We start from the raw sequence: 72089 nt of genomic DNA, 5'->3' as shown, positions 1-72089 counted from the left end.
AAACTGAAGAGAGTAGGAAAAACCACCGGGCTAGTCAGGTATAATCTAAATCACATCCCTTATGAATACACAGTGGAAATGAAGAACAGATTTAAGGAACTAGATTTGGTGGACAGAGTGCCTGAAGAACTTTGGATAGAAGCTCATAACATTGTACAGGAGGCAGCAACAAAAACCATCCCAAAGAAGAGTAAATGCAAGAAAGCAAAGTGGCTGTCCAATGAGGCCTTAGAAATATCAGAGAGGAGAAGGGAAACAAAATGCAAGGGAGATAGGGAAAGTTACAGAAACTTGAATTCAGACTTCCAAAGAATAGCAAGGAGAGACAAGAGGGCCTTCTTAAATGAACAATGCAAAGAAATAGAGGAAAATAATAGAAAAGGAAAAACCAGAGATCTGTTCAGGAAAATTTGAGATATTAAAGGAACATTTTATGCAAAGATGTACATAATAAAGGACAAAAATGGTAGGACCTAACAGAAGCAGAAGACATCAATAAGAGGTGGCAAGAATACACAGAGGAATTATAGCGGAAAGATTTGGATATCCCGAACAACCCAGATTACATGGTTGCTGATCTTGAGCCAGACATGCTGGAGAGTAAAGTCAAGTGGGCCTTAGAAAGCTTGTCTAACAACAAGGCCAGTGGAGGTGATGGCATTCCAGTTGAATTATTTAAAATCTTAAAATATGACGCTGTTAAGGTGCTACATTCCATATGGCAGCAAGTTTGGAAAACTCAATAGTGGCCAGAGCAGTGCCAAAGAATGCTCCAACTACCGTACAATTGCACTCATTTCACACGCTAGCAAGGTTATGCTCAAAGTTGTACAAGGTAGGCTTCAGCAGTATGTGGACCGAGAACTCCCAGAAGTACCAGGTGGATTCCGAAGGGGCAGAGGAACTAGAGACCGAATTGCTGACATGCGCTGGATTATAGAGAAAGCCAGAGAGTTCCAGAAAAACATCTACTTCTGCTTCATTGACTATGCAAAAGCCTTTGACTTTTGGACCACAGCAAACTATGGCAAGTCCTTAAATATATGGGAGTGCCTCACCACCTTATCTACCTCCTGAGAAACCTATATGTGGGACAGGAAGCAACAGTTAGAACTGGATATGGAACAACTGATTGGTTCAAAATTGGGAAAGGAGTACGATAAGGCTGTATATTGTCTCCCTGCTTATTTATATGCAGAATACATCATGTGAAAGGCTGGACTGGAGGAATCCTAAGCCAGAATTAATATTGCCGGAAGAAATATCAACAACCTCCAATATGCAGATGATACCACTTTGTTGGCAGAAAGTGAGGAGGAATTAAAGAACCTCGTAATGAGAGTGAAAGAGGAGAGTGCAAAAAACGGTCTGAAACTCAACATCAAAAAACCTAAGATCATGGCCACTCGTCCCATCACCTCCTGGCAAATAGATGGGGAATATATGGAGGCAGTGACAGATTTTACTTTCTTGGGCTCCATGATCACTGCAGATGGAGACAGCAACCATGAAATTAAAAGATGCCTGCTTCTTGGGAGGGAAGCAATGACAAACCTAGACAGCATCTTTAAAAGCAGAGACATCACCTTCTCGACAAAGGTCTGCAAAGTCAAAGCTATGGTTTTTCCTGTAGTGATGTAGGAAGTGAGAGCTGGACCATAAAGAAAGCAGACCGCTGAAGAATTGATGCTTTTGAACTGTGGTGCGGAAGGAGGCTCTTGAGAGTCCCCTGGACTGCAAGGAGAACAAACCTATCAATTCTAAAGGAAATCAACCCTGAGTTCTCACTGGAAGGACAGATCTTGACGCTGAGGCTCCAATACTTTGGCCATCTCATGAGAAGAGAAGAATCCTTGGAAAAGACCTTGATGTTAGGAAAGTGTTAAGGCAAGAGGAGAAGGCGACGACAGAGGATGAGATGGTTGGACAGTGTCATCAAAGCAACCAATATGAATTTGGCCAAACTCTGGGAAGCAGTGGAAGACAGGAGGGCCTGGCATGCTCTGGTCCATGGGGTCATGAAGAGTTGGACACTACTGAATGACTAAACAAACAAACGAATACTCAGAAGTAGTTTACCATTCTCTTCTTGTAGGAGTGCTCTGGGACTGTGCAGTTTGCCCAAGGTCACACAGGCTGGCTCTTCTCCCAGGAGGTTCAGTGGGGAATTGAACTCCCAACCTCTGGCTCTGTAGCCAGATACTAAACCAGTCAGCAGGAACTGGGAAAACCTAGACACAATTACTTACCACAGTTCTTAGAACAAAACAGTGTAGAGCCAATTGCTAAACAAATAATATGTGATTTATAAAGTGGCCCACTAATTACCAATAGGAACTGCCCAAGATATTCTACTACAGAATACTAAAAACAAGATGGCATGTCCCCCCATTTCCCTGATCCGAGATAGACTTCCCCGGCCTAAAGCCGGCCTGCTCCTAGGCCTATAGGTTCTCTGCTTGTAGCCAATTGGTTAGTTTACTCAGAAAATGGCTAGCATACAGCTTGCTGACAGTATAGTGGTGCCTCGCTAGATGGTGACAATCCGTTTCACTGAAATCGCTTTTTAGTGAAACCATTGTCTAGCGAAAAGCATTTCCCCATTGGAATGCATTGAGATCTGTTTAATGCGTTCCAATGAGGAAGAATTGTCGTTGCTAGTGAACATCAGCCATAGGAAAGCCGCTTTGCGAACCGCTGATCAGCTGTTTAAATCGCTATCTTGCGAAGCTTAGGTCCCGAAAACACCTGTTTTGTGAGCGGAGAGGAACCTGTCAAAATTGTCGTCTAGTGAAAATCGGTTTGTGAAGCAGGGACGAAACATTGTCCAGCAAAATTCCCCCATAGGAATCACTGTTTTGTGAATCACTATAGTGATCGCAAAACGTCAATGTCTAGCGAAAAAACTGTCATGCGGGGTAGCTGTCTAGCGAGGCACCACTGCACTGAGTAAGCTTATAAACCAATAGTTGGCTGAATCCTCTCTGTTTCCCTTTTTGAATATTGGGACAATAATGGTAAGGCCCAAGGCCTCTGGAATATGTGCTGTTCGGTTTGTCCAGGTGAATAGAGATGGCAGTACTGGAGCCCACCAGTCAGAACTGGACTTCAAAATATATGTTGAAATATAATCCATTCCGGGGGCTTCGCCTACTTTCAATTTGCAAATCAGGGTGGTAATTTCTGCAGGTGAGACTGGGGGACCAATCTGGGAGATTTTCCTTTTTCAAGGACTTAGAACATTTATTGGTTTCTTTAAAATACTGTATGTGCTATTCAGTATAAGACAGCCTTCTGCAGTCGGTGTATCATAGTATTATTTATGCCTAGAGTACAAAAATACTTTTCTAGGTCTTTTGATGTTGCACCTAAAGCATCCATTATAATCAGAACAACCTTAGGTTTCTTTTGCCATAATCATTCAATCTCAGTTTGTAAGTCTTTGGATTTAGCAATCTTTTCAAATTTCTTCTCCTTCTGAAGCAATTAAATGAATTCACAGCTAATGAATCTGTAACCCAGATTCTATAAAACAAGTGGGAACAGAGTGAGTCAGGTTCAAAAATGAGTCTACAAAGTAGCTCAAGCTCTTACTTCTGCGCTCCTGGTTTTAAGTTCTTTTAAGGGCTTTCTGCAGAAAGATAAGAAAGAAATTTCTTAAACAATGTTAATAACAGTAATTAGAGAATCTCTAGCACAATGGGCAAACAAGTGGATACATGGATTATGGGAACCAACCATGCAAAAGCTTATTCATCCCTTGAGAAAAGCCATAAGAATGAAGTGTATAGCTGAAAACACCCTTAAGAAATTAAACCTTACAATCTGCGTGCAGATATTTTAATGACAGAATCTGGGAAACTATGAGAGGAAAAATGTTGGGGCTGACACATAATTTTGCAGAGCTTGTTTAAATCAATCCTGCATTTTAAATCCGCTTACTTCAGTGAAAATGTGGCACCGCTTTGGCAATCGCTTACTGAATATCAAGTTTCTTTGTGTGCTTTTGACTTTCCAGAACAGGTTCCCATTTCCAGAGATTGTGAGCACAGAAAATGAGACTGCTATACACTGAGAAAGGATTAGCTGTGGTATGCACACAGTGGTGCATTTCTGCCTATGTGCCTCTCAAATGGAATTTACACAGAGTTACCACAGGTGTGACACATTCACTTCCTCGGCTAGGAATGACTTGGAGCAGAGCACTGATTTTATCTTACCTGAAAGGGTTACCTGTAACATCCCCTCAGATACTTTATTTGTAGGTTAACATAATTTCTTGGAGCATTAAAGTAATGCAAGAATGATAGCTTGCCAATGATTTTCAGCTAAACACTGATAAGCAGTTTATAAACAACACTTTTGCTAACAATTTTAAAAAAAATCATACAATATGGACATTGGAAGGGGCCTATAAGGTCATTGAGTCCAACCTCCTGCTCAGTGCAGGAACAGAAATCAAAGGATATCTGCCAGGTGGTTGTCTAAACATATCTTGAATACCTCCAGTGCTGGAGCACTCACCACCTCTTGAGGTAGTTGATTCCATTGCTGTACTGCTCTAACATAGGAGGTTTTTCCTGATAGTCAACCAAAATCTTGCTTCCTGTAACTTGAACCCATTGTTGTGTGTCCTGCACTCTGGGATAATCAAGAACAGATCCTGCCCCTCTGAATGACAATCTTTCAAGTATTTGAAAAGTGCCATTATATCTCTCCTCTTCTTTTCTCTAGGCTAAACATGCCCATTTCTTTCAGTTTTTCCTCATAGGACTTGGTTTCCAGCCTCTTGATCATCCTTGCTGTCCTCCTCTAAACCTGTTCCAATTTGTCAGCAAGTCCTCTTCTGCAGACAAGTCATTTTTATTGTGGACAAAGTGATGTGGGGGGGAGACTAGGAACTCCTTTATTCTCATGGTGGAGAACAATAGGATAAACAATATACGGTTATTTGGCAAAACACCTGTTGCATGCCCAATTGTGCCATTGCTACCATCTGTGGACATCTCAGCAGAATACTAGTCTACCCAGATGGTCTTCCTAAGCAGAACCAACATTGTAAACATTCTGTGCCACAAGATTTGCCTTTCCCAGTTCCTTATGGTTTTTAAGTTGGGCATTTTTACTCTCTTCAATTTAACCTGTATACTCTCCAATTTTACTGAGTCTTTGTGTTATCAAAAAGGCAAAGAATAAAAAAGCAAGAGAGCATGCAAATAGAACCCATGTATATCTCACAACAAAAGTTGTTTGTTGCTAAAGTGCCTGATGAGTTTATTCTTGCTACTGTTTTAAGGCCATCTTCAGGGAACTACAGAGATATATCCAGGGCAACGTATGAGCCTTGAAAAATAGTACCTACATCCAAACATTAAATAATTCTAATACTTCTACGCACTACATCAATATTAATACATAAGTGCTGCCAAATCAGCAATCCCTCAGATTTCATGGTCATGGCCTGAGACTGAGGTGCAAGTCTTTGCGATGTCACAGGCTGGGGAAGATGTATCCAGAACCATTCCAAATAAGGTGAGTGTATGTGTGCGACAGGAGACAGTGTAGTGTGGTGGACAGAGTGACAGACTAGGACTCAGGAGACCTGGGTTCAGATCCATGCTTGGAAATATTTTTCAGATATAAACTGCTGAGTTATTTAAGTCCAGAAATCAGTACTGTCTTTGCAAATCAGTATTATTCATTTCTATAGTTCTAATTGTTTTGGTCTATAACTCCCAGAATCTCCCAGCTAGCATGGCCAGCCTATGCATAATATATTGGCTGCAATTCTGTTTGTCTTTGTGTAACATAACATTTCTTGTTGGTTAGTCATTCAGTCGTGTCCGACTCTTCGTGACCCCATGGATCAGAGCACGCCAGGCCCTCCTGACTTCCACTGCCTCCCGGAGTTGTGTCAAATTCATGTTGGTAGCTTCAATGACACTGTCCATCCATCTAGTCCTCTGTCATCCCCTTCTCCTCTTGCCTTCACACTTTCCCTACATCAGGGTCTTTTCCAGAGAGTCTTCTCTTCTCATGAGATGGCCAAAGTATTGGAACCTCAGCTTCACGATCTGTCCTTCCAGTGAGCGCTGTCTCCATCTGCAGTGATCATGGAGCCCAAGAAAGTAAAATCTGTCACTGCCTCCATATCCCCCCCTTCTATTTGGCAGGAGGTGATGGGACTAGTGGCCATGATCTTAGTTTTTTTTATGTTGAAACATAACATTACACCAGTGTTAAGAGTGCCAGGTGCTATGCCCAGGCAGTTTGGATCATGGAATCAACTACATGACTCCTCTTTCACATTTGTATAACAAAAATGCTTTGCAAATAACATCCTGCCATGATTTCCCCTAGTCTAGCTGCAGCTTCACATTGCACCTGCAATGCTATGCAATAGGATTTCAGACACTGAGTTAGTTCACTTGGGAAATCAACAGCACATATGAAACATCTGGTGTTTTTGGTGAGTACTAACATTCCCAGAATCAGTCAAGATATAACAAACCCAGTTACTTAACTTGGGACTTCAGGAGTATTCTTGCAAAATGCCAAGTTTCTCATTCTTTGGAGTTCTTCAGGTAAGCACACATTCACGTACATACAAACATTCTGCTGTATCCATACAATAGTCTTGTCGGCATGTGCTTTTGTTATCTAACCCAGTGCCTAAAAGCACATGTATGCCAAATAAGACTTAGTTTTCAGCATGCCACGAGACCCTTTGTTGCACCTGGAAAACCAGGTACTTGTGTGATCTTTCACATATATTAGTCAATTCAGTAGCCAGCTCCTCTTCTCTATCATTGTACTTCTTCACAGAGAAAAGGTCATTGTTCTAATGAGTATGAACCAATGTCTGCTTCAAAGTGAGCTTTTAATTAATGGCATGAGCACTCTTTTAGCAATTCAAATGGACACATGAAAGGTCCAGAGCAGACACCTGTGCTATTAAGAACATCAGAACACCTTGCTGTGCCAGACACAGGCTATGCATGTCAAGAAAATGCAGCAAATGTTGAGTTATTGATTTATGGCAACTGCATTTATCTCTCACTAAGCTGGAGAGGCAACAGTGGAATTTCCTGTCTTGCCTGTCAAAAAAGCATCCTTGCCCTTAAATACCATGTGCTCTGATTTGAGGAAAAGGGGTATCATTTGCTGCTTTGCCTAGTGCAGCAAAATGTTAATCATCCCTCTGGTACTGCTCTGTCCCTGCTTTCCCTTCTAACGTAATAGATTACATTGTCCCTTTCTCTGCCTTTCAGACATCACCCTAAGCTGCCATCCTTCCAAACTGGTCAAATGCTGAAATGAAATGAAATAAACCTGCCCACGTTCAATACAAGTTCAAAGCACTGCATTGTAGGGAGAGCTACATGTAGATCTTTAACATCTAATGGACAGAATTCAACTGCTGAATTATGTAAGTTATAGTGGCAAATTGCAGCTAACTAATGAGGTACTATTTGTGTTCTTGAGCATGTCCTCGATTGCATGGTTGGTAGTGTGCCAAGGAATGCAGCTGTCACTGTGTAAAATAAAGGCAATTTGCTGCCACTACATACACCATTTCACTTAACAAGAATTGGATTCTGGTCAATTTGGGAAGAACTGGGGATGATGGATTTAGATCAGCAGCCATTTCCCCCTCATATATTGGAATGATTGACATGGACACATGTAATAGTACAATTTTGCTTTCTCACAACCAGTTTTTCTCTTCTGTGGTGGAAAAAAAAAACTAGGAGAACTGATTACAGATCCTTGCACATTTGACTTCACATTTGTTTTATCTTGGAGAAAGGGATACATCTTCATGTATGAAACATTACAATTCCATGTTGCTGTATACAAGAAATATTTTCCCAAGATACATTATTTCAAAAACCATTTTTAAAGATGCTTTATGAATTAGTTCCCATCATGTTGTCAAATTTCAGACTCAAGAGATCTTTTGAGAGGTTTAAAAGTTATTTATGATAATATCCAAACTCCTATATATCATGCAAATAATGCACACATTTTCAATGTCAGAGAGTTCAGTGTTTGTTTTCTGCTCCTCATTCTTGTACCTTGTGCACTAAAATAAAAAAAATGAAACAATGCTCAGTCATTCACTTTTTAGGAATATTTTTATATATGTCTTATATGACAGAAAGCTATTCTTTAAACCATCCATAATATCTGAGTCGTGCTTGCATTCAGGAAAGTACTTAAAGAGTTGAAACTTTATGACCACTGGTTCCTGATTTACCTGCATTTTTTTTAATCCACACTCTGCAACATCTGGATTTGCTTTGAAATGTTACAAATGGGGATTGTATGCTCACCCAGTATATAATGCCATGGCAAATGACAAGGTCTGAAATCCAAGAAAGTGCTTTTGCTAAATGTATGAGTCTAAGTAGAAGGCTTCAGTGCAGTCTCTCCAATGCTAACCTTACTCATACCCACCAAAAAAAGATTCGAGAACACATTTTATGCCAGAATCTATTTGCAATGAAAACTATATATCTGTATTTATCTATGAATTATTTGCTAGATCAAATTCATGAAACACAGTGAGGTTGGTCAAATGAAGGAAGTGATAGAGACCATCTTAAGTACTTGTGTAAATTGTAAAAGAACTTCGATATGATACATTTCGCTTTCATGCAATGCTTAACGTTACTAGGGAAACTCAATCTTGTATGCCATGTTAAGCTCCTCTGACTCACGTACTCAGTCCTCCTTAGAATAATATGACATTATAGTCAGTTGGAAGCAGGAGTAAACCCACAGAGGGTAAATAGCACAGGATATGCAGAACCACTTCCAAGCAGAAAAAGCAAAATATCTAAGACTCAGAAAGGGATTCATTTATAGCTACTTCCATCTTGTTAGTAGTCCTGGAACCTGTGCATGTTTGGCTACATTTATGAATGGCATCTTAAAACGCTCATGGCTTCTTGGGGAACATGCCAAATAGACGTTCACAGCAAGTTAGCCATGCATGAAGTATAACTGAATGTCAAGCAGCCCATCAGAGGGAATAAAGCCACTACAGTGTGACTTCAGAGTATGTTTTAAAGAGTATGATTGTGAACATTTATTTTATTTAGTAACCTTTTGCAAGCCAATACGTGTACATAAATATGGACATGGATATAAATATAGATTTAGATATACATAGAGAAAGATGGATATAATATCCAAATACAATTTTATATATATAAAGAATCCATGTAAAACTTTAACCCTTAGCAAATACATTATCTTACAGGTTTGTATTTGGATATGTGTGTGTGTGTGTGTGTGTGTGTGTGTGTGTGTGTGTGTATACATATATACAAATATATACATATATATATCCAAATACAAACCTGTAAGACTAAAAGTATATATATCTCCAAATACAATATATATCCAAACATATATTACAATCAACCTATACAAACCTGTAAGATACTGTAGTGTATTTGCTAAAGGTTAAAGTTTTACATGGATTCTTTAGTGGAGTTCCAGTTTTATATATTATTCTGACAAACTGTTTACCCAATTCCCAACATGCTTAGATGTATGCTTGGCAAGTCTTTGGGGAAAGGGTCATCATTTTCTTCATCTGCCTGTATACAATTTTCTATATCTTTTCATTTCTAAAATATCTATATCTATCTGGAATGATCAAAACATCATTCTTGGTTAACTTGACATATTACTGAGCATTGTAGATGGTACAAATGATGATGTCATGTGATGCAGTGGTTGATGTCTTAGACTTGTAAAAAGAAAAGGCAGGATATAAATGTAACAGACAAATAAAGTTATATTTACAATACTCTGGGCTCTGTTATCCTTTGGTTGGTTGTTTATTTACAGCACATTCTTATACATGTCATCTTGTAAATGTATCATTTAATTCTATGGCACTTACTGAGTGGATACAGGATTATAGCCCTAAGGAATTTCTGTGCCAGTCTTTAAGAGGGCCACTGAATTGTAATGGTTTCTGTTTCAGAGTAGGACTCCAAAGACCTGAATTCAATTCCCAACTTGGCCATGGAAATTCACAAGGACTGACAATGATAAAATGACCTCTTAAATATCTTACATATCTTGGAAACCCACCTAGATTGCTGTAAATCTTAATCAACTTCACAGCACAGAACAACAAATTGGCACAGCACCCTTTATTTATAATAGCATATAACAACAACAGCAGCAGCAGCAAAACAATTCATACACAAAGATCGTACACAAATATAAGACAAATCACAGGAAAGCATCAATGGTAAAATTTCTGGAAAACAAAGGGACCCGTTGTTGTAACCAACTCGTACAAGATGACAGAACAGCCAAGCAAATCAAAACATCTTTACAATGAAATGGCATTATATCTGGCCAGCACTTCACTAGTACATGATGAACAGTAGTCACTGTTCTTGTTGTCATCATCACAGGAAACTCATAAGGCATGTATACTTTATATATCATAAGGCTATTCAAACTCCTCTTTGCTATGAGGTAAAAGCACTGATGTAATTCAGGAGTGTTCACTCATGTCAGGATGATGGGAGAACAGAATCCATACTTGTTCCGCTTCTTCTATCAGCAGTTCTGATCAACCACCAGCATACAAAGGCTGCTCAGTCTGTCAAGAGAACAGCAAATCCTTGCTTTCCAAACCAGCCTTAGCATGTCTTGGGGTAGGAAATAATCAGTATCTTTCTAAGTGACAATATTTGATCTGCTCCTCAAGGTCAATATGAAAATGCTGCTCTGTTTTGATCCGGTGAGTTTTAAAGACTTCCTGACATGCCATGGATGTGACAGAGATGTCATTCATGAAGATGATACAGTTACCTGCTCAGAGGTGCAGTGGCAAAGCTGACAGCCTGGTCTTTGTTGCAGCTGATGTTTAAAGAAAAGGTCATACCAAGCGGCTGCAGAGAGATGCATCAACTTGCAGCCAGGGATGGTGCCAAAGATGCTTCTTTTAGTTCAGGCTAGAGTCCAGTGGCTTGTAAATGTTCCGATAATTTTGTTTCCTGCTACAGGCACTTTGCTGTGACTGGTATTTAACCGTTTGTTCCTGGCAAAAGAGTGGCCTTAATTTGAATAGGAACGAAGGCTAAAGAAACCTAACAGGGGTTGTTTAGAAGCATGTGAAGGAGACGTAGAAGTTGGTTGACATTTTGCTTGTAGATTCAATCTGAGATTTATATTTTTTATATAAGAAACTGTGCATAAATCAGGGTAAAAGTTTTATACAATATAAAGAGGAGTACACTGTATTAAACTGGATGATCAAACAGCATGAAGACATTTGGGCAGGCATCTTATGTGATACCTGACTGTCATACATGGGGGCAGATTTTTGGATAAAAGTGGTGCAACACAAATATTCAAATATATCACCTTGCAAATTGGAAAATGTGCTATACACAATTTCATGCAAAGCCAGCAGAAATAGCAGCACCTACTAGGAAAAAAAAACTGCTGGGTACATTTTTCCAACTTTCCAGGCACCAAAGAGTATTTTTCTCCTGGCTCTGGATTGCCTTATTACTTGTTGGTCTTGGTTTTACTTGGATACTGGGCCCATTTACCAAGATTTAATGCCCCTTTCCACAATTAGCTGACTCAAGAGAAGTTCAGTCTCCCTCCTGATCATTGTCTGTCCTGCTTCTGTGTCCTCAGAAGACCCTGTCCTTAGGACATGGCAAATATCTGCTCCCTGGTTTCAGTTTTGGCCCTGAAATCTCAGGAAATAAGATAATACTGACCTGGAAGCCTTAGCAGGAAGAGAAAACAGGCATAGCTCTCAGATGGAGGTGAGGGGGAAATGGTGCATGCAACAAGTGAAGGAACAGGGACATGCCCACCACAGGGGAGATTCAAAAGAGAAATGTGTTGCAGAATTTTGAATTTTGGCTAAATTCTTATAGCTGTACAGCAGATGTGTAGGGACTTACAGAGCAGAATTAGCTTCAAGCTTCCCCAGAGGAGAACACCCCTTATTGTCTTATCAACTGGCACTTACAGTTTCAATAACTTACTCTGAGACATTGGTAAGAGAACTTTTTTAAAAAATTCATTTGTTCACAGTAAAACAGATCAAAAACAGCATACTGTACAACACATTGCTGCTTACATACTTTCAGCAACAGGCCTCAGCAGACTCAGCCTGCTTCCAGCAGACTCCTGCAGACTACACAGACATAAGTGCATTCTAACTGTATTGACTGCAAATGGCATACTAACCTCCAGCAGACTAAAAGAGAGCGGGGGAAACACTTAAGCAGAGAATCCTGGCTCTTTTTGAAATTAGAGGCAGGGAAGGAACAACTGGTTACTGCTGGATTAACTGATAGTTATCCCAACCAAGAACGTTCCCACCCAGCCAAAGTGATTAAATGCAGCATACAGGACTGAAATAACTCAAGTAGAATGTCTCCTTGGTAAGCTAGAACCATGTATGTCTATTGACTACTGTGGAATACTTAATGTTTTGTGCCAGACATGACACCTGTGTTTTCCACTTGCACATTTTAATCTGTAATTTCTGATTATTCATTTTCCTGGGTTCTTGCAAATTGGTCATAAAGTTTGGAACTTCTGATTATTCATTTTCGCAGGATCTTGTAATCTGGTCATATAATTTACGAGTACTACCTTCATAAACAATATCCATCTTTATATGAACTAAAGTGATCTTCTGGCCTACAAGTTGTCTTCTGTGAGCCTACTGCTGTACCGAAACACACATACAGTAATATACTAGTATTGTGTAATACCAAACTGCATGTTACACTCGTCAAACACAACTACTGCAGAAAGCAGTCTGTTGTTTGATGGGCAGTCTAGAGACCCTGCAGTACCGAATTCTATTCATAGTGCTGGTTTTGATCTATAAAACTCTGTAGGGCTGGCTGTCAACAGGGGCCCTGTTGTGTGCCCCAGCACCTTGAAAGGCTTCCTCTGTAAGCACCGCCTCCACCATGGAAATTCCTCCTGCAAAATATTACAGTATAATGACTCCATCTTTCTTGAACTTCTGAGGGGCAGTTGAAAATGTGTTGTCCCTGTGGGGACTCCCCCTCCCCCCAAATCCCACCTTTGGACTGGTTTTTAAAAATGCTTTATCATTGTTTTTAAAGGTGTTTTAAATCTTTTTTTTACAAAGAAATGTTAATCTATTGTAAATTGTTTGGGGAGCTTGGCTAAAATCCTATCTCATGCATATACATATAACAACCATACCCACTGAACTAAAACTGTGAAGCATATATTCATATTGGCTCTTGAATTCTTTGTTCATATTATTCCCATACTTGGACATAGAGATGAAGAGTCAAAGATGTACTTTAGTATTAAACCCTCCTGGAGTAAGGAATTCCTTCCCCCTCCCACTGCTGTAGCCCTGCACGGTCCAAAAAGTGCTCCAGAAGTTTCTCAGGTCTCTGGAGCAGATTTTTGGAGTGCATGGACAACCAGCAGGAAGGAAAAGGGCTTTTAAATTCTGGTGGAAACAGTGGGATCCTGTGATACTACTCTGGCCAGTGGTATCCTCTCTTGTTTTGTATTTTGACCAGGCCTATAGGTCAGAATTCCATATTCAATTTTTCATCAGTTTAGCATTTTTACCTATGCCAAAATTCACCTTATGGATCGTATGTTGAGTTAAAGAGAAATACGGTCCATGAATCAGATCATTTCACACACACAAGAAAGTGTGCCATCAAGTCGGAACCAACTTATCGAGACCTAATAGGGCTTTCAAGGTAAGTGAGCTATTTAAGGAGCAGTTTTGCCAATTCCACTTGCTCAGTGAGTTTCCATGGCCAAGCAGCGATTTGAGCCCTTTTCTCCAGAGTCCTAATCTGTCACTCTATCTACTACTCCACAGTGGGAATCCCACAAAATAATAATAATTTTTTAAAAATTTAGATAATAACTTTTCAACAGAGTATGTCAATTCAGAAAATTTAATCAAGTGCAAGATTAAGCTGGTTTGCTATGTTGACAGCAATAATTGACGGGAGAGTTTGGTAGTTCATATGACACTATTGCTGGTTTGACCCAGCATTCATCATATTTATTCAAAACATTCTTTACAGTAACTGACACAAAAGTGGTCATGCTGCCTGGAGCATTCTGGGAATTGCTATCTGAAAAAAAAAATCCCAACATTCTGCATCGGCTTTCAGTCAGTGCCCATCTAGCCCTTCTCACATTGGATTTAAGAGAATGAAGAATTGTAGGTTGAGTTCTGGTTCACTGTTACACTGACTTTCTTCAGGACAATAGTGAGATTGTGAACGCTCACTTCAGATGTGAGTGGTGTTCAGTATGTATTAATCCACAGACACAAATACTTTCTAGCATCCTCAAAATCAGAGCATTTCACTGAAGACAGTTCTCTCACTGTGCAATGAAAAGGGATATGCATGTGACTGTATGCCCTTATATTATTTCTAGTCAGTACTACAGTGTATTTTCCAGAGTTTGGGAAACATTACTTTGTTGGCCTGTAACCCCCAGGATCCACCCCCCAATGAGCTTTGGTATTTCCTCTTCAAAGGTAATCCAGAAAAGAGGCCACAGGATAAGCTGGTATTTTCTCTCACTCCATTCATGTTGCCTTTCTGTTTTCTTCTTTTGTTTTCTTTTTTGGTTTTACTCCACCTAGTGGACTCTGGAACAACACAACCTCTTGGCCCAAGGATTTTCTGTTTTCTCGAATGAGAGCCACCAGAATTCTGCTCCCTCCAACTTTCTTATATTTATTCATTTTGTTTGTTTTTTCCTTCATTCAAAACATGCTTGACTTCTTTATTTGCATTTATCTCCTTTTTCAATCTGTAAACAAACCCCCAAATCGTATAACACCAAAATGAAACAACAAACACAAACAGAGGGGGAGGGAACAGGGAAGGGGGGGAGGGAAAGAGACACAGAGAGAGACTAGAACTGCAGATGAAAACAGCTAGAGAAAATTAAAAGCTAAGTGTGCTGCTTATATACCATCTCATTGTGTTTAAAGCACTCTCTGGGTGGTTTACAATTGTTTTAAAATTATGCAGGCTACACACTGTGTCCCCGGCAAACTGAGTACTGTACTCATTTTATTGACCTCGAAAGGTTGGAAGGCACGGTGAACCTTGAGCTGGCTGCCAGATATGTTGGTATTGAACGCTGACTGTGAGCAGAGTTTTGGCTGCAAGACTATAGTTTAACCACTGCGCCATGAGGCTCTTGCAAAATGCAAAATTGGATAAAGAATCATATATAAAATACAGTACTATTAAAAAAGTGAAAAACATACTGGGTGTTGTACTGCCATTAAACTAGATAAATGCCTGAGTGAACAGAAGATTCTTGAATTAGCTTCTGAATTCTAAGAGTGTCAGGCCAAGTTATCTAGGAATGATATTCCATAATGTGGTTGCCACTACTAACACCAAAAAAGAGACCTGGTTACAAACACTGTCCCACATTGGGAGACAAGAGAGGGCATTGGATGGCAATTTTTGTTCATTCGTTTAGTCGTTCAGTTGTGTCCGACTCTTCGTGACTCCATGGACCAGAGCACGCCAGGCCCTCCTATCTTCCACTGCCTCCCGGAGTTTGGTCAAATTTATGTTGGTCACTTCGATGACACTGTCCAACTATCCTCTGTCGTCCCCTTCTCCTCTTGCCTTCACACTTTCCTAACATCAAGGTCTTTTCCAAGGATTCTTCTCTTCTCATGAGATGGCCAAAGTATTGGAACCTCTGCTTCAGGATCTGTCCTTCCAGTGAGTACTCAGGGTTGATTTCCTTCAGAATTGATAGGTTTGTTCTCCTTGCAGTCCAGGGGACTCTCAAGATCCTCCTCCAGCACCACAGTTCAAAAGCATCAATTCTTCGGCGGTCAGCTTTCTTTATGGTCCAGGATGGCAATTTTAGCTGGCAGGAAAGGTCATGTGGATTCACAGGGAGCCAGCACGACACAGCGGTTAGATTAGTGGGAAATGCTCAGAGTTTTGGCTTCACAGCTTCTGCTAGGCCAAGATGCTTACCGGCATTGGCCATTTTCAGCCTGACCTGTTTCATGGGGCTCTTGTGAGGATACAGTGAGGAGGAAGGGAGCCACATATTCTGCCTGCTGTTCATGATAGGAAACAAAGGCTATACAGTAAATATAATAAAGAAATAAATATGGAGCAAAGAATCTACACAGGGTTTTAAAAATCAAAATCAGCACCTGAAGCTAGTGGAGCTGTTAGTCAGGTACTGCTTGAATCTGTGTCTAGCTATACTTTGAGTAAAGTACTAAATTATAGTGGCAGCTATTCACCGAAGCAACTTCCAGCCTTCACTGGACACTACCCACCCAGACCATTAGATCTTCCTGGACAGGAAGGGTTTTCTATTCTAGGTAAGGCTTGGAGAAACCACAATGTCTCACTGTTCCTGTAAATCAGGGCCTCTACAAGATATTTTGCTGCCTGAGTCTGCTACCAACTCCACAGGTCAAGGTGGAAAGTACTCAAGGCCAATCAAGTGTACCTGAGGCAGAACATCTCACAAGTGCCCTTCCCACTTTCTAGTAGCAAAAATAACAAATTAACTTACTGTAAATTAAAATTTCTGAAAATAAAATTTGTTAGTTTTTAAGGAGTCTGTGGTTTTACATTAAAAGAATGAAAAATTTGCTGCCCTCTTATGACACTTCAAATTGTTTGCCTGAAGCTCAAGTCTTAATCTTGACTGATGGTATGTTGCATGGCTCTGGGTCTCTTCCTTCAGAACTGCTGTCTGTGGGCCAGCCTAGTTTAGCCACTGGCAATTCTGCTGGTTAATCTGTTTCAGTGGGTGAAGCTGAAATGTTGTCTGTGCCAGGAATATTCCGTTGTGAATAGTCTTACTCAGGTGATAAGGAGGACTTGTTCCTTGAACACATGGGCCTAGAACAGGGCTGTTACATGCATTGCTACCCCCTCACCCATTTACACATACACCACCTTTAATATGTTGAGTACAGACATCTGAAAGGAGCTGTGTTCACACAAGCAGATGTGATCATGTGTCCCAGCTGTGCAAAGTGCTGACGTGTTCATGGTGTGGATGACATTCAGATATTCAGACTGTGGGGACTTACAGTTTTTAAGATGGAAGGCACCCTAATTTCCAGCTGTGAGTCTGTGGACAGACTGGGTGAAATCCAATACTTGATGAAATCCAACTCTTTCTCTTTAGCATAATTCCTGCATTACAGCATGACAGCTGTAGCTGCGGAATCAAGACCTGTGATTTCAATTATCCACTGATTGAAAATATTAAATAAAAACCCAGAAATATGTGTTTCCAATGCGTATTATCAGAACTGGCCATTAGAGGGAACCAGAGACCATGCTATATATAGGTTTTGTATGTCTGTGATTTTTGGCGTCCGTGCGGTGGGGGTTTGGAACCGATCCTTCACGGATACACTGATTTTACTTTACTTTCTGTAAACACTTGCAGAAAGTCCTAAGCCTTGCCTGTACTTTCCCCTTTCCTTTCTTCTACTCTGCTTCCTTTCCACATCTTGCCTAATGAAAAATGTGTTTTCTCCCAAGCTTGCGTGGACTTTTGTTCTTCTGCCTTTTAGGTTGGCCTAATGGAGGCATCACAGCTAGATTTGGGGATTTGCTTTGAACCAACAGGGCTAAAAAAGCATAAAGAATAATCCCTAAATTTTTAGGGGAAAAAAACCCTCAGTGCATCCACAATAAACAAGGAGTACCAATGATTCCCTTCATGGATTGCTGCCTTATCATGGCAAAGGGTCTTGAGTAATTCAGAGCAGCTATGGGCTATGCCGTGCAGGGACACCCAAGACGGACAGGTCATAGTGGAGAGTTCCGATGAAATGCGATCCACCTGGAGCAGGAACTGGCAAGCCATCCAGTATCTTTGCCAAGAAAATCTCATGGACAGAAGCAAAAGGCTAAAAGATATGACACTGGAAGTTGATCCCCTCAGGTTGGAAGGCGTCCAACATGCTACTGAGGAAGAGCGGAGGACAAGTACAAGTAGCTCCAGTGGTTGGGCCAAAGCTGAAAGGACGTTCAGCTATGGACGCGCCTGGAAGTGAGAGGGAAAGTCCGATGCTGCAAAGAAAAATACTACACAGGAACCTGGAATGTAAGATTTATGAACCTCGGTAAGCTGGATGTGGTCAAACAGGAGATGGCAAGAATAAACATTGACATCTTGGGCGTCAGTGAACTAAATGGATGGGAATGGGCGAATTCAATTCAGATGATGATCATATCTACTATTTTGGGCACGAGTCCTGTAGAAGAAATGGAGTAGCCAACAAAAGAGTGGGAAAAGCTGTACTGGTATACAATCTCAAAAATGATAGAATGATTTCAATACGAATCCAAGGCAGACCTTTCAATATCACAGTAATCCAGGTTTACGCACCAACCAGCCATGCTGAAGAGGCTGAAACTGACCAATTCTATGAAGACTTAGACCACCTTCTAGAACTGACACCAAAGAAAGATGTTCTTGTCATTATAGGGGATTGGAATACTAAAGTAGGAAGTCAAGAGAATAAAGGAACAACAGATAAGTTTGGCCTGAGAGTTCAAAATGAAGCAGGGCAAAGGCTAATAGAGTTTTGTCAAGAGAACATGCTGGTCATCACAAGCACTCTTTTCCAAAAACACAAGAGGTGACTCTACATGTGGACATCACCAGATGGGCAATACTGAAATCAGATTTGTTATGTTCTCTGCAGCCAAAGATAGAAGAGCTATACAGTCAGCAAAAACAAGACCTGGAGCTGATTGTGGCTCTGATCATCAGCTTCTTATAGCAAAACTCAAGTTTAAACTGAAGAAAGTAGGAAAACCACTGGGCTAGTCAGGTATAATCTAAACAAAATTCCTTATGAATAAACAGTGGAAATGAAGAAAAGATTTAAGGAACTAGATTTGGTGGACAGAGTGCCTGAAGAACTATGGATGGGGTCTCGTAACATTGTACAGGTGGCAGCAACTAAAACCATCCCAAAGAAAAGGAAATGCAAGGAAGCCAAGTGGCTGTCCAACAAGGCCTTACAAATAGCAGAGAAGAGAAGGGAAGCAAAATGCAAGGGAGATAGGGAGACTTACAGAAAATGGAATGCAGACTTCCAAAGAATAGCAAGGAGAGACAAGAGGGCCTTCTTAAACGAATAGTGGAAAGAAATAGAGGAAAATAATAGAAATGGAGAAAAACAGAGATCTGTTCAAGAACACTGGAGATGTTAAAGGAACATTTCATGCAAAAAATTTTATTTTATTTTTTTATTAAATTTATACTCTGCCCATCTAGACTGAAGTCTACTCTGGGCAGCTAGCAATAAAAAAATTGAATAAAAACGATATAGTAAAATAAAACAACAACAACAACAACAATAATATAGTTCAAGATGGGGGAAAAATAAAAATATTTGAGTGATGGACATGATAAAAGACAAAAATGGTAGGGACCTAACAGAAGCAGAAGACATCAAGAAGAGGTGGCAAGAATACACAGAGGAATTATATGAGAAAGATCTGGATGTCCCGGACAAGCCAGATAGTGTGGTTGCTGACCTTCAACCAGATATCCTGGAAAGTGAAGTCAAGTGGGTCTTAGAAAGCATGGCTAACAACAAGGCCAGTGGAACTAATGGCATTCCAGTGGAACTATTCAAAATCTTAAGAGATGACGCTGTTAAGGTGCTACACTCAATATGTCAGCAAGTTTGGAAAACTCAGCAGTGGCAAGAGGATTGGAAAAGATCAGTCTACACCCCAATCCCCAAGAAGGGCAGTGCCAAAGAATGCTCCAACTACCATACAATTGCACTAATTTCACACGCTAGCAAGGTTATGCTCAAAATCCTACAAGGCAGGTTTCAGCAGTATGTGGACCGAGAACTCCCAGAAGTAGAAGCTGGATTTCGAAGGGGCAGAGGAACTAGAGACCGAATTGTTAACATGCGCTGGATTATGGAGAAAGCCAGAGAGTTCTAGAAAAACATCTACTCCTGCTTCATTGACTACGCAAAAGCCTTTGACTGTGTGGACCACAGCAAACTATGGCAAGTCCTTAAAGAAATGGGAGTGCCTGATCACCTTATCTATCTCCTAAGAAATCTATATGTGGGACAGGAAGCAACAGTTAGAACTGGATATGGAACAAGTGATTGGTTCAAAATTGGGAAAGGAGTACGACAAGGCTGTATGTTGTCCCCTGGCTAATTTAACTTACCTGAAGAATACATCACGCAAAAAGCCAGACTGGAGGAATCCCAAACCGGAATTAAGATTGCCAGAAGAAATATCAACAACCTCCGATATGCAGATGATACCACTCTGATGGCAGAAAGTGAGGAGGAATTAAGGAACCTTGTAATGAGGGTGAAAGAGGAAAGTGCAAAAAACGGTCTGAAGCTCAACATAAAAAAACCCCAAAAACCTAAGATCATGGCCACTGGTCCCATCACTTCCTGGCAAATAGAAGGGGAAGATATGAAGGCAGTGACAAATTTTACTTTCTTGGGCTCCATGATCACTGCAGATGGTGACAGCAACCACGAAATTAAAAGACGCCTGCTTCTTGGGAGGAAAGCAATGACAAACCTAGACATCATCTTAAAAAGCAGAGACATCACCTTGCCAACAAAGGTCCTCATAGTCAAAGGTATGGTTTTTCCAGTAGCGATGTATGGAAGTGAGAGCTGGACCATAAAGAAGGCTGAGTGCCGAAGAATTGATGCTTTTGAATTGTGGTGCTGGAGAAGACTCTTGAGAGTCCCCTGGACTGCAAGGAGATCAAACCTATCCATTTTGAAGGAAATCAACCCTGAGTGCTCACTGGAAGGACAGATCCTGAAGCTGAGGCTCCAATATACTTTGGCCATCTGATTAGAAGAGAAGATTCCCTGGAAAAGACCCTGATGTTGAGAAAGTGTGAAGGCAAGAGGAGAAGGGGATGACAGAGGATAAGATGGTTGGCAGTGTCATCGAAGCTACCAACATGAATTTGACCCAACTCCGGGAGGCAGTGGGAGGGCCTGGTGTGCTCTGGTCCATGGGGCCATGAAGAGTCGGACATGACTTAACTAAACAACACTGATAGAAATTTTGTTAAATGAAGCTTTAAGGCATGTTGATATGAAGATTAAAATATATGCTTGAATTTTAGCCTGAGCAATCAAGATCAGGAAGTAACTTAGGTATCAATAGGCACTATTCTACTGCCAATTGATGCTTGCATTAGGAAAGTCATATAACTCTTCGCTTGCATAAGGGAAATCATGTAATTTGCCACTCTTTCACAAGGTGCTCATTGTGTTCCTGGCATGCCTGAGATTAGATCCTTACTCAGAAATGGAACCAGCTCCTCATGAACGAGTGGCATTTTGCTACTATAACTTATTTATTATTTAGTTCTTTACAAAATTTTTACCCCACGTTTCTCCTTAAAAAGGACTCAAGGCACCTTACATCATTAGAATACAATATTTTAAAGCTAAAAACACTAATAAAACAAATGTTAAAAGGAATAAAAAAATACCACACTAAAAATTGCAAACAAAATCAGCACCAAAACCAGACTCAAAGCAATAAGGCCAACACTCCATTAAAAACACTCTCTCAGACAGCTAATCTCGAAGGAAAAGCCTGTATGAAGAGAAAAGGTCTTAGCCAACAAAGATGGGGCCAGCCTGGCCTTTTATGGGAGAGAGATCCACAGAAAGCCCTCTCCTGTGTTCCCACCATGCATACCTATGAGGATGTTGGGGCTGAGATAAAGGCCCAGATGATCTTAACACCTAGGCAGGCTCATAAAGGGAAATGTAATCTTTGAGATAGCTTGGACCCAAGCTGTTAAGGATTTATAGATTAAAACCAGCACTTTGAATTGTGCCCAGAACTGGATAGGCACACAGTGGAGCTGTTGTAACAGGGGAGTTAAATGTTCCCTGTAACCAGTTGCAGTTAATAATCTGGATTTGACATGTTGGACCAGTTGGAGTTTCCAGATACTTTCTGGACACAGCCCCATGTACAGCATGTTACAGTAATCTGCTGACATGTAACTAAGACATGTATCATGAGTAAGAACTCAGAAATCCCCTCTCCCCTTTTTAAAGTACTCAGAGACTGTTGGCACTTTTATTTATTTATTTATTTATTTATTTATTTATTTATTTATTTATATGCCACCCATCTAGACATAGTCTACTCTGGGCGGCTCTACTGTGTACCCCAAATCCTCCTTGGCTCTGAGGTAAATAAAGGCCAGGGTGTTTCCACAACATAAGAAAACCCGTTCCCCTGATGATAGTCATGCTTTGACAATCCTTATTTTTACTGTTCTTTATTGCCAGAGAATGAATTTTGCTATGTAGCCTTTCTAATATGCATTATTGTCAGGTAGTGTGTTATCTTTAAATTAAAATAAAACTCGATTCTCCAAAAATCTGTTTCCTACTGAGTCAGGAAGCTGAGGGATGACTTTGGGCCAGTCACTGTTTTGGTCTATGCTTGATCCATCACACTAGATTCTTGTTTTGAGATTTAAAGGTGCTGGTGGGAGCCATGTACCTTTGAGCTCACTGGAGGAGAGGCTGGAGAGAAAAGTTATCAAGAATAAATACATAAATCACCACTTTGCCTAAGCAAGCACTGAAAAGATTATTAATTTTGCAATTTCCATTCTACCCTTTGTAAATCTCAACCTAAAATGAAAAATTACCATTGTCACAATTGGGTTAATACTAAAAGCTTTGAAACTGTTGACCCGATTTTCATGAAAGGGCTTAATAATTTACTCTGAAGCAAGACTATTCTCAGGTTAAAAAAGGATTTCCTCTCCACGTGCTGTCAGTCGAAAGTGGTGATGAAGATGTGTCTGTCCATTCTGTGTAGAGTGCCAGATGTCCAAAGGGATTAGGTGTAGGTAATATCAGCAATATAGTTTCCATTGACCACAATAAATTACATTCTGCTTTGGACTGTGCTGTGAAATACCTTGATGGGAAACACCTGCCAGCACCAGATTGTAGAAGACAAGTATTTCTTACACTTCAGCTTGTGCAAATGATGGTAATACATCATTTCACATTGTAGAGACAAATCTTTGAGAACAGGACTGAGGAATCCAGCTGTTGCTCCTAACATCCCTCATCACTGGCCTGGCTGGCTTGGGTTCCTCAGAAATAGAAATTCATAAACATATGCAGGATTCCACATTCTTCAGCCTTAGTCCCGGATGAGTTATTGGCTTTTCTAGAGAGAAATGCTTTCTCCTCCTTTGTATACCAAGCATAACAGAATTCCTAATATGGCATCATCATCATTGTAAACAACAACAACAACAAAATGCACACCTCTGCCTAATGTCCAAGGAGTATTTTTTTACAATGTAGCATACTTTCTTACATCATTTGGCATATGGAAATAGAACCAGCAATCATTTTATCTGATCAGTTATTTGTGTTTGAAAGCCAGAACTATGTAGTACCATCTCCACGCTGCCCCTATTGCTTCCAACGTTTAAAAGGTTAGCCTTTAGCTTTCTGATATATACTAAAGGGAGCTTGCAATCAAATGTATGCATTTGGGGCCACAAATCAGATATGTGCTTTTCACACCATGTTGGGGAAAGAGGGGGTGTGGTATAGGGAATGGAATGTGTTGGCTTTGGCCATACTCTTCTGGGTCCTGACAACTCAGCCTAATACCTGTTGACGGAAACTGTGCAACTAACTAGGCCGCAGCCTGAAATACCTCCCAGGATACAAGGATAACACAGAATAACTGGAAAACATTGACTAGTTGGTCACAAGTGTTGGTCGGGGAGAGGTTTCAGAAGTATTCTGAAGCAGGGTGTGGAGACAGCTATTTACAAGCAATGTCATTATTTATAATAATTTTCTTTTGGGAAATGAGAGATATGACTAGTAGTTACCAAGTTACTTTCAGGTGCAACCAGTAACACTTAACCTAGTTCGTTTTCAGAAGCCCCTTGTGAAAGGCATTTTGACAGAATTTGTAAGTTTTATGACATTCTTCTATCAATCTTACATGGTAAGTGAATATTCTTGGTTTAGTCTGTAATGCGTTTATAAATATTTCCAAGGTGGAATATAAAAATTTGCCACTAGAAGAACCAGAGATTATTTTCCAAATAATTTTTGCTCCTGTTCGTAATGATATTGAAATACTGCAATAACGCACAATGCAACAAATTACTTGCACATACGAGCAAATAATGGCAATAAAGTAGCAAATTCCTTTTCAAATGCACTGTTCCGAGCTGTTTTGACTATGGATGCTACCGTGTGCAACTCTGCCATTTTCCTTCTGTCATATAACTTTTCTTTTAGACTTGACTTGCTTTGTGAGGGTTAAACAGATGCTGTCAATAGTAGGATCATTGCTGTTGTTTTTGAACATCGGGTTTTTAAAAGAACCTCCTTGCAATCTGCAGTTGTCTCACTGAAAAAAGAAATTGGCTGTAAAAAAGCATCTGCTACATTGTCCTGTAAGGGCCATAAGCCTGCACCAATAAAGTGTATCAAGTTATCCCCCATTTGATAGACAATCAGTATACCTGAGAGCTGGCCTTTTCTGACAAGGTTATTTCATCTGATAGAGGATCAAATGGCTTGCTGATTATTCTGACTTCAAAGGCTACTGGCGCTGATATCTTCAAGGTGGTCTGTAATGTTACAAGTGATGAGGCCACCTGTCATTGTGGCTGCAAAATTAAAGAGAATCTGTTGGGAAATGAAGGGTAAACTTCCTCTCTTTCAGATTAGCTTGATTAACCTTGAACAATTTAAGTTCTACAGTTCAGTCTTGCTACTATGGGAAAGATAGTCTTCACATCCTTTTTTAAAAAAACCTTCATTATTAAAGGGTGCATAGGTCTGTATAATTTTAGTGGAGAGGAGAGACATTGTTCCCTTTTCATTCATAATTCTGGGTGGAAAGTATCTGCCATATATGACATAACAAATGCGTAACATTTGCACATATATTACACACACACACACACACACACACACACACACACACACACACACACACACACACACACACACACACACACACACACACAAAGAGTTCATGTCCAGAGCCCTGTATATTATCGCCCATTAGCAGTAAGGCGGAAAAGGATTTCAAATTGCTAATTCGTTGAGCCTGAAGGAAGTAAGGAAGTTCACAGGCCACTGTCTTCAGCCTACTGAATTGAATTGTACATGGGAAAGGAATTTTGGTCTATAATGACTATGCTACCTAAAGGATTCTGGGAAATGTAGTCCAAAATGCAATTTTTCTAAGCTCGGTTACTTTCACAAAATGCTTCCCATACAAGATCTAATAAATTATGGAAGCTGTCCTTGAAGTGTCCAATAGATCAGTGGTCCCCAACCTTGGGCCTCCAGATGTTCTTGTACTTCAACTCCCAGAAATCTTGGCCAGCAGAGGTGGTGGTGAAGGCTTCTGGGAATTGTAGTCCAAGAACACCTGGAGGCCCAAGGTTGTTGACCACTGCAATAGATGATGCTCTTTTGAGCTCTTAAATTCCAGTAGATCCGTTTCCAATGGATTACACTCCTTTGAAAAAGATGGAAGAGGGAAAATGAATCTCAGTTTTTGGAACACTAAACAAAACTTAAGGGAACAATGCTGCTCCTTTCATGAATGTAGCAATATGTATATCAAAATTTTTACACATGGGTGGGGCTGTTGATACAAAATTCAGTTTTTCAAATGCAAGAAACATCTATTCATTTTCTCCCCTTTCTACTTACGTCAATAAATGTGCTGTAAAAAAAAACCACACACACACAAAAACCCCACAGGACAAAAAAAAAGCCTATAGAGATTGAAGTCAAATCGCTGTCACTTTTATTTCTTCTTCTGCCTGTCAGAGAAATTTAGTTATTGGTCACACAATTAACGGAGCTGGCATAGAACAGTTTCATGGACTCCTTTATGACTTAATAAAACTACTGCACATATAAAGTAATATATATAAAGCAAAGCTGACCTCCAAAATCTGAAGTAGGTATCAAAATAGATAGATTAATTATGGCTAAACCTCCGACTTTCTTTATCTGGCTTTTGTCCTTCTAACATTTGGCTTCATAGCAAATGAAAAGACCCGTCTGAATTGAGAGGGGCAGAGAATGAGAAGCTGGGCCTCTGACCCCTAGACGGACCACCGAGATCAAAGGCAGTCTCCATATGTGTGAGATATTATCTTTTTGAAGCAAGCAGCCACAATGTTTTGTGATGCAGCCGTGTGGAAACACGCAAATAACCAAGTTACCAAGTGTTGAGAGAAGAATGATTGGCACAGTGGCTTGGAAGAAGCCAGAAACTGGACGGAAGAAAAGATTTGGTTTTAGTTTACATGACAGCCACCGACACTCTGGAGTGAGGAGGCAAATTAGTAGGATTAAGCAAATCACAATAACCCAAATTAGCAGGATTAAGTAAATATTGTGGTCACATTCTAGAGAAAGTTGGGCATGCCCTGTGCACAAAGCAATTTGTCATGGCAAGCCACCATATGTTTTAAAAGTCAGTGCTGCTAAAGGCAATGAGCAACCCACAGTTTCAAGTTTGGTGTGCAAAACTGCATTAAGCTCCCTATATAGCAGTGGAGCATATCAGAGGCTCTTTCGCTTTGCCTCATAGGCTATGATTACTCATCTGGGAAAGACCACACTGCATATGGTCAGAGGGGTTTATAAAATTAGTACTGTTATTGTGCAAATCTCATCCTTTCAATTAGGTTTTGGATCAAATTAAGACTTGCTCTGGGAAAAGAACATATAGAGGTTAGGGTGAAAGAAAGCAAAACCATATCTTTTATACTTGAGTCCTGGCAGAACTTGGAAGTAATGCATTACATTCTGTATGTATATGCATTACGTTTAACAATGTTACATTAATGTGTTAAGGAAGCAGGAATAACATGTGGATAACTATTTTATTTTGGTAAGTTAATGTAACAGCTGATAATATTAGTACTTTTTTTAGTGGAATGGTTAATGCGTATTTTGTAGTTATATTCCAGCAAGTCAGAATTTACTTACAGGGCCCTAATAGGGCTTTCAAGGTGATCTCTTTAATTTTTCATCTATATGTGAGGCATAGCTCAGAAGAGTTGCCTTTTGAGATTACAGCTTGCAGGCTGAGGGATTCTGGGAAATGTGACAGTTGGAAATGGACTTTTCCCATTTATAATATTGCCCAGAAGGAAGGTACAGTATTATGAAAAGTCTTCATTCTGTGGCTACATGGCAACCACGATACTTTCTTCTATTGGCCGCTTGCCAGAATCCAAGTCTTTTGGAACTATGGAGAGCTCTTCTGGCTAAGATATCTGCACCTAGAATTCAGTTGACAATAGAATATAACTGTAGCAATGATACTTTACATGCTTTAACCTAGCTTTAATTTGTTATTTTAGGTATGTTATGTCAAGAATGTTTTTGCCACGTAAGTGAACAGTTTATAATTTAAGTGGCTTTCATTTATCCATTTACATTGGACACTGCACAATCCAAGATACACAGTACTCTTGCAGACGTGTTATTGCACCAAATGTTAGCAGAGAATGATTGTTTCAGTGATATTTAGGTGCCCTGAAAGTGGCCATTTTCTCTTAGTTTCATGTTCTTGGAGAGTGCTTGCTCCATGATTAAACATAAGACAAGAGTTGGGTTTTCTTTTATGGATTTTTCAGGAGCAAGTGGAAATTCAGGCTGTGGGGCAACTAAACCTAGTGCATTGTTTTCCAAACTGAATGATGTGACACACCACTCCTGCAGAGGGCAGGAAGAAATGGTGTGTATATGCAAGTGAAATATTTTCATAATAAATTTTATTATCTGCTTAAATATTTTTTAATTTTACAATTCCTGTGCTTCTGACATTTTGCAAGTTAAATTAATCTTCGTTATGGCTAGAAAAACTGCCTGATTCTAATTTATAATAATTCTTAATCATCTTTTCATGTTTATTTTAAATCTTAAATTTCAGAATGGCCAGAATCCCCTTATATATTTATGTCAACATAAATGAAACTCAGCTATCATAAATTTCAGTGGTGAATTGGTGTTTTCCTTTTCAGAGCGGCCATTCTCCACAGTAAAGCAGGACATAGGTAGTAGGACTACTGCTGCATGTATACAGCTTCAGAGGCCTGAATAAGGCCTCACTGCTGGTTCATTCCCCATCTTGGGTCACTTCAGCAGGATTCAGAAGAGATGCCAGACAGAACTCAGATGGTACTTGAATTTAGGCAATGATTTCTCTCTCCTCTTAAAACAGAAGACCTGCATCCATATTTGGATTGTAAAGGAAACTAGAAGGGGCCCATCTCCTCTCACAGGTTGTGACCTATTATTTTCAGAGTACTAAGGAGAGTACATTTGGGACAAAAACTGGGCAATCTGAGACTTTTTGATTTCCTTAATTGCTCCACTACCTTTCCCCTTCATTTTGGGCTGAATAGTACTATAGACACCTGGCAAGTCCATTCATAGGGTTTTGGCTCAGACTCCATACTGAATTCCCATGAACTATGACACAGATGATTGTCCATCAGCTTGCATTAGCTGCCCCTCCCATCTGTAAAGTATTCCATAATTTTCTTATGTAGCAAAGAAAGGAAATATCAGCCTACAACTTTTTTTGTGCTTTTCTGCTTATGCAGCACATCTTGGCTTTCCTGTTTAATACTTAATGCTGATGTCCTGGAAGAAGTGAGAGTTAGCTGTTTCCCTTCTTTTTTGGCTACCAAACTGTTTTCTTTAGGATAATAGAGTTCATGAGCAGCTTCCTGTTTTAAAGACATTCCAGGGAGTTATTAGTGATAGGAGAGACAGCGGCATCACATGAGTTTACTTGCTAAAGGAGCCCTTGTGTTGCTGCATGATGATTATGAATACCACCAATATTATCCACTTATGAATACAGATACAGCCTGGTGCCCTAGCAATGGAAGCTTCTTTTTAATTTACCTCAGCAACTCCACAGCTGCTTCTTTTGTGCAAATGGAGACTAGGAGGACACAGTTTGCAGTGAAAGAAATAGCAAGCAGAGGAAAAGTCTTTAAATCTTCCTTGCCTGCCACTTTTGTACTGGAATTCTCCCCTAATTGCATCCCCCCCCCTCCCAATAACCAGCTCAAAGGATGTTGTACTTATGAAATGGAGTAAAACTTTACATTTGGAAGAGTCCATTCCCAGCTTCAAGAAATGGGGTGAGAGAAACAAAGGGAAGTGAAAATGAATGATGGTTAAATCAAGCATGTCTTGGCTTGGACAGATATGTTGCACAGTAAGAAATTTCACAGCAGGCCATGTAATTAAAAAAAACTTTATTATTAAATATTTTATATCAAAGATAGGAAACATTTATTTTGTTTTGACTTCTAAACACTAGGATCCTGCACTCTGCAGGCACCACTAGCTGTGGTGTTCTAGCAACTGTATTGTCATTGATGGCTTTGGGATTGCTCTTATTTATAATGTTTTGATATGATACTTGCTTAATTTTTTTAAAAAAACATTGTAATAATTTATTATTTTAGCTTTTAACTTTGTTTAATACTCTAAACCACTTTGGATCCTTTAGGAGACCAGTACCAGTGGCATATCAACCAACCAACCAATTGACTGACCGACTGACCGACCAACTGATTGATCGATTGATCGCTCAATCAATCAATCAATCAATGTAGTCCACAATAGTAACATTTTTCCATCTCTGCTTTATATTACATATTTACAAAGCACGACAGGAAAACATATGATAACACTGTCCTGGTGAAGTAAAGTGTGAATGCGAAAAGTGCTTGGATGAAGAATGCCAGGAAACCTTCCTTAAAATTTGGATAATACTGGAATCAATAAGGACATAATCACTGTGTCAATTAGAAGAAGACAATCCTTCTTGATGTTTCTTCTGATATTCTACCAAATATTGCTGGGGCCAAATTCCCAGCATTTCAAGATGGTGCTCATGTGCTGTCTAAAGGGAAGACTGTATGTGGCTGAAGGAGATGCCAAATCATTTCAAGGCATCTGAGGAAATGGTAGGCTGTAGATTAGGAGCAGAGGGAGACCAAGTGTGTCTTGTGGGTTGCATGCAGCCCTCCAAGGGGATCTTGCAATTCCAAAGGTCCTTAAAAGCTTCCTATGGTGGGGTGGGGGAGGGAAGAAAAAAACAGCAACAACCCTTTAAAACACATTGTTCTGCTTCTGGATACCTTCAGGAACAGTCATTTTCACTTTTTGTTCCTGGAGTGTGTGTGGTTGGCTAAATACTCTCATCCCTTCCAAAACCAGAATTGTCCATTGGACCACTTCTGGTTTATGTTTTAAAAAGGCATCAAATTTAGCATGTGGGGAGGGTGGGGGGCACAAATTTACACCCAAATCTCATGAGTTGACGGTGTCATTGTCAAGAGCATCTTTACAGTTGGCAGACTACTCTGAAAATGGCCTTTAGGATGCTTGTAGCAAGGAATTACAATGTTTCTAAGCTAAACTGTGTGGCAGGAGAAAAGAAAGGCATCTTTCAGAAAGATGGTGCAAGGAGTACTAAAACAATTAAACAGCACAGTCCCATCAAATGTAGCAAATTAAGTGTTTCCTCAGACCTTTAAGTACCTGTAAGCTTGTCAGTACTGGTGAATGTGAAATTACAGCCTTAATATCAAGGGTAAAAGATCTCCCCTCCCCAGCCCTACCTGGCTTGCATTTCACATCCCAAAAGCTGCAGCCAAGGATAATGGTCATTGTGTTAGAAAGCATCCTGAGGATACCAGAGTGAGAAGGCTACCCAAAGGATAGAACCTCCAGTATTGGAAGTTATAGGGATTGATATATTGATATGGATATATAGGTATACTGATATATATCTATGAGTGTGTGTGATATAACATCACAGCACCAATGCAGGATATTAAAAGTAGTTAAAATTTCTCTATTACTGTGCCACAAACAAGTTAAATCAGCTGAATGGTCACTTCTGTCCTTTTAAGCCTATCACAACTGTAGTACTTTTGAGACTTGATTTATTTCACATTTAAGGAATCCTAACACAGTATTACAGCTAATATACCATTTCTGAGATTTCCGATTTTCTCTGTGAGGAATTTAGAGGCAAAGAGCCAAAAACTACAAACCAAAAGGCTCTGGATTATAAAATGCTTATTCATGTGGGTTACCATATGTGCCTAAACAGGACCACGTGTGTGAAGCTCCCAACTGGTGTTTGCACAACCGAAGAATAATTTATAACTCTTTATTTAGAGATATCCCTGAGCCACAAGGGATTATCCCAGAATTTAGGGATATATTATTCAGAATTTTAATTCTAGACTGTTTTCAGTTCCGTTCAAATGTTGTACATTTCCTTTCATTAGCTATCTATATTTCACTCATTAGAAAGAAACGTCTGACTCTAGCCACTGAACAATACCTGGATTATTCGTCGTATCCAATATGGTTTAAGAAAACACGACCATGCATAATACCTCAGGATAATAGGAAGCTCAATTTAGTAACTCACTACCTTAATGTAATGACCCTTTTCCTCTGAGAACTGTTTTTGAATCCAACCCAAACTAAAGCAAAGGAAACTCATTTTGACTGTAATGGCTACAAGCATAATGAGATTATGCTGACAAAATCCTAGTCTTTTTAAAATTTATTTTTACCATCCAATATATCCAGTTTAAAAACTCATCCTCAACATGGAGGGGAAAGAATGATGTCATCTTGTGCCTCCCAAGTTTATATTGTTTTATTTTCCCCATATGAAGGCTGCTTCTTAGGACGAAAGCTATTGCACAGTTTGAGGATATAAATTCTGATTATAAATATCCAGGCAAAGTTATTTCCTAGGTTAGTAAGACTAAATAAGCACTTTAGCAAACCACACATCCTAAAGTGCTCTTGTGTAGACCATTTACCAGAGACCGTCATCCTCTTCATTTCCTGGCTTTGACATATGCTTAGTTAATTCATCCATTTTGTGTATATTTCACACATTATAGGAAGCCAAGGAAGGTTGGCTGATGGCAGGGTTTTCAGCTGTTAAGAACACCAGGGTTCCAATATTAACTGTGGCTGTCTTTCTGTTAGCGTGTTACAGTCACTTTCAGTTATAGACCCTTGTCATTGTGCCATTTATACTTGGCAATGTTAAATAACATGTAATGGTGTTTTCAAAAGAAACCACTGTGGCAATTTATTCACTTGCTGTTTAAATGTCTGCAAAATACCTTACTGAACACCAAGAGCTGTGACTATTTTCTAAACTTCCAAAACTTTGTTCAAAAACAAAGCAAAACAAAATCAAAGAATGATAAAGATTCTCAACTAACAGGTTTATATGTGCTTTTGGTGTGTGGGAGTGTGCATATTCAGCTGTCGCAAACTTAATTTAAATCAAAGAAAAAAAAATACTTAAAACCAGAGATGGGGAAAGTTACTTTTAAAGACGTTGAGTCTAAGTATCCTATAGCCAGTGTGGCCAGGGGGAATCTGGAAGTCATTATTTTTAAAAAAGTAATTCTCCCTATGACAGGCTGAGAATTACCATGTGCTGGAGCAGGTTCGATACCATTCCTTTTCTAGCTAAATGTAAACCTCACAACATATCCTAGATCAGTCTAGATCATGCTAAACAGAGCATTCTTGAGGTGCGATATGTCATTTGGCATGAACCTTGCATCCACATGTTTAGCATGATCCAGACCAGTGGTTGCCAACCTGGGTAACCCAGGTGTTCTTGAACTGCAACTCCCAGAAACCCCAGCCAGCACATCTGGTGTGAAGGCTTCTGGTGGTTGCAGTTCAAGAACACCTGAGTTACTCAAGGAACTTTCCCTTTAAATCCTAACCCAAATTCTCTGGTTGGCTGATTTCTACATCTCTTTTGTGACTGAAGTAGGGTTGCTTACATCAGTGGTTCTTAACCTTGGGTTACTCAGGTGTTTTTGAACTGCAACTCCCAGAAGCCTTCACCATCAGCTATGCTGGCTGGGGTTTCTGGGAGTTGCAGTTCAAAAACACCTGAGTAACCCAAGGTTAAGAACCACTGGCTTACATCATGTACAACTTCTACCCTGTGGCCACACTGTAATGTAATCCCCTCCCCCTTCTGAACTGGGTAAAGCTATAAACAATATCTTTACTGATTTTGATATTCATACTTTTTAAAAAGCAATTTAAATGAGCAGGGTAGAAATATTACTGAGAAACTGAAGGCTTCCTTTATCCTTAAGGCTTCCTGCATCCCCAAGGTTTTGTAGATCACAACCCCTAGCCAATGAGAAATCACACAATAAGTGTGACATGATAGTGACTTTATGCAGCCAATCAGATGAAGAGATCACAAGACATCACAGTGCAAATGAAAATGTTTGAACATGGAACAAAAACAGTGCAGTACGAATTGAGAGGCAAATATTTCCCAAAAGTTACAGTCTGAAGCCAGTGAAATAGCCCCGCAAGAAGGTGCTTTCCCTTCTTTTGACCTGTCATTCCCACTAAAAGTTACCTTTCAGTAGCTGTTTCTTCCCATGAAGCATAGGAAGGATGAGAAAGAGAAAGACACCCACACACAGCTGGTTGAGGTTAAATTATTATGAAAATGAATGTCCTTGCCATGTGGATCTTCTGCTGAAGATTGCAGCTCCTGTAGTTGTGTTTTGTAAGAAGGCAAGGCAAGGAGAAAGCAACATCTAAACATTAAAAATCAGGAACGGGCTGCATGGACATGGAAACAATACAAATACAGGAATAGGTGATACAGTACCTTTAATCGACCATTAAGAATAGAAAAAAAATTGAAAACAAAAAACAAAACAGTGTGCTTTCAATGATTAAACATCTTCAAGACTTTGCATCAGGGTCTGGACCCCCGATATCTAACAGTGCAATTGTACACATGTTTATTCAGAAACAAGCATGGTACCAATTAACAGTACTCACTCTCAACAACACATTCTTTTCTTGAAATAAACAAGAGATGCAAGAATCTTTCAGCTTCTTCTTTATCCGTATGTTCAACTTTTTCCAACTAGTTCTTTGTATTCTAAATAAGAAAAGTTTTCCAAATTTTGACAAATTCTTCCAAAATGTACTGAAGAGAAATGAAGCCAGACTAACACCAGACAGGTTCCAGAAACATATATATATCTCCAACATGGATGGGACTGTGTTGTACCTGTTTTCCATAAAGATGTTAGAAATGAGGAGCTTTTCATTAAACAGAGGTAGCATGACTAATTCACCACTGAACAAGGCTGAATAAATGAAATCAAATTGAGACTTGTAAGGGGTGAACTATATTTTATTTCTCATTTGTTGTGTGCTGTCAAGTCATTTCCCTGTGAATTAATGACCTCCCCAAGGTCCTTTGAGTAACATCCCTACTCAGCTCGTGCAAATGAAAGTCGATGGTTTCCTTTACTGAGTCTATCCATCTCATGGGAGTCTAGACGTGTAAAAGAGTCTACTCTCTTGAAGGTATTACTCACAGTTTCTTTGACACACTCAACCCCCCTCACCCTTTAAGGTGTGGATCTGAGAGAAATTGTGTTCCATAATAATAATGTTTGGGTGCTGCCATCAAGTCTATTCTGACTTTTAGCAACCCTTTCCAGAGCTTCTTATGATATCGCGCAGCAGAGGAAATCAATGTTCTGCCAGGCATTTCTAAAAATGGGGACAAACCAAACAAAAGCTTATAACTTTAAAACTGAACTTTGGGTCAGTGCCAAATCTGGCACAGGTGTAGAAGACATTCTACTCTTGCTTTGTGACAAATTTGGGGAAGTTGGGGGAAAGGGTTTCTGAGTTATAATTTTTTTTAAGTAAAACTGTCCCTGCATGCAGAAATAAGTGACCCCAAAATCTCCAGATTTAAAACAGCTCATACAAATGGAAAAGACAAATCTTGCTTATCTTGAAAGAGTATGGTTGGTCCCAGCCACTTTTTTTTCTTGAGATATCTGATCTAGCCACTGTGATACACACCCTAGTTACTTCTGGGTTGGATTATTCTAATGTGCTCTATGTGGGGCTGCTGATGGAAAGTATCAGGAAACCTCAATGGATCCAAAGTGCAGCAGCCAGATTGATGACTGGAGCTGGTTACAGGGATTACATGAACCCCCATTACAGCAACTCCACTGGTTGCCAATCAGTTACTAGGCACAATTTAAAGTACTTTGTTAACCTACAAACCCCTAAATGGCCCAAGCTATCTCAAAAACTCCCATTATGAGCCAGCTCAGTTATTAAGATCTCTCAGTCCCACCATCTTCACAGGGGTATCTGATGGGCACAGCCTTCTCTGTTGCTGCTCCCAGACTTTGGAACTCCGTCTGAGACTGGTCCCATATTTGTTATCCTTCTGCCAGCAGGCAAATACCTTTCTCTTTAGGCAAGCCTTCCCTCAGTAAGTAGTGATGTGTGTGATTTTTAGATGGATTATTATGCATTGCTGTGCTGATTGGATTTTTAGTACTACAGTACTTGTGTTTTCCATTTTTGTGTTTCCCATTTCTCAGGGTGGCATTAAAAATATTTGTGTACTTATTGATATTTGCCTTAATATTGCCTGTTAATAATGTAAGATGACTCTTTAATCATTGTTCATAGTTTTAAATATTGTCTTTTAATTATTTTAACCTCTGTTGTTTACTCATCGTTTTCAACTTTAAACAATGTCTTTCAATGTTGTAAGCTACCTTGGGTTTTCTTCATGGGGTAAAAATATTTTAAATAAATATATCACTGCGATAACCCATCTAATGTTAACTCTTCTTCTTTTCCTACGGCTCCCCACACAGTTTTTTCCAGCAACATTGTCTTTTCCAGTCAAGTCTGTACTCATGAATGTGGGATATTGTGTTGCTGTTTCCATGATTCAAAATGCCAGGAAATGCCACAATATTGTGTCTGCATTGCCAGCAAGAAAAAAGATGCTAAACTTTACATAGCAAAAGGCAGCCGGAATGTAGGTGACACCCATGCCAGCAGTCAAGATGGTCTACAGCAGTGGTCCCCAACCTTTATAACACTGTAGACCAATTGGGGAAGACGGCCCCCCGTGCTCGCACACATGCATGAAGGGGTGTGCACTTGCATGGGTATGCACATGTGTGCACATGCACGGGCATGCACACACATGCACACATACATGGGCATGCACACATGTGCGCATGTGAAAAGGAGTGGGGGCATTCATGTCAGCATGCGCACACTTGTGCGCATGCACAAAGTATGTAGGGCTCTCGGGGGCACTCGCACAGGCATGCAGCACTTGCGTGAAGAGGCTGTGTGGGGGGAGTGCATGCGGAGTGGGAGGGAGGTCTGTCTCTGTGGCTATGGACCGGCACCGGGCCACAGACTGGGGGTTGAGGATCCCTGGTCTACAGGACACCTTCTTATGCTTACCACTGTTTGAAAAGAGTCACCAAGCAGGGGAAAATCTGAAGATCTGCCTTCTTTTTTCATCAGTTAACCACTTCTCACCCATAGGAATTGTCAGGGCTGTTTTTATATTTGTTCAGGCACATTCAGTATTGATAGTCATTATTTCAATTTTGGTCTGACAGTTTCCAACATATTTGGTAACCAGTTGACATTGGTGAAGCTTAACTACTGGATACCTCAGTGGTTAAGGTCTCTTATTGTGGAGCCAGAGGTTGGAAATTCGATTTCCCACTGTGCCTTCTTAACAGTGACTGGACCTGATGATTCACAGGGTCCCTTCTTGCTCTGCAGTACTAATATTGATATTAATAATTCCAGACAGATGTATTTTGTAAAAGGGCACTCCTAGAGGAACAATTTATCTGAACAAACAATTTAACAGCTAAAGACAGGAAGAGCATGAATGAAAGAGAGAGCGAGAGAGAAAGGGAGCACTGAAATTCTACTATTCAATTTATCCTTCTTTATCCCACCATTACCCAAATACCAATATATACTGATTTATGGGGGTTCATCATAAATCACTTTTATTCACCCAGTTAGACATCAGAACATCCTTTCATGTCAGGTACATACTGCTTACTTTGCCTCCCCACTGCAATAACTGTTGCGAAACAATTTGCCTAACTTCTCCAGATGCCTGCTTTTAAAATGTCCACTATTTTTCCTCCTTTTGTTGTGGCAGAAGATGTCATGCATCACTGAAACACAAACCCCATTATTCTATACATCCAAAGACATTAAACCAGAATACAATAGGTTCATGCAACAGAATAAAATATGGCTCCAGAGATTCCAGATGCAGCTTTTGTTCTGTCATTGCCCTGCTTCATTCATAGAATTTTACAGGGTTTCCAGATCACTTTGGACCTAAATATGAAAGATAAGTTAAAATCATAGGTAGTTGATTTTTGCACCATTGAATACAGACAAATTGGCCAATACACACTGCAATTTATAGCTTCCTAGCTCAATTTTTTCTGGGAAAGGCTCAGTACTTATCAGCACCCCCTTGTATCCTCTTTTCCATTTTTTTCACCTATCTAAATGCATAGGTGCCCTATGATATGATATATCATTCAAGAATTTTGGGATGGGGGCATCCCTCTCCTTGGATCATGAGCCTCATCTACTGTAATGTCTTCCTGTTGTTTCTATTGTCTTTTTCTAATTACAGAAGAAAAATCCCTTAAGAAAGGAAAGACAGAAAAGGTACACAGTATGACTGGACTGGTAAGTTTAGAAATCTATCGAGCGGCATTATTTCTTTGCCACCCATCTCCTGTGTGAATTCAGCCAAACCACCTTCATCCACTTACATAGCAGGGCATGCACAACCTGTGACTCTCTAGGTGCTGTGGGACTCCAACTCTCTCCAGTCTGCATCAGCTTTGTCAATGTGTTCAAGGCAGCTGGAGTCCAGCCACATCCAGAGGACTACAAGTTTTTCATCTCCTGTGTTAAAGACTGATGATCATGCAAGCAGCTCCCATATTTTGCCAGGGTGCCCACTGTCTGATTAGTTATGCAACTCTCCATGTGACAAATACCATACCAAAGGCAACAAACTGCTTGCACAATTAATGTTGCATGACTTTTTTCTAACAGATTCTGGCCTGATATACTGTTAGTGGAAGAGTCTACATTTCTGGCATTATGGCTAAAAAGCTTCCCCCTTATGTATTTGTACATTATCTTAATGTCAGTCACATCCTTCTTCCAAGAAGCTCAGTGTGTATTTTCAAGAGTTGTTCCACTTTTTTTCTCCACATGTGGCTGAGTGGCAGAGCACACATGAAAAACATATTCAACTCTGTGCTGTAATCTGTGTGAAGATATGTTTGTGGGCATGAATGATACAAACAGGAAGCTGCATTATATTAAGTAATTGAGTCATATCTCAGTGACATCATGGACTGAACTTGAGACTTTTTGCTTCCTGAGCTTGTGTTCTATTAGGAAAAAACAGGAGAATGATTGCCACTGAAAACGTAGCAGGGTGGGCAGTCCTGTGCGTGACTGAATTTTTCTCCTCCAGCCTATTTGCAGACACAGAATAATTATCCTCCTTTTCCTTCTTCGTCTGTCTCACTGCACAAGAGAAGAGTTCTAACATGGACATAAGGAGGACTTTCCTGATGGTGAGAACCATTAAGCAGGGGAGCAGCTTGCATCCCAGTGTTGTGGGTGCCCCCAGCTCAGGAATGTTTCAAGAAAAGATTGGACAGCCATCTGTCCGGGATGGTATGAGGTCTCCTTCCTTGGGCAGGGGGTTGGACAAGAAGACTTCCAAGGTCCTTTCTAACTGTATGATGATTCTATGATTCTATGAAGTCATGAGGAACCACCAATCTCAAGAAATGAACTTTTCAAAATCAAAAGAAACATTTTCTCTACATGACAATTTATAACAGGTGCTGTCAAGGCAACTGTCCCATAGCTTGTTCTCTCTTTGGGTTAGACCCCAGGTTCTCAACCTGGGGGTTGTGACCCTCAAGGGGAATTTTCTGGGGCAGGTTCATGAGGCTTCAACAAACCATGGGTTTCTTTCCCTATGCCTGTGATGATGCTAATGGGTTACTAGTTGCTTCGCTTTCTCAGAAAGGGTTAAAGGCAGTGAGTTGAGTTCCTAGAAAGGGATGAGCTGGGGGGGGGGCTGGACGGGGTGTGCAGTCAAAAAGCATTTCTTTCTGTACCTCTTTTTTCTTCCTCTGGAGGAAAGCAGGTTTTCTCCTCCCCTAAGGGCTGCCTCTCCCTTCTGGGATCTGGGGATTCCCTCCCCAGTTGTGCCTCCCAGCTGGTCTGGAGAAGAGACTAGGAAAAGCTGGGGAGCAGAGTGGGAGCAAGTGGACCCAAATTGCTAACCTAGCCAAACCAAAAGGAGAGGACCCCCTTCAGGCAGTAGATATTTGGTGGCAGTGTTGTGTGCTGTCAAATTGCTGCTGCTTGAGGGGAGGATATGAAGTAAATCTCCCCCACCCCCAAAAAACCTCACTTCTATAGTCAACACCCAGCTTCAGTTTTGTAAAATAAAGGCCATAGTTTCTCTAATGAGACAATCCATCTCAAGTTCTGTCTTCCTCTTTTCCTAGCATTATTGTCTTTTCCGGGGAAGTTTAACTTCTCATGATAATTTGCTCCATTAAAAATGCCTTTTAACACAAACATCATGATGATAGGTCACAGGCTACGTGGCTATTACAGAAGGGGATAATGACTCAAAAAAGATTGGGAAACACCGCGTTAGACAGAAGCTTTAGACCACTGGTTCTTAACCTTGGGTTACTCAGGAGTTTTGGACTGCAACTCCCAGAAGCCTTCACCACCAACTGTCCTGACTGGGGTTTCTGGGAGTTGCAGTTCAAAAGCATCCAAGTAACAAAGATTAAGAACCACTGCTTTAGACCACAAAGACTGTAAGTTTCCTTTTTTTAAAAAAATCACCTAGCTGCTTAGAATTTCAGGACATCTCCATCGAACATAGCTGCAGTAGAAAATGCCAGACCAGTTGTCGAAATTCCCTTGTAGAGGTCCTTCTACTTATACCATATCTGTTACTTCTCCCAGTAAAAGGTAACATAAACAAACAAATGGGCAAGTATTTATTTGAGAGAGTCAGAGAGACAGGGAAAGACAACATAACTTAGCACTGAATAGCTCATTTCATGTCATTGCAGGAAACACCTGAAGCAATCATTTTTCCAGCCTGTTGATCCATGGTACACAGGGAGGTGGCGGCTCAGTCTAGAAAGCCTCCAGGAAAGACATAAAGTGTATTATTCGCAGGCTCAGTATGAACATGTCATGCCTCCCCTAAACTTCTTCCCATTCTCCTTTCTGATCGCCTCTGATCAGAGCTGCAAATATTAATATGGCCTGTGGTGCACTCCGGACACCCTTAACAATGCTGTTAAATCATTCACTGGGTGGCACCCAAGAGCCAGCTGAGAGATGGATTGAATTGCAGACACTCTCTAATACACACGTTTAAACAATTTCCTCTGTCCTCAGTGAAATTATGCTAATATTTTAGTTAGGTTTCCTTAAGTCTGGAACTCAAATTAAGTCTGTCTGTTTCGTTTTTATGATAGTGCTTGAAATCACTTGCAGACAAGGGGCTGTTGGATCATGAGATTTATGGTAGCAATGCCACAAAAGGTGAAACACATCCTGGGGAAGAGGAAAGCAATATGCAGGGCCAGTGTTTTTACTGCAGTAAACTTTATGGCAGTATTAAGGGAATAGTTACAAATCAGTTTGATGGTGTTGATTTCATTGAGAATGAGTATATTTACACTTGCAAGCTCTTAGTAATATCCAGTATGTTTTGCACCAGGAGAGGGGGTTAGTGAAGTTGGACTCGAAATATATTTCAAAGGTGACAAAAATCTGTTTTTTCTTTTCCTTTGTCCATCCTTCTATTTGATGGGTTAGAAATGGCCCCTTTGAGTCTGAGTCAGGGATCAGTTATTTTACAGGGGTGTTTGGAAGATGCTGCAATTTTTAAAAATATGCCCAGAAACCATGCTTAAATGGAATCAGTGCTAATTGAGCAGGAACACTCATACAAAAGAGAATTTACTTTTGCCACCAGAACTCATTTCCAAGGAACTGTGGTCCTCTTCAGGATGAATGTTCAAATCATAAAGTGCATAGAAAAATCTCTCTCTCTCTTTCTGACACACACACACACACACACACACACACACACACACACACACACACACACACACACACACACACACACACACACACACAGAGAGAGAGAGAGAGAGAGAGAGAGAGAGAGAGAGAGAGATTGGCTAAAATCCTGTTGTGTAGCTGTGTATACACAATGGGAATGATGTCAGCAACAGCAGCAACAAATCACCACTGCACAAAAACTTCCTTTGATGATTTTGCAGTACATGCAACTTTGTCACACTGTGTACAAATTGTGTACACCCCAAAATTGTGAAAGAAGATTTTTAACCAGTGGTGATTTTCTGCTTGTGACATCACTCCTGCTTCATATGCAGAGCTGCGCAACAGGATTTCGGCCACAGGCTGCTAGAATTCAGGAGAATTTAATGGAACCGAGAGTTGTGAGATTAAGGAAATACTTCTTCACACAGGAGGAATTCCACACAGTCTGTGAAATTCACAAGATAGAGTGATGGTGACCAACTTAGATGGCTTTTAAAGTGGATTGGATACATTCATGGAGAATGATATATCAGGTGTCAATGGCTTCTAGTCACTATCACTATATCCTGCTCTAGGATCAGAGGTGTTTGTGCCAGTTGCTGGGAAATAACAGTGGATGATGGCTACAGATTTTATGGCTTGTTTGTTGGCTTCCCAGGAGCATCCTGCTGGCTACTGTGGGTAACAGGATGTTTGGCTAGAAACATCCTTGTAATGGCATGGTCCAGTCTAGTTATGATCTTAAAGCAGTGTGACACTTTAATATGCAGAGTATTAGACTTTCCTGAGCCATTGTGATAAGTTAAAGCATTTATAAACATTTATGTTTGACACAGAGAACTACACCACAGGGTAAGTGGCAGAAATAAAGTGCTTCCTAGTGTGTTGTTGTGACTAGATTTGAGCTGGCTCAAATTTCTGGTCTCACATTTCACTCAGATGATCACAGGGTTGTTGTTAAGATAAAATAGGATTACTCCATATATACTGTACTGTGTTGAGTGTCTCACATATGAATATCAATGGTGACAAATAAGAAGTTTCCATACTAAAACATAAGGGGATTTACTTGCTTCTGTAAGATTGATTTCCCTCTGAATGAGAACTGCACTTGTGTCTGTAGCTATTTAAAAACTGTTGATAGATTTTTAATTGTTTCATTCATTCTTGTTAGCTGCATCTTAAATTTTCAGAAATGACAAAATGTACATCCAGAAATAAATAATAAAATAATAACCTAATGATAATTTATCTTTTTTTCAAAAAAATGGTCAAATGAATTACTGCCTATATAATTTTTCCTCATTCTTATCTCTTTTAGACTAATGTGGAAGAATCTTAAGGATACATGTGGTTGAACAAAAGTGTGACATAACTGGTAGAGCATCTAAGATTTTGCCATAGTTGGAAAAATTACTTTTTTATGACTCCAAGCCATTACAGCCAGTGACCCTTCTTATTCGTGGATTCTGACAGCTCTATCCAAATGAATAACTTTTCCCACCTCTGGGTCTGGTCTGCTATATTTTCAGATGCTGCGGCATTTAAGAACAGATTCAAATGCATTTTTCTGATGTGATACAGTTCTTTCTCAAAATTGTACCACCTCAAAATGTTTAAATGAGGGGCAGTTTGAAAGCTGCTTCATGTCAAACATTCCTACATGTTTTTGTGGTCAGTGCGGATGCTCAGAAAAGGCTTTAGCAGACCTAAAGACTGTTGCTGGACCGTCAGAAATCATTAGATGTAATTCTGTGTAAACATCTTTAAAATTGCATTGGAAGGATAAACCAAACAAGAGGACACTTCACCTCTAAATCTGGGAATGTGGCACTCCTCCCTCAGACCATGAGCCGCCATTGGCTTAGCTTCCCCACTGGTATATTTATATTTATATTTTTTATTTATTAAATTTGTATACCTCCCACCTAGAACGTGTCTACTCTGGGTGGTTTACACAAAATATAAAAATAAACTAAGAAGGTATAAATGAACTAAAGATACAACCCAAGATGGAAAATACAATACAAGATGGAAAAAGAAAAATAGGCGAGGTGATGGCTGTAGGGAAGGCCTGCCCGTATAGCCATGTCTTCAGATTGCCCTTAAAGGCCCTCGGCAAGGGGGCCAGACAGTTCAAGTGCAAGAGATTCTGGTATGTGAATCACTGTTCCAACAAGTACGAGACAGTAAAGTCCCATTGTATGAATGAATTTGTATGTTTTGCCATGTAGTCTCTGGATTTCACTCTTATTTCTGAAGAAGTAGACTTGTTCCATGCTTTCTCACCACCATCTTGGGTCGATGTAACTGAGGCCTGCTGAGGAGAGGACTTTGAGGCAGTGCCATGACTGGCTGGTTGAAACCAGAGGGAGCACATAGGACCTCCAAAGCCTGAAAGTGTCTATTCCTGCAATGAGACAGAATTCAACTTGTTCCATGAAAGCTCATGTTAAAATATAGCAATTCGTCTTAAGGTGCTACAATGGTCTTCACTATTCTTTTGCTTTTGTTTTGTTCTGTGTTTTTGGGTGATAAACTCCCTTTTGGCAAGCTGTGCGATGTGCATGAGTACACAGTTGAATTAGCTCTTGCTGTATGGTACTATGAATACTTATCAGGTAATGAGAGACAGTATAGTGTAGTGGATAGAGTGTCAGACTGAGGTCTGGGTTCTAATCCCCACTCAGCCATAGAAACTCACTGGTGGTAGCAATAATAAACCACTCCTTGAACATCTGACATACCTTGAAAATACAGTCAGAGTTGCCATAAGTCAGAAGCAACCTGGATGCACGTAACAACAATATCTACATGGAAGTGCCACTGTGCTGAACAGGTCTTGCTCCTTGACAAGTGTGCTTAGGATTTTGGCCATTTTCTCTTTATCCACACTCGGAGAATCAGAACAAAAGGAAGGGTATTCTTGGACTTTGGAAACTGTATACAGTGTCAGTCACTTCAGGGATGGAAACATCTGCAAAGAGACTCCATTGTTGGTGTGATTTTTAGTTACTTTCCTCTTTACAGCTAGACCTTCATGCCTCCTCACCATTTTGTTCCATAAAATTAGGAGATCCTACAGAGTGGCTGTTTGGTTTTGGGAGTGCTCAGTGGGATGTCAAAGAAAAGTCAAAATCACTGAAAAGTGATTTTCTGTCAGCAGGTGAGTTCCATCATCACGCTGCCCAGAGCATGGTGGATAGCTGCATTTTACGTCAATAATGTATCCCTCTGTGTACAAGAGAGCCTGGGAACCTGTGACACGCACATACATCCCAATGCTGATGAACTATTATTCCCATACACCTTCATTAAGTGATTTGGACTGATAGGAACTGAAATGCTATCATATCTGAAGGGCTGCAGGTTCCTAAACTCACCTCTGCAGCTTTTAGTATTCCTCTGCATACATATGTCTTACAATTTGAGATATATTGGAGAGTGATTTTCTACAAAGATGACTGAGGGAAGGACATTTTTCATATAACGTGCAATCTAAGGGATTTTATTGAAAATGTGTATGTTTTAATAATGGACATGGAGTCATTCAGGCATATTAAAAAAGAAAGTTTTGCAGTAAAAATAAATACTCTACATTCATAGCTGAGGTACAGTATAACAGTTATCACAAAGCAGGTATAAACCATTAAGTCAATGCTTAAAGTAGTGGATTGAATTTTAAGAGTGCACATGGAGCAAGACACATCAATGAATGTTAATCAGCTTCCTGAATTTTTCTATAAGTAGTGCCTACAAACTTGGCTTTCTGTAACTTGGAAAGGAATGAGTTTTGGGTTGAAAAATTACACTGGAATCACTTCAGAGAAAAAATAATATTCTACATTAAAATCCAAATTCCTCAGACAGCTACGAGAAAAACCTGCACGTTAAAGGTTTATTTTTCCTCCTCACAAAATCATATCAAACTCTTTACTGCTCCTTATGGAAAATATATATTTTCTTTTTTAAAAAAATCCCTTTCCAAACTAGCCTTAGATTTGAAGGATTTCTTTCCATACGAAATATGAAGCTTCCTGGATTCTTATGGCAGAGGACTTCAGAAAGAGATTGAAAATGGAGTGAGGTCATCAGGTGTGTTTGTAGCTGTAAGTACAGTATGTTAATTATAAGATGCACATTAAACATACATGGAGAGGAAAGCACAGTGTGTGTGCCTGAACTCAATTAGCAGCACGCTTACAGTATAATCATATGCATGCTCAGCATCCTGTTTCCTGAGATGGCAGAGTCAAAACTGAGATGGATGGGGGAGTCCTTCAGTGCAAATTGCAAAAAATGTGGGTGATAGAGGGACAGGGAGTGAAGGGAACGATGTGGAGATAAAACACTGAATTTAAAGACCAGTGAAGTTAACCAGAGGAAATATAGGCTCAAGGTTACAGCAACAACCCTTCACATGTTGGGTAAAAGGAATCTTCTAATTTACAGGTAATTCTGGACCTATTGATAGATCTCAAGCTGATCTGTGGTAGTCTAGCAAGGTAAAGGTAAAGGTTCCCCTTGACAATTTTTGTCTAGTCGTGTTCGACTCTAGGGTGCGGTGCTCATCCCCGTTTCCAAGCCATAGAGCCAGCGTTTGTCCGAAGACAATCCTCCGTGGTCACATGGCCAGTGTGACTTAGACACGGAACGCTGTTACCTTCCCACCGAGGTGGTCCCTATTTATCTACTCGCATTTGCATGCTTTCGAACCGCTAGATTGGCAGGAGCTGGGACAAGCAACGGGCGCTCACTCTGTCGCATGGATTCGATCTTACGACTGCTTGGTCTTCTGACCTGCAGCACAGGCTTCTGCAGTTTAGCCTGCAGCGCCACCACATCCCTCACTCTAGCAAGGATGACTGACTCCCAAATTATCTTTTAACAATCACAGCAATGAGATGCCACCAAGTCCATCCCCTCTATTACAGCACTGAAATGAAAATTCTTGAGGTAAATAGCAGACTTCAGTGTCTACTATCCTAGGACTCAAAACAAATTCCTGGCATCCAAACTGTTTAGCTCCGTGTGTGTGACTTTTGCAGCAGGCTCTGCTTAGAGTACAAACAACAAACAAACAAACAAAAAGAGGCTCTCCTAAACCTGAAGTAAGCTCAAATGTCTTCTAACCATTGGAGTGCCAGTATTTTGTTTGGTTTTTCTTACAGGCTTCTGACTTGGACCAAGTGTCAACATCCTACTCAAATCAATCAGCAATCGGAAATGAGACTCCATTTAATCTGTTTTTTGTTTTGCTTTGCTTTGTTTTAACAGGGTTCTGTTAATTCAGTACTTCAAAGTACAAGTCAAAATGAGCCCCCAAACCTTGAGTCAGAGCTGAAGTCTCAGACTCAGCAACCCTGTGAACATGTTTGTTAGTTTTAAATGGAAGTTTGTTAGTTTTAATAGATGTTACGCTCTTGGAACCAATCTTAGGCTCCATTCAGTGCTGGCTGAGAGGCTATAGAGACAAGTGGCCTCAAATCTTAGAGGATAGGATGCTGCTAATCTCACAACCCTGATGCTGGGTTCACTTTCAGAATTTTGGGACATGCTGCTGGGACTTTCTCACAAGCACTCTTATTTTTTTTATTATCTTGCAGGTTATTGAGTGCTGTTAGACTGCACACATTAGCCTTTACATTCGTCTCAACATCTCTACTTAGTCAAAAATAATTCTCTGCATGCTCAACATTTTGCAATTGCTGCGGAAGGGTCTCCATCAGAGATGGGCATGAACTGAACTACAAACCAAAATAACCTATGAACTGGGCTGATACATGACTTGGTTTGTGCAACCTGTTTTGGCCAAAAAAAAAAAAAAAACAGTGAAAAAAAAAGCACTGAACATTTTTCTGCTTGGTGTTTCCCTTTTCTTCAGCAAAATGGATGCCCCCACCCCCTGTCCTTCCTCCTCCACCACCATCTTCAGAGACATTGGCTCGGCTTCCCTTCCAAGATCCAGGCCTGCTGTCTCTGTGCATATGCATGCCTACCAGTGGAAGAGAAACTAGGTTTCTGTCTCTGAAGATGGCAGAGGCAGAAGTGCAGCAGGTGGCAGGACCAGGTGGAGAGGCGTTGGGGCAGTAGGAAGGGGGTGGGCAGACAGCAGAGTGGGAGGAGGCATTAGGATCCCCTCCCCCCAGGCATGAACTGGAAAAAATGAACCATGAACAGTTTGGTTTTTCCTGGGTTCGGGGTGGTTTGTGGGTAGCCATGAACAATCCCAATTCATTATTTTTCTGGTTCGTATCTATCTCTCCATCTGTGCCATCACAAATGGCTGCCCCATGACATCATAAAGTCCTCCTCTTAATCCTTCGACTTTGGCCCTGAAATCTCAGTGAACAGAGAGTGGCTGATCTAGCAAGTCTACCAGAGATTCCTCACCTCACCATGCTAGGAACATAGAATCGTTCTGTTACAGTTCCTGGCCCATCTATCAGCTACTGGGACTTAAACACAGTTTTCAAGCCTAAGATTTAAATTGACAAGAGTGAAAGTGCAGGAGAGATCATTAACTCTTTTGGGTTTTTTTTAAAAAAGTCTTATAATTTTGTTTTCTGCCCTTCTAGGTGTTCAGTAAAGGGGGTTTTCTGCCTGGCAAATGTTCTGTTATTGCATTTCATGTTCATCATTTTTAAAAGGGAGTGCTTTCTTAAAGAGGAAACTATACAGTACATACTTCCAGAATAACAGCAAGCTGACTTCTTTATGACCTTTGGAAGCAAGGAGATTCTTAGGATAGCAGAACTTTGCCTGGCCTGTTACTACAAGCCATACGTTTTTGTGTGTGTATGTATGTGTGTGTGTTTTTTTTTTGGTGCAGCTGGCTCTACATTTGATGACTAATCACATTTCCTTTTCTCTTTCAAGCTGGAAGAAATGTGGCAATGATGTGTTTTGATTTTGGTGGAAGGGGCTTTCTGAGGCTGAACAAGGAGACTCTCTCATTTGGGCAACAGTTTGTGCCATAGCTCAACTGACCCAAATAAAGGAGAGGTCTGATTGATGCAGGAAATATTCCGTCTAGAAGAAAAGGGCATTTAGTGATTGCAAAAAATATCTGGATTAAAGGAAGGAGATTCTCTTAAGAAAAGGCCAGGTAGGTAAGCAGCACAACCTTGGAACAGCCTGGAAACTGTCACCTGCCACGTTTTCAATCCAAATTAGATAAAAGCTACTTGGAAGCAAAGGGGAGTCTGGAAACAGGATATCTTCTGTAGGGACACAGTTTCCAATTTTGAATGGACATGGTACGTCAGTGCAGGCTCAGGACTCAGATCAAGGACAGGAACTGCTGGTAATGACTGTTGGAGTTTTATTTACAGTCTCACATGCTGTGATTTGTGTGACTGGGAAGGCCTTTTCTGGACTGGGGTGATTGCATATCTATCCAACACTAGCCAATTGTTTCTTCAAGCCTTCAAATTCAAAGAGTGTTCTTTTCCTTTTTTTCCCTTGATTGGTGGCAGTTGTTTGCTGTTGATCTGTCCAGTTGGTTGCTAGTATGTGTGGAGCAAAAAAAGTAGGACACATAATTCTGTAATCTCAAGCAACTGTAAGTAAAGAAATGTTTTCTATTCTTTCTCCTACAAAGGTCTCAGAGTGAGTTAAGTGCCACTTGACAAGAAAAGGGTGGACTCTGGGGAACTTGAAGCTATTCTCCTCTGTGGATTTCTGTACTTCTATTATGTAGCATTTTTTACTAGAAATTCAGAATTCTGCAACAATCACATCCTTTAAAGAGATTAGGATATTAATTTGTTTTCTCAGTTTTACATACTGTTGTGTCACTTTCTGACTATCCAATCTGAAATAAAAATAATTGTTCTGTCTATCATGAAATAAGATAAATTTGGGCTATTTTCCTGTCTTCAGCAAGCAAACTCATTATTTAGCTGGGCTAATATGAAGTCACCAACAATTCTCAACTATATTAACTGCTCAGATAAAGTTTTGAGCAGCAGAAGATAGACCGCAAACGTTCTATGTAGGAAGTGAAAGGTTTCATTTTAAACATTTTATTTACTTTTCATGTAGCAAAATGTCTTAGCCAGGAAGAAATGGCAAAAAGGCAGATAGGTAAGAATGAATGATGTTCAGCAGATAAAGGCTCAATGGCTGAAGTCAGCAAGACTGCCTGCCTGCCTGCCTGCCTAAACAGGAGTCCCTGTGTTCCAGTGCCCCAGCCCCAGCCTGCCTCCTGTATCTCTACATTCAGACGCCAGTGCTCCTCCATCAGCTCTTGTTCCTGTTCCTGCCTTGGCCTCTGCTTGCCTCCTGCATCTCAGTGCCTTGTTCTGGCTCCGTTCTCCCAGCCTTCTGCTCCTGCCTCCGCTTGGTCACAACCGACTCCACAGTGAGTGTCTATGGACTTGATACTCTGTGTGGTGAACTGGGTCTTGGTGTCCTTGCCTCTGGTGAAAGGCTTCCTGGGATATCTTGGATTTTGACACAAACTGCCAAACTGGTGGTTCATGCCCATCTCTAGTGTTTACCTTCTGCTGTGTTTTATGGTTTACTAGTGAGCTACCTTAGGAGAAGAGGTGCTACTGAAAGTTGCCTTGAAAATCAAAATAAATAAAACTGAATATTAAAAAAAACATTAGAAATGGATTGTGCCTTGATCTTTCTTCTATTGAAATGGGTAGGGCTCCTGAACATTTATTGGAATTTTTGAAAAAGACTTTTTAGAAGAAAACATGACTTACATTACCTAGAGAATCTTGTTCAGTAGAGCTCACCAAATCTGGCATGTAATGGTGGTAAACGAGATAGTTAATTGATATAAAATATAAATACCTACAACTGCAAATAAGCTGCTTTAGGTCCTTTTTTTAAGGAGAAAGGCAGGGTAAAATATTTAAAATAAATAAAAAAATTATAGGTTTGCAATGCTTGCCTTGAATACTGCAAAAAAATATTTGTTGTTGTTGTTTAGTCATTTAGTCATATCCGACTCTTCGTGACCCCATGGACCACAGCACGCCAGGCCCTCCTGTCTTCCACTGCCTCTCAGAGTTGGGTCAAATTCATGTTGGTAGCTTCGGTGACACTCTCCAACCATCTCATCCTCTGTCGTCCCCTTCTCCTCTTGCCTTCACACTTTCTTAACAGCAGGTTTTTTCCAGGGAATCTTCACTTCTCGTGAGATGGCCAAAGAATTGGAGCCTCAGCTACATCATGTGAAAGGCCGGACTGGAGGAATCCCAAGCTGGAATTAAGATTGCTGGAAGAAATATCAACAACCTCCGATATGCAGATGATACCACCCTGACGGCAGAAAGTGAGGAGGAATTAAAGAACCTCTTAATGAGGGTGAAAGAGGAGAGTGCAAAAAACGGTCTGAAGCTCAGCATCAAAAAAACTAAGATCATGGCCACTGGTCCCATCACCTTCTGGCAAATAGAAGGAGAAGATATGGAGGCAGTGACAGATTTTATTTTCTTGGCTCCATGATCACTGCAGATGGTGACAGCAGCTACGAAATTAAGACTCCTGCTTCTTGGGAGGAAAGCGATGGCAAACCTAGACAGCATCTTAAAAAAAGAGACATTACCTTGCCAACAAAAGTCTGCATAGTCAAAGCTATGGTTTTCCTGTAGTGGTGTATGGAAGTGAGAGTTGGACCATAAAGAAGACTGAGTGCCGAAGAATTGATGTTTTTGAATTGTGGTGCTGGTAGAGAATCTTGAGAGTCCCCTGGACTGCAAGGAGATCAAACCTATCCATTCTGAAGGAAATCAGCCACAATATGCAGCCTTGTCATGCTGCTTTCCCAATTTTGAACCAATCATTTGTTCCATATCCAGTTCTGACTGTTGCTTCTTGTCCCACTTATAGGTTTCTCAGGAGATAGATAAGGTGGTCAGGCACTCCCATATATTTAAGGACTTGCCATAGTTTGCTGTGGTCCACACAGTCAAAGGCTTTTGCATAGTCAATGAAGCAGAAGTAGATGATTTTCTGGAACTCTCTGGCTTTCTCCATAATCCAGCGCATGTTAGCAATTTGGTCTCTATTTCCTCTGCCCCTTCAAAATCTAGGTTGTACTTCTGGGAGTTCTCAGTCCACATACTGCTGAAGCCTACCTTGTAGGATTTTGAGCATAACCTTGCTAGTGTGTGAAATGAGTCCAATTGTACTGTAGTTGGACCATTCTTTGGCACTGCCCTTCAGTAATTTAACCTCAAGGAAACTAACATTTGACTGTGTGTTGTGTTATGGACTTATGGTCATCCCATTCATTAGAGTGCGAATCATTTGCAATGGATTGCTTGAGAACTGCAACCACATACGTATGTCTGTTGTATTTATAATTTTATAAGTATATATATAGAGTTGCCATTGGAGTGAGAGGCATTTTTCTGGGTGTTACAGAGTAAGAGGCTGTGTGGAAAGCTGAAATCATTGCTGAAATACCATTAAAAATATTATCCACTTTAGGTCTACTTAAACCTGTCATAGTCAGTAAACAGTAGAGAGAAAGAACAGCTAGGAAATGTAAACAGTTCTGCAGAACATTTATTTTCATCTAAGCAGTTCTTCAGAATGTAGTCAGCATATGCAATTTCCATTTAAAAGTCACAGAGACTTAACAGCAGAAACTAGCTAGCTAGCTGTTAGGATAATCTTCTCAACAGGGTAAAATATGCTTGGCAGTTACATTAAACAAATACTTGATTCTTAGTTAATCCTTTTAAACTAGATATTTACTTCAAACCTGGGGGGGGCAGCTAAATTCTGACTATTTAATATACTTTATTTTATATTCGTCGTTTCTTTAAAAAGTCAAGTAGCATTGAAATATACACTGTACAGCCATGTTGCTATACTTATCTTGGCTTTGCATCTGTGTCGATTTTTAAGTAGGAAATATAGCACCACTGCAGTTTCATTGTGAATTGTGGGTGGTCAAACAAACATCTTGATGGCATTAATGCATTTGAAATTAAATAGTGGATAATGATTAGGGATCTTCAGACTGAGGCTTCATTTTGTATGAGTTGTTCCATTGAATCTGAGTGCATTTATTCAGCATTGTTATCTGCAAAAATGAGCAAATGCTAGTTACCTTAATGTAACATGAAGAAAGAAATCTGTTCTTTTCTTTTGTTTCTATTTAATTTCCTGTATCATTAAATAACAATATTCCCTAAAGAGGAAACCCTTTGGTTTAAAATAAAAACTTGTGATTGAAACTGTATGAGTGATGCTCTAGAAAAAGAAATGTGCCTTTACTGAAGAACTTAAGAGAGTTGTTAAAGATACTGTACAAATTGTTAAAAAAAAGCAAGCAGTCAATAGAGACAGGAGACCCTTGACTCACCAAGATCATCCAAACTGTTGCATGGCTAAGGAAACTACAGTCACTCACAATAGAGAGCAAATTACCACTTAAACATCTCTTTTAAATAGGTTGCCTATTACAGGTGTTACTCAAAAATCAATCCCCGCATGAGGAGTTTGTGTGCAGCTCAAAGTTTTCCCCTGGAAAACAATAATTCCCTGATCTCTTACCACTGGCCATAGGCTTCTAAAAGCTGATGCCCAAAACATCAGGAAGGCTAAAGATCTTCAGCTATCTTCTAGCTGAATGGTCCAAATGTGCTCAGCGAAGGTAAAAATATAGCACAATATGCCATAGATGGAGGCATGAAAACATGGTGAATAGCCAAGAACCACCACCACCGAAAAACAACACAGAACGTCCTGTAAATTAGAGAGAGGCTTGTGGACCTCTCCTTCAAAAGTTCAAGGGAGTCATTTTGTTATTTGACAGAGGTGTGTAATGATCGCCAACATCAGTGACATTCCATAGACTGGACATTTCAAACAGCTTGTATAACACTGTAGATGTTGCCTTTCACATTCAAATGAACCCATCCTAGAATTTTGTTTTTTTAAACAGAACAGAATAAAATATATTAGAAACTCTCAATGAAAAAGTTTATGAGAGTTATAAAACAGCATCGGCGATGTTTAGCAACAAAAATTAAATTACAAATTATTATTTTTTAAAAACATTAATACTTTCATCAGGAAGGATTTGCACTTCAGCAATATATGGTCAAAATTATAAAAAGATACAAAATACTAAACAAGTCTGATGAAAGGACTCTTTTCATGAAGCTGTTTTTGTATTTTTAAAAGCCTTCTTTTACTCTGTGTATTGCTTATGTGCATTGACTGGGACTAATTTGCACTTTGGCAGGGTGCATTACAATTATCAGTGTACTTCCTATCGTATTAACTAATCACAGAGAACAGTTATAGGCTTCCAAGCATCTTGATTAATATTTTCAAAAGTTTCACTTGTTGGTTTGTGATGTCATTTTTTCTGACTGAATTTGTTCCAGAAAAGTTTCCATCTGCAACTCACAAGCTTTACAGGTAAGGCAGTGTTTACTAAACTCTGTGAAATCCCACACAATTTTATTTATTTATTTATTTATTTATTTATTTATTTATTTATTTATTTATTTATTTATTTATTTATTTATTTATTTATTTTTGCTTTAAAAAGCAACTTGTATCCCACCCCAGAAGTAGAATTGCATAAATTTGCACTCTCTGCTAACAAAGAAATAAATGCTCCACTTTGGAGAAGAAAAGATCTACATGCTGGCTATAGGACTCTGGGTGATGTAGTTTTTTTTTAAAAAATATTTCCCATTTGTGCTGCTTTTTGATCTCTTTTAGAGATTTGATTTTATTTGAGTAGATTTTTTAAAAAATAATTTGAATGTTGTTTTTTAACTTGAAAATCTTCATGATCTGAATACAAGAATCTCTCACATTACTAGAATTTCCTTCTCAGCAGATTTCAATTTGCTAAAATTTCTGGGCCAAAGCCTTAGACCAGAAGATGCTTATGATGTCACAAGAAAAGGGGCTTTGTGATGTAACAGCTACCATTCATATTGTAAAAACTGCAAATGAGCCTGTGCATGTCCATGCATCTCTTCGTCAAAAATCTCCCGTGTTATATTAGCAGCATACCACTTTCTGCCATGCTCTGAAGTCACTCAGAGTCTAAACATGTGCACCCATCAATTCTGTACCCAACCCCCCCCCTTTTTTCTGGCTTTTTGGTGGGCTGTCATTGTGCAGACATAATTCACATACATAAACCTTCATAGTGAGCCAGTGAGTTGTGACTTCAGGAGAGACTGGGTGGACATGTGTGTTCAAACTTTAAAGTTACACACACACAAACAAATCAATACTTTTCATGTTTTGTTCATTCTCAGATTTGTCCCCCAAGCCCACTCATCCCTGGATACCTGATGAAGTATATGATTTCATGGTCTGGGACCTCAGTACCTGTTGGAGCCTCCTCTCAGACCATGCTCCTTCAGGTTGCCACACCAACAGAGGCCAGGAAATCATCAACCAGAAACGGGGCCCTCTTGGTTGTGGCCCAGTCCCTTTGGAATAGGTTCCCGGTAGAGCTATGCCTGGCCTTCTCCCTTACAGCCTTCAAGAGAATGTAAGCTCAAAACAAAGCTATTTACTCAAGCCTTTGAGAGCATACTCTCTTAATGCATTACGATTTACTATCTTCAGTTTCAGTTTCTACAGTGGTGCCCCGCATAGTGACGATAATCCGTTCCGGATAAATTGTCGCTATCCGGATTCAACGCTATATGGGGCAAAAACCCCATAGGAATGCATTAAACCCTGTTTAATGCGTTCCTATGGGGGAAAAACTCACCGTTATGCGAAGATCCTCCATAGGGGCGGCCATTTTCGGTGCCTCTAAAGCGAGGCAACACAGCAGGTGGCCATTTTGGAACCGCCGATCAGCTGTGCAAAAATGGGGCCTTCGCAAAGCCCTAGCTGGGATTTTCCCCCAGCTAAGCGGCGGTGGCTTCAGAAGCTACCGCCGCTCAGCTGGGGGAAAATGCTGGTTAGGGCTTTGCGAGGACCGCGGGGGAGGGCTCCCCCGTGGTCCTTCCCAAGCCCCCGCCAGTCAGCTGGGGGAAAATGGGGCTATGGAGAAAAATCGCAAAACAATTTTTCCCCATAGGCAACATCGCAATGCGATCGCAAAAGTGATCGCAAAAAAGCCATCGCTATGCGGATTTGTTAAACGGGGCACCCGTTAAGCGAGGCACCACTGTATTTAGATTGCCTCTTCACTATAGTCTTCATTGATTATAGGTGATGTTGTCTTTTACTACATTTAAGTTTTGTTTTGTTTTATATTTGTTTCACCCTGGATGTAAATCTCCCACAGTAGTGTTTATCACTGATAGATGCATTACAGAACTTAAACAAAGAAAGAAACAAACTCTCTGAGACGCCAGCCAACCCCCTGAAATCTGGCAACACAACCTGTTACACACTACCCAGGCACCCCATGATATTTCTGAGGTAGAGCCTTTGTTTACAGTCTCATTATAAAGGTAGGTAGAACAACATCTGAACATGGATGAGAGAGATAGTTTTCCATTTGTACTCCTGCTTTTTTATTTTTAGTTTTGCTTTGGAATAGTCTTCCTGGAGAGGCATGTGACACTTATGCCTCTAGTGGCCTTACAAAGGCTGCTTGAGATTTTGAAGACACAATTTCTACCACAGCACAAGGCCTTAAAACTGTATGCTGCTTCCAGGAGTAAAGGCAGTGGGAGATAGTAGTTGGCCTCCTAGCAGTAGCAGGGTGGCTTTGGAGATTCATTTGGCCACTGTGGCAAACAGAAACAGGCAGTCCTTGCATTTTCTCAATGTACGTTCAACCCATATTCTGGCACAACTACTCACGTTAGGCTGGAATGCTGAATTTTGCTACCGAGTTTTGGCTACTGCTGCCTGATAAATAATAATTTGGGTGATTTTATTCTGTTTTCAAAGTTTTGTTCCCTTTTCTGTCATAAACCAACCTGAGTGTGGAAAGGATGATCTATAAATGAAGAAAAAAAATAAGCCTTCAGTGGTATTTAGAAGAACAAAAATATTGCAACTGGCAGCTTACTTCTGATATGGCTGACGGCTTTATATCAAGCTTTAGAACCAAGCAGCAAACCAAAATGTCAGTGACAAACCTTAGAAATAGGTGGGATATGAGAAAGTAAGAGTTGCCAGAGCAGCTGTACCTGTTTGGAAGAAAACTGGACCAGCCATTTTCTTGGCTCAGGACCAAGGTCTCTGTGTTCTCCTTCTGGAATACATTGGAATAGGCACTGCTGGTGATGCTAACGCCAGTGTCCATTTTGGCTTAGCAGCAGCATTTGGCTTCATTGTGTTAAAGTAAAAGAGAGAACAGCGCAGCACAGCACAGTGGATGGTCCCAAGAGTTTCATTCTAAATTTGAGTAGTCTCAGAGCCAAAGCACTGGGGTGGCCTTGCAGCTGTTATTGTTTAATGGTAAGGATATTTTCCTGGCAAGGTGATTAGATCTGGAGATTTCTATCCTATACATATTTTGGAATTTATAGTCTATTTTTCCAAACTGTTAAAATCTAAGTTACAAGAGAAATGTATATACAAAATATAGAGAACAGGCTCTGTAACTATAACTTTATTATATGACTTATTGGCACATTTGCTAAATAAAATGGAGTTCCTTCCACAATATTTTGTGTGCTCTCTCACCAACTCACTCATACTCATATGCATACACACACTCTGCACAATCTATTAGACAATGTGGTTAATTCCTTTTATAGTTAGCAGAGTATCAAATACAAACAACTGTACAGAGAAAGAGTGAAAGATAAACTTAAGTCTCAGTAGGTCACCTCTTTTCACTGCGATTATCACTTTCTAAATAGCTCCAAAAGCATTTTTAGCAAAAAAAGGTGTCTTTACTTACAATTGCTGTCTATAGTTACAATCAGCAGAAAAATAATGAAAATGAAGTTTCCATATGAGTGAGAGCCCCCTCCATGCTTGGAGGTCATGAAAGGAGAGAGAGACTAACAAAGGAAGTGAAGCAAACAAACAGAAAGATGGGAGGGAGAAGCCAAAGGCCGACAAAATAACTTTACCATTAGGTTGTTGGGAACAGAGAATCCTTTAAGGTCCTAAAATCCCCGTCCTATTAATATGCAGTGTTAGAAACCATGCAAGATTGTTATTATTTCAAAGTATTATTTTTAAAAAGCAAGAGGCTCTCTTGTGTTTAGCAATGAAGCAATCTTGCCCAGCACAGGCAGATCTGTTGCCTATTTGTAGCCTCAATACAGCTCTCGGTAGGAATAACAGATGTTGATTCCCCGGTCTTCACTTAGGAAGCAAACACACCCTAATCTAGCAAGGGAGTTCTATACAGAGACACAAATTTCTATGTATGGATTTTTGTATTTCGAACAAGATCTATCTCTTTAGGCACCTTTCCCTTAACAACTGGCTACCTGACTGGGTTAAAAAAAATAGATTGCTGCACCTTTTGCTTTAACTGTGTTCCTTATGTTTTTCAGTACTGTATCCATTTGATCCTTTCTAATATTGTATATTTGTTGTTAGCTTTAAACACTGTATTTAAATAATGGTCACCATCTTGGGTCTTTCTTAAGGAGAAAGTCAGGATAAAAATATTTTAGATAGAAGAGTCGGACATGACTTAACAACTAAACAACAACAAGTCCCCCTGATTCCAGTGGTCCTAGCCTAAATCTGACTCTAAATGACCCATTCGACTTCTAGTGAAGTACCTTTCATAATGTGCCCTTATCTTATGTCTAACTGCTGGAACCTTTCAGTGATACTCATTCTACAAATGGAAGACACAATCCAGAGATTCCTAGAGCAAATGCAAAGCCCTCTTAGTGCAGAGTCATTATTTTCCAACACGATTCTGCCTTCTCTGTTCTCCACAGAAGGGTTTTCTCAGCACCTTTCTCATCTGGAAATTGAGAGGTTCTGAGCATCCAATTCAGATCAATCCCAAAACCTAAAAAATCAATTGGCCTAAATTCCACCTGATTAGTCTGAGGCAGAGGAGCCAGATTTTGTTCCAAGGTGAGGCAAAACAAATATACCAACCAGTTTGTGTCCAGAACGCAGATCACATTAGCTAGGAGCACAAATTGCTTCTGCTTTTTTCTTCTACTTTTTGGTGGGGAGAGGGGAGAATGACATCCTGTTAAATGTAGCTGTTATGCAAACCGCTGGCATTAACTGCCTGAAATGTCCAAGGTCTATTGTCCTCATTATCTATCTATCTATCTATCTATCTATCTATCTATCTATCTATCTATCTATCTATCTATCTATCTATCTATCTATCTATCTATCTATCTATCTATCTATCTATCTATCTATCTATCTATCTATCTATCTATCTATCTATCTATCTATCTATCTATTTCATTTTCATGCTGTTTTTCTCCTAGTGAGTGAACCAAGGTGGCCCACAATTATTTTTTTAAATCATGATACCTTCTGAAGCCCACAAATGGTCTCTGAATTGGTTGTTGTGGGTTTTTTGGGCTCTTTGGCCGTGTTCTGAAGGTTTTTCTTCCTAACTTTTCGCCAGTCTCTGTGGCCGGCATCTTCAGAGGACAGCATTCTCTGAATTGGTTTGAGGGACCTATGCACAGTCCTAATTTAGAGAGAAAAGCAGAGCAAAAAAAAAAAAAAAAGTGGTACTGCAAAAGAAATCTTGAGCCCCATTACTCATTAGTTTAGGAATTAGTCCCCATCTGTAGGCAAGAGTCTCTTTTAAAGCCAGCAGCGCTCTGTTGTCTTTTATAATTCTGAGATGGATTCAGCAAAACCTACAATTGAGTACCATATGAAACCTCTTCTGCTAACTATCGCAACAGAGGCCCACAACAGAGAGTCCAGATGTAAAGTACTATGGAAAAACCACTGCATGTCATTGCCTGTTAAGTCTCATTTCTTAATTCTTGTTCTCCAATTGAAAAAAAATGTTTTTTTTTTTTTAAATGAAAAAGAGAAATCTGTGTCTGGGAGAAAATTGCCTGTAGTTCCTCTTCTCTCACTTCACTCTGGCAAAGATATTCACTGTCAGTTTAAATGAGAACTGACTAAATGTTACGTTGGTTTAAAATGAAGTCACGCGGCATTTAAGATTTACTGCAAAGCAGCTGTTTTGTCTTATTTCGTTTCATTTTTTTAGGTCATCATGCAGATTATGGGGTTCTAAACTACATTGTTTGACTGCTTCCGAGAAAGAACGATCACTCCATCTCTGTCACCATCTATGGGAGATGCTTTGCTGTTTTCCATCAAAGAGATGCAAGTCTAGAATTAAAAACAGAAAAGAAAGTAACCTGGATTAGAGCTTTGAAAAGTTGCTTCTTTCGACCACAGCTCCCAGATTCCCACAGCCAGCATGCTTGCAAACTGGATTTCACCTTCTCTGCTTACTTTCAAGCAAATAAAAAGCAGGGAGAACTACACACCACATAATTAGGATAATGTCTCTTCTGAACCCAGGCTTTTTATTTACAGTGTAAATCCTGAACATGTCTGCTCACACGCAAAAGGAGTAGAGTTCAGTTATTTCCATGTAAGTATTTATAGAACTTCTGCCTTGAAATTTCTTTGAGTGATGATTTTGCTAACACGATGCTTTCAGAATAACTAGTAAGTTATCTGAATATGGATGGATTTTCTGAAGAAAGAGCCAGAACTATTATTGCATTTAAATTCAAAAACCTAAATTCACCCATTAGAAATACTATTCAGACCTTCCTTCGAGAGAGAGATTTTTATATGTGTCCAGTGTTTGGTCATGAAAAAAATTAAGAGATTTTAAATGATATTTTCTTGGCAGGGAAGGGTGGAAGGGACTATTCAGCATATACTGTAAAATAAACTTCCCCTGACATTATTCTTGAGGAGTAGAATGTAATCTAAAAAGTCCTTACTTTTGATGACATTTTATTTAAAATTGAAATTGATTGCAGCTTTACAGATAGCAATACTATAAGCTTAGCCATTTAGTCTAAAAAGGTATTTTAATTTGTTGTTAAATGCTGCATGACTTTTGCATTACAGTTTGCTACCGAAAGTGGGGGAGGAATGGCATGTTGAATCAGTTTGCAAGTGAGCAAAAGTAGGATGATGCTCTTAGTTTAAAAGCATCATCCCACCACTGTTCAATTATGCATGGCTTTAGGATGTCATTGAATTAATTCCTCTTCAAGGCAACCTTCCAAAATTCTGCAAAATACCTTTAGACCAACATGTTATTGTTAAAGGAAATGTTATTTCCTTTCCCTTTCTAGAAGCCACATTGCAATTCTTCTGAAGTTAGATAGCTCATTAGAGAAAAACGTCTGCATGGGAGACAGCTCGCTGTTATTAATGTGGCTTTGCTGTTCTCTTTTTAAGCAGATTTTTCCAGTAACTCATACCAACTGTCTCTGATGTCCCCTTCATTACAACTGCAGGGAGTGAATGAATTTTGCCAAACACATTCATGTTTCATTTGGCCCATTGGGATACAGATATTTGTACCATTAATAGAATTTGCCTAATGACTTTCATACTGCCTGTTAAAAAGATTTCCATGCTAAAGCATGTTGCGTAGGCAGCAAAACCTCAGGTTTCAAGACCCTTTATAGAGTATAGCCCCCTCCCTGGAGTGAACAGTCGCCTCCCTCCAAGCTATTGTTAGACTGCAAATGCTGGTATTTTTCACCATTGCTGCCTAGGAAGGATGTAGATTTTCTCAAGGAAGACTTGAGAAAATCTACAGTTTACCTGCAGAAGATTTTTTTTGCTTATCATAATATGGGGAGGATTTATTAGTCCAAAGGTAAATGTACTTCTGGTTATGATGATTGCAGAGATTAAAGTCCTCAATTCCAGAAGCACTATCTGGGAGGTTGATGAAGTACATGACACATTTCAGAGAAAATAGCTACTGCTGTATTAGTCCTTGCAGCCAATAAGAGAACAGCAGACAAAAGTCCAAAGTGATGGGGCAACACAAGGAGAACTATTAGGGCCTCTTTTTCCTCAGCCAGAGAGTGGAAATGTCCAGATGTGTCACTGGCCCAAATGGGCCTGACAAACTCCCGCACAACCTCTGTGTGGCAGTACTGCTGAACGGTGCAGGAATGCTGGACATTGATGGACAACTGGAGACACTGCTTGGTACATCTATTCTTAGTAATGCCATTTATAGAAAGAAGCATGTGTGCAAATTGGATGCACGCTCAGATGGTATTGAAGTGCCCTCCGATGCCCTGACATACTTTCTTCTTTCTCCTATCCCTGCCATACAAATCCAGTAATGGATTATGGCCATCTAGCCCTGAACAGTGGAGCTTGGCAATGGTCATTGAGGTGGGAGGACCTTAATGGTGAGCTTGCATGGCTTTACACTTGGCAATGGTTGTGTTCACTATCTGCTAGTGATCCTAGTGCTTATGACTGCTTTTCTCACTACAGAAAACTTGTGAATCAACATTATGCACACAAATATCCAATTGATCCAGCCAACCATCTCTATAGCTGGATCCCAGTGTCCATCACAGCATTACCCATGTTACATTAGGAACCTTTGGGAGGATCACATAATATGAAGGAGGACAGAAGCCACAGAATGAGGCCATCAAGGGGAGGAGGACTTGATGTACTCCTGAGTCACACAGATATTGAACATCACCACCCCAGGCTGGTGCAGAGCTACAAAGAGGAGATGCAACAGACTGCAGTATTTTACTTTTTTTAAGAAAAGCCAATCTTTTCCTGTTATTACTGTTTCACTAGCTGTTACTAAAGAAATAGCAATTGACAGTGTTTCTAAGAAGTGTTGCCATTCGTAACTCATAACACAGTTTCAAGGAGTTAACAACCATTTAACACGGTGGTCCACAACCTTGGGCCTCCAGATGTTCTTGGACTTCCACTCCCAGAAATCCTGGCCAGCAGAGGTGGTGGTGAAGGCTTCTGGGAGTTGTAGTTCATGAACATCTGGAGGTCCAAGGTTGGGGACCACTGATTTAACACATTATCTACCACACACACTCTCTTCTGACAGCAATTTCTCATGCCTAAATGCAGCTTGCACAAGAATAAGCTTTTAGTCCCCCTAGACTAGAGGCAGTTCCATTATAGCATGATGGAATTTTAGTAAAGGGGAATTAGTTGCACTTATTCCTTTTGGTACTCATGGATCTTTAAAGTGGGTGGGAGGGTGGGTGGGTGGGGAGGCCTCAGCTAGAAAAAAATAGAGTTGAAACAGTGGATTTGGTGGAAATTGAGGAGGGGCTTTGAAATATCCTCACACACCTCTACTGCCTAGGATTGATGGGAGTTATAATAAAAAGTATATGAAAGGCTGCACTGTTGTGTTCTCCTTTACAAGATAAAGCTTATATTCAGTTGAAGTATTCCTGCCACTAGATTTATAGCCTGATTATCATATGAAAGGAGATCTGTTAGTTTTTTCTCTGTACTTCCACAATGTTTTCTGAATATCTTTAAGATCCATTTACATCTACATTTCTCTCTCTCTTCTCTGTATTTATTTACTTATACTTTGGTTATATCCCAAAATCAGAGGATTCTAGTTCTCCATAATAAGTGAAATTAAAAATATTACTTTATAAAATTTACCTTTAGATGAATTAAAACAAAGAAGACACATCTAGATGTAATATTTAGGATTCTATTTTTCTGCAACAAAACAGGTGGACCGGTTTTGGACCGGATTGATGATGCAGTTACTCATTCAGTGCCCCAGGTTCTTAAATCATACTTTGCCACCCTTCTTTAATGTGATCTTGTTAAACAAACATGCAATCCAATTCAGCCTATGTTTACTTAGCAGTAAACTATCCGGACTTCAATGGATCTTATTTTCAAGCGTGGGACTGGGATAACAGCCAAAGCTAATTTATATACATTTTTATTTTACTTGTTCATTTCCCAATTTATAGGTTGCTTTTCCCATAGCTCCTCATTTGTGTGGCTAGTAATTTGTGGCTTTCCAGTTGTTTCAAAATTCACTATCAGTTCCCATCTCAATGCTTTTCTTCTCTTCATACCATGTGATTATTTCAATGTTCCTGCTAAAGGAAATACCATACAGTACAGTATATATAACTGAAGTGTAACTAAAAATCATTGTTGCTGCATGTCAAAGGGTTATATAAACGGGATGTCAAAGCCAGATGCCTTGTTTGGTTCTAGTTTCAACTCATAGTTGTTAAAACTATAATGATATAGATTAAACTTAATATATGCCATAGATTATATTCTGCAAACACTGTTCACAAATATTCTAAGGGAATGCATCATTATAATTATTCATTATTTCTTGAAATAGAATTATTCTCCATGGAATGGAATACTTTCAGCAGTGAATGCAGAACTTATATGTCTTATGTTGCATATTGTGGTAAGTTAAATTGAGAGCCATGGCAAAAAGAAGTACCCTATGAAGACGGAGGATGGTAGGAAGAACAAGGCATTATGATGCAATGGCCTATTAGCAGACGAAAGGTTAACTCTCCTGGCAAAGATTCTGGAGGTGAGGGAACCCCCAGCACACACACACTTGATCTATGAGCAAGCCTGAGTTGGCATTCGCTCAGCAGTGGCATCATTGTTTTATTGTGACTCTGTTGCAATGTCTCCCTCCACCTCAGTCTGCCAGTCAAAACCATCTGTTGTGCCATCACACATGGGGTGCACCCCAAACGGCCCTGATTCCTCAGATATTTACACAGTTGATATAACAGGTGGACACAGTACATTTGGAAACTAGAAAGACATTCATCTCCAGAAAACCTACGTGCAGTGTGTGTGTCAAGTTCCATCTGACTTGTTATTCAGTCATTAAGTCTCGTCTGACTCTTTGTGACCCCCGTATGGACCAGAGCACGCCAGGCTCTCCTGTCTTCCACTGCCTCTCAGAGTTTGGTCAAATCCATCTCACCTAGTGACCCTAAAACTCACTAGGGGTAACATTGGTAAAACCAGTTCTTAAATGCCTTTTTTGAAAACCTTATTAGGGTCCATCTGACTTAGTGACCCTAATAAGGTTTTTAAAGTAGGCATTTAAGCACAGGCTTTACCAATGTTACCCCTAGTGAGTTTCCACAGCTGTGCAGGGATTTGAACCTTGGTTTCCTGAGCCCTAGTCCAATACTCTTATTTGCTGCACCACACTTGCTCCGAGAAAACTTATAAGGGACCACTATCACTAACTGTAAAAAGGCCACTATATAGGAAGAACTTCCAAGTTACCTGAACTGTCAGTTTCTACCCCCAGTTCAAGGTGCTGTTTATGTTCCCTTAATGATTTATGACCTTGATACTTCTCATAATCTATTTCTCTCAGAAAACAGCTACCCATTTCATCCGCTCCTCTGCTTGGGTTGCTAAAGGTTGGTGCATTAAGGGACAGCAAAAAGATAACAACAACGAATTGGGCCTTCTCAGTGGTCCCCCCCCCCCCGTCAATGTAATAAGCTCCCAATTGAGGAATGCTAGGTGTCAGTTATTGGTCTCATAAATGAGAGCAAAAACCACGAAAAATCCAGGCTTCCTTCACTCCCAGTCTCTGCTTTTTGGCTTTCAAAGATATTCAACGCCATGTATTCAGATACCCAAAACTCTCTTCTTCCTCATTCCTCCCTGATATTCAGGAAATTAGTGAAGAGAGAACTCTACCAAGCTGCCTTCAGTAACTTACTCCAGAAATTGTCAATATTATTTTTTATTATTATTCTTTTCTTCTGCTTTCTTTTTTATTTTAATTTTAGATCGAGGTAGTTGACCCGCAATATTGATTGCATTGTTATATGGAGTCACATGGACTTCTGAGTTTTAATTTGAAAACTGCCCAGAGTAGTATGTCCACTAGAGACATATATAAATCAATCAGTAAAACAAACAAATTGTACCTCATTTAGTTCAAGAGGTTGAAGAAGGAAAAGTTTGCCAAGCTTCAAACTAGTGTATTGCCACACTCCTGTATCTGCCTTCCTCTCATGTTTGCAATATCACTACATTAGTTTAAAATAACTTCTAAATTACTTCAAAAAGTAAATTCCTAAGTTCTCAAAATGTTTTAAGGTGGACAGCAGTAGTAGAACTTCCAAGTCACCTGACTTCAGTAAAAGTTGCAATCCTGGCTTGGATGAATTCTATACTTGATAGGCAATCGTTAGTAATTTGCAAAACTGGCACAGTTCAGATTATATGTGTCCTCTCTGCTTATTTGATTTTCAGTCAGGAAACAGAAAAATTGGAAATATATGACATGAGTACAAGGTTCCTTTATATATACATCTTATATCATTTGATGTAGAAGACAAAATACCCCTTTTGATACTAAGGAACAGGAAGCTATGTACACATGTGTTACTGTGGGGTTACAGTACTGAACATGAGGACTGATTCAAGACATTGGATTGCACAGGATGGAACCATCTTAATTCCAAGTGCAGAAGCTGAGAAGATTGGCGGTAAAATCTTCATTCAGTACCAACAATGGAGTATGATTCTCTAGCATGCTCTGTGACACTATCTTTAAATCACCTCTCCCACATTTTGAGCATAATATCATAAATTCCTTCTGGAAGGAGCCTTGACAGCCAGAAGGCTCACCTTTGGTTCATTTCCAGCAATCACACCATGGAAATGAACCAAACCAGAGACATCCTACTCACACCAAAAAGTAGACGGCCCTTATAGGGGCCAGAAAAGTGGGGGTAGAACTACTGGGAAGGAGCTTGCAAACTCTCACCAGGACAATGTCTTTAGAACTAAACCATCCCTGCAGCAGACCAAACAATGGGCTAAATGCCCACGTAGTCACCGCATAATATTGTTTTTGCTTTTTAAAAATTTATTTGGCCAGTACACTTGCAGAAGCCTCTTCACCCAAAAACCTAATTTATTCCAGTTGCTTTAAATTAGATGACTCAACTTTTCACTTTTTCCTCTGATCAGCAAATACTTTCTCCTAAGATCACTTGTTCTGCCTATCCCAGATCTTTCTAGTTCAAGAATTAAGGAAATTTATTTCAAAAAATTGTAAATGAACTCAGCACACATACCCTGGAAGATGTGTGTTTTATTTCAATAATATTAAATTGTGTATCTGTGCAAAACCATCATCATAAAAAACAACTAATCACTGATAGAAAGTGTACAAACTGCCACTTAAAAGAAAACAAAAATAGTTTTTTTCTTTCTTTCTTTTCCTTCCTTTCTTTTTAAGAAGAATCTGTATAAAGGCTATGACTGAGGGTGAGAAACTGGAAAAATACCTGTTTGAGGAGCTGAGGTTGACAATCTGGCAGGGAAAAAGAATTTTGTGACACCCTTAAGAATAACACCCATAGTTTAATAAGGTGGGTAGTTATTTTTTTACAATCTACTCCTTCAAGTACAGAGTGCCATAAAACTCCTCCTTCCCCTTTTTTAATTATTATTTTCTTTTCTTTTCTTTTCTTTTCTGCTCCACTTGGTTTCTATTTTTGTAAAGTTTTTATTATTTACGTTGTTGTATGAACTGTATGTATACTTTTATTACCTGATGTTAGCCGCCTAGAGTGGTCCTGAGTTGGCTAGATAGGCGGGATATAAATAAAATAAATAATAAAAATAATAATATTTTGTCACATGATGTTTCCCTTGAAATACAGTCTCACTAATTGGGAAAGGAAGCAGCAAGATCACCTGCCCAAGTGAAAGCAGAGCTGACTGTGCCTCCTTCCTTGCTCCACCTGCACAATTTCTGAGCCAGTGAGCATTCTCAGGACTGTTGGCATAAGCCAGCCGCAAAACAGGGCCTGGGGTGTAAAAATGGGCTGCTATGGAGATAAGACAACCTCAGGGATGTTTGTCATCAAAGGGGTAACACCAAACTCCTTCTGTTGGAGAAAAAGGAAGGAAGGAGGCATGCTATCTGCCTGCCTAATTGTGGCAGTCTTCTTAGATGCAGTTATTACCTGCTGGCAGATGATACATGTTTTTAAAAGAAGAAGAGGGATGAGAGGAAACTGAAGAGGGAAGAGGGACATATGATGGGGGAGTTACACTTCTGTGGAAGAGAGGAATGCAATATAGTATTCAGGAGTCCTTCAGCGCACAGCAGCAGATGAGACCAGAGTCGTCTAAGAAGGGACACAGATTATTTGTGTGCTACCATTGATTCCAAGTATACAATCTAACAATCTGCTCGTTTGGAGATTGTGTGTGTCTATTTGAAAGTGGATGAGTAAGGGAGTACAGGGATCTTGTTCTTTGTGGTGGTTCATGGTTCGATCCATGAACTTTCTGAATTTAAAAAAATCTAACCACGAACTGGTTAGTTCTTTTTTTAAGTTTGTGCCGCAGGGAAGGGGAAATAAAAACCCTACCCCTTCTGCCATCTACCTGTGCCCTTCCCATTGCCCCTGTAATTTACTTACCTGGTCCTGCCATATCCTCCTCCTCCTCCATTGTCATTCCAGCTGCAAATGGGCAATGCAGTGCTGCACAGTCTTGATCCGTGTCATGCTGCGCTGAATCAGGGCTGTGCAGTGCTGGATGGTCTATTTGCAGCCCCACACCCTAAGCCTGCCCCTTCCCACTGTCCCCATCACCTCTCTACCTGGTCCTCCATTATCATTCTCGCCCTGATCAGGCACTGTGCAGACCCCATCCAGCCCCATGCAACCACGCAGCTTATAGGTGGCATTTATCCCAGCTGATCTCCCTGATGAACTGAAAGGGACCCCAGCACATGCAGAGAGATAGTAGGCTTGGTTCAGGGAAGCCAGGCAGCTGTCTCTGAAGATGGTGTGGAGGAGGAGGAAGCAGCAGGACAAGGTAGGGCAGAGACGGGGGCAATGTGAAGGGGGTGGGGGCAGGGGAGGGGGGTAACTGAACCAGGAAGTTCATTAAATTGTTTAAAAAGTTTGTAGGCTTGTTTGGTTTTGTTTCTTGGTTTTGACAAACTGAAACCGACCCAAACCAGCGAACCAGCCATTTTTAATGAACTTCCTGGTTGGTTTTTTTTGGATCGTGCACATCCATACCATTCAGTAAGTGTCCAGGTTTGGAACCATGCAATTAAAAAAATACCTCAACAAAATTTATTTTCCCCAAAAAGATGTAAGCCATAGTTCAAAGACAAGTTGTGGTATCCAAAATGTTTATTAAATGCCATATTTATTTTGTTAACATTGTCAGGAGTTATAAATTTAATGCAGCCTGCAGATCTACTTTTTTTGCTTTCACATTTTTACAGTTGCCTACTTTTGTTGACATTTTGCCAATAATAACAACAATAATAAAAACAGGAAAAATAGTTTTGCCTAACTTGTCTGTAGGTAATAATAAAAGCATCCTTTGTGAGGATATTGACATTGCTAACAGCCATTCTCCACCAACATTTGGATAAGATCTGTGTTGTTCATGCATTTTATTAACCACTTGGCATTGTTATTTCCAGGCTTTTCTTAGTAATAATTGTACAGACATGGAGTAACACTTTATCAAATTTTACTGCATTCTGATTATTTCATGTTAACATCATGCTGGGAATTCCTCTACATTGTTTCCCCACTAGTTTATATACATTTTCTATTTTGATCCCGCTTGTTATTGTGCTTTATAATACCTGCGGGGAAGGGTTACTGGGTCAGAGCCCAGTGGTTGTTCTGTGCTGTAACTGGAATGGCTACATAATAAACATAGCAGCACCGGACATAATGTGACACATACCTGACCACTATGTCCATGTCCACCATGTTATAAGTCACATGTTTTCATTCTCTTTGCTGCTCCTGTTAAAGGACAAACTACAAATTGAAGAACCTAAAATCTGTCTTTCTTCCAGAGACATGATTTTGGCAGACCTTTACCATTGAGAAACCATATGTGAATGTGAGGAAAGCCCAAGTGTTAGTGCGCCGTCTCCTCTTGATAAGTCAAATATATGTGAGGGAGCAGGATGGGAAGGAGAGGACATGGAAGACAGAAGACCGAAAGGGGTTAAAGCTGAGGTCTGCCTGTCAGAAGAGGGGATGAAGGAAGGGGAGGAGCAATGGGTGGAGGTCTGGGAGGAGAATGTTGAAGAGGGAACTTTTATGTGGGAATTTAGGGCAGTAACGGGGAAGAAGAAGGAGAAGGAGGAGGAGACAGTAGCGCGTGGAGTGAAGTCCTTAATAGATGACTTTCCTAACCTGACAGTTGGAGGACTACTGCCGGACCCTCTTCCGAAGCCTGAGGGTGTAGTAGTCCAAGAGAGATTAGAATGGACAGTGGTGGTCTTCCCACGTGGACGCAGTCATTGGAGGAAGGTGGTGCGCCCTGGCCCGAGCTTCAGCCACCCACCATCTGAGGGGGATTGGGCTCGCCACCCGTGCTGCGGGACCATATGCGCGGTGAGGAGCACCTCACTATGGAAACCCACCGACAGGAAACGCTTTCGGCAGGCTCCCCCCTTTTGAAGCAGCATTATAATGTTAACCCTTACGGACTTGTTGAAAAGGTGTTTCCTCAGCCGGATACATTTATGCTGACTGAAGTGGTTATTGACACGCCAGTGTTATATGTTAATAAATCGTTAAAGTTGCAAGAACCTATAGAGACTCCGTTGCCTGTTTATATGAGCCAACCGTTTAACAGTGAAAGTCTGTGTTTATGTGTAGAAGGCCAGTCAGAAAACAGAAAAAGTTAATTTGTATGTGTGACTATCATAACACTTCCAGCACTGAGGAATTCTCTTTTACCAACAGGCTTTGTGTAACTGTGAGGAGGAACTACTTCCCAACAGAAAAGAGGAGTGTGAGCCGTCCCCTCCTGTGCCCACAACAGAGGGATACGAGACAGTGTATACCAGCTGTGGCCCAACTGAGAGTAGAGGGGGGGAGAGCAGGAAAGAAGAGTGAGAGGAGGGCTAGAAAGGGGAGGAGCCAATAGTAGAGGGATATCTGGTGACAGGGGCTGAGGAGAAGGAAGAAAGGAAGACTGAGGTAGAAAAGGAGGATGAGAAAAAGAAAGGAAAAGAGGCAAAGGAAGAAAACATTCCTCTAGGATGGGGTTGGTTAGAAATGGACAGGAGAGTGTGTTAAAATGAAACTGCCCCTAGAGGAAATAGAAAGGACACAGCAATATTGCAACTTGAGACCTGAAGGGAGTAAGATAGGAAAAGAGGGAGAAGAGCTGAAAAAGCAAAGAAAGAAAGGATTGGCAGTGAAGCTGGGGAAAGCAGAACCAGTAGAATGGATGATATATGTCTATCCCAAGAAGGAAGATCAATGGAAGAGGGGGGCCAACCCGGAGGTGATGTCACATCCAGAAATGCCCATGGAGGGAGAGTGGCATTCCTGTTGCGGTACCATATGTCCCAGTATGAGAAAGCTGATGAGAAAACCCACAGATCATGAATAATTTGCAGTGGACCCCTGATGGTGAACTCTCTTGGGACACCCAAGTTAAGGGACTGTTATGTTGAATGCAGGGAAACTGAGGGACCCATTGGTCCATGGTTCTCTGGTGTTTGAAAACAAAAGACATGTTTATGAAGAAGGCTGGTCTCTACTTTTTGGGGAACAAAAAGGGGAATGGGGTTTTCCTGAAGTTGAACCCACTCACAGTTATGTATGATTCAGCTCTTCAATGGATTTACATCTCAAGGTATAAAAGCTGTGCATAAAGACTATGCCCTGATGAGGGGCTCTGGGGAGAAGTGGATCTCTTATTGTTATACTGTATCTGTGACTATTCTCAGTCATCCAGGTGAGATTATCTGGAAGCTGAATCATGGCAACTGAAGGAGTGTTTTATGAATTCTTCAGAAAAACTTCTGGTTTAGGAATGTGAGATATTGTGCTTCTGTAACTATGACTCAAAATACCAGGAAATGGCCCAGTGTTGCTGCACAATATCATGCCCACATAGCCAGCAAGAAAAAGGATGCCAAGATTTACAAAGCAAAGGGCAGCCTGAATGTGGACAACACCAATGGCAGCAGTCAAGGTGGTTTACAGGATACCCTCTTGTGATCACAACCATTCACAAAGAGACACCAAGCAAGGGGCAGTCCCAGAAGCTGATCCCATTTTTCATCAGTAAACTACATCCCACCCAAACACAATTACTCAGGACTGTTTTTGACAAGCATGAATAATACAATTTACTAGTAAAAATCCAAACAAATGGGTGTCTGATGAAATAAGCCTGAACTCTCACTGGAAGCTAAAATATTTAAACTTAGGTTGCTGAACATTGGGCATATCATGAGAAGGCAAGACTCAAATTACACATTGTGTCTTATCTAGTTTATATTATTTCTTCTGTCACCACAGAATGTAATATAGTTTACTCCTCTTCCACATGTAAGTATTATAGCACTGGAAAAAATGTCACAAGTAAATGACATTATATGCTGCAAGAAAAATCCAGAGAATCTGGAAATCAAGTCTTCAGGGCTGTTCTCAGAATCTCTGATGCCTGAGGTAGGGAAATCAATATCAAAGGACATACAATGCCCTAAAATGGCCAAATTATTTTGGCATTTGAGGAAAACATGTTATAAGCACCTCCTTCCTTCCCGTCAGTAAAAATACAGAAAGAAAAATTAAACAATTTATTGCTCTTTCATAACAACCCATATCAACTGTTGTTGTTGTTGTTGCTGCTGCTGTTTTTGTTGCTTTGACTTACATACCGCCCCATAAACCTAAAGCTTTCTCTGGGCAGTTTGCAATATAATTATGCAAACAACACTCTGAGATTCGTTTCGTTTAGTCATTTAGTCATGTCCGACTCTTCGTGACCCCATGGACCAGAGCACGCCAGGCCCTCCTATCTTCCACTGCCTCCCGGAGTTGTGTCAGATTCATGTTGGTTGCTTCGGTGACACTGTCCAACCATCTCATCCTCTGTCGTCCCCTTCTCCTCTTGCCTTCACACTTTC

The sequence above is a fragment of the Pogona vitticeps genome, chromosome 4 (genome assembly GCF_051106095.1).
Source record: "Pogona vitticeps strain Pit_001003342236 chromosome 4, PviZW2.1, whole genome shotgun sequence".
NCBI lineage: Eukaryota > Metazoa > Chordata > Lepidosauria > Squamata > Agamidae > Pogona > Pogona vitticeps.
This window is presented reverse-complemented; position numbering follows the sequence as displayed.